Source organism: Vipera berus (assembly GCF_964194415.1).
Source record: "Vipera berus genome assembly, chromosome: 3".
NCBI classification, from domain to species: Eukaryota; Metazoa; Chordata; class Lepidosauria; order Squamata; family Viperidae; genus Vipera; species Vipera berus.
Window position 1 is genome coordinate 48,903,140 of NC_138204.1, and position 71,524 is coordinate 48,974,663.

General features: G+C 41.5%; 4 protein-coding genes across 6 annotated transcripts in view; 1 reads left to right on the forward strand and 3 right to left on the reverse strand.

Moving 5' to 3' along the window:
* Nucleotides 1-6,130: 6,130 nt before the first annotated feature.
* On the forward strand, nucleotides 6,131-11,913 carry LOC308667029 (uncharacterized protein). Its single transcript, XM_081326077.1, has 3 exons — nucleotides 6,131-6,162; nucleotides 7,065-7,469; nucleotides 11,479-11,913. The coding sequence occupies exons 2-3, from the start codon at nucleotides 7,109-7,111 to the stop codon at nucleotides 11,610-11,612; spliced, it is 495 nt and encodes a 164-aa protein (XP_081182203.1). The 5' UTR covers nucleotides 6,131-6,162; nucleotides 7,065-7,108; the 3' UTR covers nucleotides 11,613-11,913.
* Nucleotides 11,914-13,709: 1,796 nt separating this feature from the next.
* Nucleotides 13,710-40,402, reverse strand: FANCE (FA complementation group E). 3 transcript variants are annotated; one of them, XM_081326076.1, is made up of 12 exons: nucleotides 39,872-40,402; nucleotides 36,280-36,513; nucleotides 34,384-35,044; nucleotides 33,482-33,526; nucleotides 33,331-33,390; nucleotides 32,999-33,142; nucleotides 31,099-31,222; nucleotides 29,004-29,079; nucleotides 26,983-27,049; nucleotides 26,266-26,391; nucleotides 25,809-25,909; nucleotides 13,710-13,968 (listed from the first exon to the last, which is right to left on the reverse strand). In XM_081326076.1, exons 2-12 carry the CDS (start codon nucleotides 36,501-36,503, stop codon nucleotides 13,953-13,955), a joined length of 1,644 nt encoding a protein of 547 aa, XP_081182202.1. In that variant the 5' UTR covers nucleotides 36,504-36,513; nucleotides 39,872-40,402; the 3' UTR covers nucleotides 13,710-13,952. The 3 variants fall into 3 exon arrangements, with proteins under 3 accessions (XP_081182202.1, XP_081182200.1, XP_081182201.1); XM_081326074.1 differs by lacking the exon at nucleotides 39,872-40,402 and adding an exon at nucleotides 39,101-39,227; XM_081326075.1 differs by lacking the exon at nucleotides 39,872-40,402 and adding an exon at nucleotides 37,510-37,666.
* Nucleotides 40,403-43,227: 2,825 nt separating this feature from the next.
* On the reverse strand, nucleotides 43,228-58,324 carry LOC308664692 (uncharacterized protein). The gene is made up of 8 exons (XM_081322144.1): nucleotides 58,202-58,324; nucleotides 55,524-55,643; nucleotides 52,890-53,200; nucleotides 52,048-52,151; nucleotides 50,763-50,968; nucleotides 49,806-49,916; nucleotides 47,809-47,953; nucleotides 43,228-44,145 (listed from the first exon to the last, which is right to left on the reverse strand). The coding sequence occupies exons 1-8, from the start codon at nucleotides 58,276-58,278 to the stop codon at nucleotides 43,984-43,986; spliced, it is 1,236 nt and encodes a 411-aa protein (XP_081178270.1). The 5' UTR covers nucleotides 58,279-58,324; the 3' UTR covers nucleotides 43,228-43,983.
* An 8,842-nt stretch (nucleotides 58,325-67,166) lies between these two features.
* PPARD (peroxisome proliferator activated receptor delta) overlaps nucleotides 67,167-71,524 on the reverse strand; it is a 52,215-nt gene continuing 47,857 nt past the window's right edge. Inside the window, exon 11 of the mRNA XM_081325209.1 lies at nucleotides 67,167-71,524. This exon is cut by the window's right edge and continues 655 nt beyond it. The gene's annotated coding sequence lies outside the window, so the exon portion shown is untranslated.

Sequence of the window (71,524 nt, forward strand, 5' to 3'; positions counted from 1 at the left end):
CCATCATCAGCAAGTTCGTCTTCAACACCCTCCTCCTCCCCCTCGTCTGAGTCATCCGAGACATCCGAGCCGGCTGCCGGACCCACAGGCTGGCCCTGAATCACAACAGAGTCCTTCGGGAATAGGGCGGTATAAAAATTTAATTAAATAAATAAAATAAATAAATAAATAAACTGCCTCCGAGGCAAGGCAAGGCCTAATATGTCCGTTATCAGTGGCATGCAGGACAGCAGCGTCTCAGCATGTCTGCATCTCAGCGGCACCCACCGACACTCCCTGGCCCAGCTGTCGAGGTGTAGACTCGGGCTCCAGCTCTGGCTGGCATGCTGCCTTTACCAGCGTCCCCTGGAACAGCTGATCGATGGCAGGCTCACCCGAAGACATCGACTGCCCCGCCACCTCCACCGGCATCTCCCAGATCAGCTGGTCAGTGGTGGACCCGGCAGGCAGGCCCGACTGCGCAGCTGCACCCGCTAGTGGTTCCAGAGCCAGCCAGGAGGCGAAGGAAGGAGCAAGATGCCCAGGACAGCCGGCGGCATCTGCACGAGGACCCGACAGCAGCCGAGGGTGAGTAGGGAATGCAGGGGGCTCGGCGATGGCAACAGTCACAGTAAGGGAGGCAGCAGTGCTTTCAGCTCCAACGTGGAACTCTGCCTTCCCCCCCACTGAATGTCAGCCCCACGGGGCTCGATACACAAGGGAAGAAGAGACACATTTTCCTTTTATTCCAACCAGTCTAGCATAGGGCAGAAATTCTGAGATCTCACTAAAAGATTATGTATGTATCTCAAATATCAGTAACTGTAGTTGGAAAGATGATTCCATGACAGCTTCAGCTTCATGTATTAGCTCATGTGAGAAGTTTTATATCCAAATATATTTTATTCTTTATATTGTTTCCATCTTCCCTTAAAACATTAACAGGATCCACAATGGTTTGAGAAACAGTGTCTCCACTAGTTAATTGACGGTCAAGCTGAAACTAAATTGATCAAGTAAAGAAAGCAAATGGGGCAAAATCTTTTACCCAAACTTCCTCAAACTCCCAAATAAGTTATCCAGACCTAATCCACATATCAAAGAATAAGACCTGCAAACACAAATAGAGTTAATTAAATTAAGTCTTCCGGCATGTTCACAAGAATACATACACACACAAACACAGACACAGACCCTGACACACACGACACACACAGACACACACCTCACCATAGAATCAGCACATAGCCACTTCCACACCCCGGACAAGCTGCCCCTATAAACATCTGCTGTTGTACCCCATTTCTCTGCAGCTGCCCCTAAAAGCAGACTATTTGCTTTTAAGAATAAATATTTCTTCTTTTCTCACAGCTGTCTGGATCTCATTTTTATTTATTCTTGTGCAATCCCAACTCGAGTTGGAATCCTACATTATTCTTCTGACACTCTGTATCTTCATCCCCATTTACCTTGCAGTCCTAATTCTTATTCAAAATAGGTGCTATTATGTTCAGTGATGCTTATTCCTAGGAAAATATGGGTGACGTTCACTGTTATCTTTGAAAGTTTACATCCTAAAGCTACGTTATTGGACTGCAACTTCCATCATGCTGACCCCCAATAATCAGCAGCCAGCAATGGCTCTGCCAGGGAACCTGTGAAGGGTGATGATCTATGGAGAAGACTCATTCTATCAGTCCATATCTTAATAACAAGTCCTCCAAATGCCAATTCTGGGTGGAGATTTGTTAGGGGTCAATAGCAATAGCAATAACACTTAGACTTATATACCGATTCTTATGCAGAATTGACTTGGGAGGCCGGTGTGTGGTGTAGTTGGTTCACATGGTGTGGTAGGATGGAGGTTTTGTTGTCACTGTGTGTTGGGGGGTGAGAGCACGGGGGGAGGCTCAGCTAATCTCAATGTACACATGTACTTTGACAATAAAGGTTTATTATTATTATTATTATTATTATTATTATTATTATTATTATTATTGTTGTTGTTGTTGTTGTTGTTGTTGTTATTATTATTATTATTATTATTATTATTATTATTATTATTATTATTATTATTATTATTATTATTATTATTGCTTTACAGTCTTCTCTAAACTGTTTACAGATTCAGCATATTGCCCCCAACAATCTGGGTTCCCATTTTGCCAAACCTTGGAAAGATGGCAGACTGAGTCAACCTTGAGCCAGTCAGGATCGAGCTGCTGGCAGTCAGCAGAATTAGCCTGCAATACTGCATTCTAACCACTGCACTGCCATGGCTCAATAACTTACCCTACCTAGAACAAAATGTCCCTTGTAGCTACGAAAGTTTTTTGTGACTGTGTGCCATGAACCCTTTCCACTGAACTGGCTGCTAAGAAATTGCTGCAGGGTGGCAGGGAATATAATTAACTGAAACTTCTTCCTGAGCACATGGAAGTCCAATCTCATTTCCAGTGTCCTAGGCCTGTTTCCTAGTTGCACAATAGGCTTGTTATAAAAATAGGACAACCCTCTTTCTTCTCTTTTGTGGTTGTGGTTTATGCTTCCCCTGCTGTCTGAAATATCGTTTTGCTTAGTTTATTCATTGGCAGCACAGGAACAAAACAAACTTCATTTTCTCTGATAAGGTTAAGAATCGAGTGCTGAGGACCTTTTCTCCTGATACAGCAAAATAACAGAAGGAAAAACCATCTGGATGATGTGTGTTACAGACTGTTATGAATGCTAAGGCTGGATTCTGATCTGGCCTTATAATAGCCAAAAATGTATGTTTGTTGCCCGTCTAAGCAAATCCTACAAAAAACACACAGTCAAATATCACAGACCCCACTATGGTGCCCTCCCTGTAATATTTTTGAGTGCACCATTATGGGTAACATGGAATGATTAATGGGACAATTACATCATTAATCAAAGGCAAAAAGCAAAAGCATTTTCCTCTAATATAAAAAGGTAAAGATTACCCCGCATATGCATGCTAGTCGTTTCTGACTCTAGGGGCCGGTGCTCATCTCTGTTTCAAAGCTGAAGAGCCAGCGCTTGTCCGAGGACATCTCCGTGGTCATGTGGCCGGCATGACTAGATGCCAAAGGCGCACGGAACGCTGTTACTTTCCCACCGTAGTGGTCCCTATTTTTCTACTTGCATTTTTACGTGCTTTCAGACTGCTAGGTTGGCAGAAGCTGGGACGAGTAACAGGCGCTCACTCTGTTACGCGGCACTCGGGATTCGACCCGCCAAACTGCCGACTTTCTGATCGGCAAGTTCAGCGTCCTAATCCACTGAGCCACCGCGTCCCTTTTCCTCTACTATAGAGATGTAGAATTGGAAGTCCCAGAAGAGCATTCAGTAGCCTCTAAAGCCCCTGGATGAACATCCAGAGACATCTGAAACTGGTCACCAAACTGTAATTTTGAATATGAAAGAGGTAAGAAATTATTTAATACACAACTGTAGAAGAATTATATTACCTTTATATTTAATTAAATATAAAAATGAACTCTTTAACTGTAATATTTTCTGGAGCACAGCCACCAACATGAGATGGGGTCGGGTTACCTGCAGAACCATCTGTCCCCAATTGTATCTACCTGTCCTGTGAGGTCCGTTAGGGTGGGGGCATGCCCCAGGTCCTGTCCATTGGGAAGTGCACCTGTAGGAAATTTGAGGAAATTTTTTTCTGTTGTGGCATCTGCCCTCTGGGACTTAATTTCACCAGAGATTAGACTTGCTCTGATCTTACTGGCTTTCTGTGAGACCTTAAAAATTTGGCTTTGTTGCCAAGCCTGGGGCCCAGGTTGTATAGTTGAACATCTATCTTGGTTATGTCAACCATGTTGGTTGGTTTCATCTTGGCTCCTCTATTTTTATGATATTTTTATTCTTTTTAGCAGCTCAGACATATACTGAATCAGATGGGCAGTCATACAAAATGAATGAATGAATGAATGAATGAATGAATATCTACTCTAAAAGTATAGGCATTCACCATTATTTGCATACAGCTTCATTTGTTAAAAAAGTATCTCAAAATGATGAATACTTCCATCACTACTCCACTGTTCAAAAATCACATATACATGCATATGTATGCACACATACACAACCCTGCATAGAACATGCTTTGCTTCTAGTAGAACTCACATCATCAGTAATTATTCATGCTGGTGTCTGGTCTGTTAAGATGTATCTGGGTGCAATCCAAGTCAGACGACTTACCAAAATTAAAATTATTGACATTTTAGAGCATCTGCACACAGTGACAAACAATGACAAAGAGAATTTGTTTCCTTCCTGCAAGGGCACATTTACTCAAAGCTGCCTCTGCTCTATTCAGCTACAAGATGGAAGGTTTCCCGGGTCTCCAGATACTGTTAATGTTCACAGGTATGATACTGAACGCTGCTTTTTCTTGGTCAATATAGAGGTTCAATAATATTGTGAGGCTCTGCTTATCCATTTTCTCTTAATTGATGCAAATGAGTATTACGTTTTGTACCTATGTTGTTTCAGAAAGAATGGAAAAATACACAATTCTACATATTCCTACTCAGGCTTCATTAATATTTAATACATGTGTGGTGTGTGGATTTTCCTCTTACACTTCACTAATAAGACTAGGGATTTTTACTGAGATAAGATAGGTGAGCAACTTCTTTTGGCTTTAGGGGCTACTCCTGAATCCATACAGCATATGAAGAGCAGGGAATGATTTGCAAGAGGATTTCAGAAGTTTTAAGTGACAAGATTGTTGCTTTTAGCATTTATAGGCTTAAGATACCAACTTCTCCTTTTAAACTCAGTCAAAAACACAAAGCGGGGGCATTTTTTTTGCCCCATCAAATCCAGGGATCTTGAGGTAACAAAAAGGTTGTCATATTTTTTGTGCCATTTTTCTAAGAGGTCAAAATCTGTTTAGCTGAACTTTCAGACTAGATAAAAGATTTAGTGCTATCAATAAATACCTTTTTTTAAAGATAGAGATTCCTTTGTCAAAAAGATCATAAGTGCTATTAATAGATGGCCAACAATGACTAGGCCAGGGGTAGGCAATCTTGGCTCTTTTATGACTCGGGGACTTCAACTGCTAGAATTCCTGAGCCAGCATGGCTGGCTCAGGAATTCTGGAGTTGAAGTCCCTGAGTCATAAAAGAGCCAAGGTTGCCTTCCCCTGAACTAGGCAATAGTCAGAAATCAGGTAGTCAAAGTCTGGTAGATCTTTCCAAACTGACACATTTTATTAAAAGGCCACTGTTCACCAGTTACATAAAGTTTAGTGACTACACTGATGTGGAGTTTAAATTGGATGAAGTGCAGGGAGGGAAAGACAGGTTGGTTTTGCGTACATATAGGTTACATGTGAGATAGATTACAAATAGATTCTGAATTAAAATTCGTAATGCATTAAAAACCCATTGGGGCTGTTAAGGCTTTTTGAAGTAGCCTTTTGAAAACACCTTTTGGTGTTCAGCAATCTGACACTCAGTTGCTTACTTTAACACCACAACTGAGCAAGCCATTGCTGAACTCACATATAGCAAAAAGTTTCAGGCCATCTGAACTGGCCTGTGACAGGCAAGAGATATAGATTGGATGTATATTCTTTCTCCTTTAGGGCATCATTCTGCGAGGCCCGTTTCTCCCAGAGAATTCCAAATATATATTTGGTTCAATCCTGTTGAGGCTGGGAAAGTTTTGTGCCTCTCAAGAACTTGTGTTGCCAAGGGTTGAGTTAGATGATTTAATCTGTCAATTTTATCAATATGGTTTTTGTTCCAGGTCTTTTTGCATCCTGTACATCTTACTTATTACCAAGTCCTTCTACTGCAAGTTTACAAAACACAGGAAAGAGTCAAAAAGTGCTGGTACTAACTCAAGGAACTTCCCTCAGAATAAGAGTGTTCTGTGCCTATCAATATTTTCAAGGGAACACCATTTGGTGCAAAGCAAAACAGTACAAAGAATGCCAGTTCCCAAATTCAAGAAACTTCACAGAACTAGGATGGCGATATCTGACTACTGAAACAAACCAAAAGGTCATGCTTGAAGGTGTAGTAAATGGTTGCATTTCTTTACTCATGAAGAATCTCCAAGTTGAAGATTCAGGGACATATTGGTTTGGACTTCTAACTGGTGTGAAGATGGTTTCTGTAAACTCAGTCAAAGTAGTAGTTCATCATGGTAAGCATTGGTGGATAAGTGGGGGAAACCATTTCTCAGATAAAAGGACTTTCAGAATATAGGGATCTGACATTGATGCTAGTACCATATTTTCTCTAGTGTTGCAGAGACTGAGAAGCCATATGAGTGGAATCTGTCATGTATTACCTTGGTTCATCCTGAGCCTCAGTTAAATTGGCATATTTTAAAATATATTCATAGCTCAGGAAGATTGTCTCTGTCCCTCCCTCTCCCTCCACCACATTTGTTTTGCTCCAGAAGGCACATGTGTGGTCGTAGCTGTGTTGTTGTATCCTATTTTCTACTTTTGTTTGAATCAGAATGCTATTTTTTGTTACAATACCCAAACAGAACCTGCATTATCCCATATCATTTTCATCTATAAGAGAAAGGGGATTGGGGAAAAAATCAAGATGATGGTCATGACTGTACAATTGAAGCCTCATCCTTTTTACAGATGTGCTATATGTGCAACACACATTTAAAAAGGGGCACAGCTTATTGCATGGTCATCATCTTGACCTATTTTACAATTTGAATGCCTCTGATGTCAAACCTAGCCAAATGCCCTTTATCATAGTATTTTTCTGAAGACCCTGAATGACTTACTATGCCAGCTAACATCAATTAATGAGATGCTGTTGAATGGAGTACCCTAAGTAATCTTGTTTTGTTCAAAACAGCTATACCTGCACATACATGTGGAAACAGTGTCTAAAGAGCCATGTGAACCTCACAAAAGTCACAATTTCTTTAATGATTCAGAGGCTTCATTCTCCTTACTTTATTGCAAAGCCCCTACTTTGAATGCTTTGCACACATATTGCTGTAAGAAGCAAAACATAGGACTCCTACATTTGAAATACCAAGCTTCTCCCTTTTTTAAACTATTCTTTTCCTAGGTCATTTCTTGCCTAGTAAAACTCCCTCACCTCCAACATCTAGGATGCTATTTACTTCTACCATATCAGGAATGAAGACACAAGAGGTGATCAAGATACAAGGAGAATCTCTCAGCATCAAGGCTTTTTGTTCCCAGCAACATGCGCAAGCAGAGAAAGTCTGGTGCAAAGAGGAGCTGCCGAAAGAATGCAGTCTTGAGAAGCCCATAAACTTTTCCAGATCAGGGTGGAAAGGTCTCACTACACAACCAAATCAACGCGTCATTCTAAATGATTTGGGAAATGGATGTATTTACGTCTTCATGTCAGCTCTTCAGTCAGAAGATACAGGGATATATTGGTTTGGGGTTCTTGATGGCCCCAATATAATCCCTTTAAGAAACATCAGGGTGATTGTTCAAAAAGGTGAGCACTAGCAGAAAATTGGGGGGGGGGCAGTGACTTCACATACCAGGAAACTTCTGAAATCAAGATACAGCAACCTGCACATCATCTACCGTATATACTTGAGTATAAGCCGAATTTTTCAGCCCACTTTTTGGGCTGAAAAATTCCACTTCGGCTTATACTCCAGTCAACAAAAAAACTTACCGAGGACTTGTGCGCGGCCGAGGCTTTGGTGCTTCCGGGATCGCGCGCACCTCTCCCAAGCCACCGCCATCCGGAGACCTGCCGAAGTTTGGGGAGGTTTGGGGAGGTGCGCGCGCACCTCCCCAAACCTCCCCAAACGTCGGCAGGTCTCCGGACCTCCGCGCCTTGCCTGCCTGCTTCTTTCCGCAGCGGAAAGAAGCAGGCAGGCAGGGCGCGGAGGAACGGAGACCTGCCGACGTTTGGGGAGGTTTGGGCGCCTCCCCAAACCTCGGCAGGTCTCCGTTCCTCCGCGCAGACCTGCCGACCTTTGGGGAGGTTTGGGCGCCTCCCCAAACCTCCCCAAACCTCGGCAGGTCTCCGTTCCTCCTGCCGACCTTTGGGGAGGTTTGGGCGCCTCCCCAAACCTCCCCAAACCTCGGCAGGTCTCCGTTCCTCCTGCCGACCTTTGGGGAGGTTTGGGCGCCTCCCCAAACCTCCCCAAACCTCGGCAGGTCTCTGTTCCTCCGCGCAGACCTGCCGACCTTTGGGGAGGTTTGGGCGCCTCCCCAAACCTCCCCAAACCTCGGCAGGTCTCCGTTCCTCCGCGCAGACCTGCCGACCTTTGGGGAGGTTTGGGCGCCTCCCCAAACCTCCCCAAACCTCGGCAGGTCTCCGTTCCTCCTGCCGACCTTTGGGGAGGTTTGGGCGCCTCCCCAAACCTCCCCAAACCTCGGCAGGTCTCCGTTCCTCCGCGCAGACCTGCCGACCTTTGGGGAGGTTTGGGCGCCTCCCCAAACCTCCCCAAACCTCGGCAGGTCTCCGTTCCTCCTGCCGACCTTTGGGGAGGTTTGGGCGCCTCCCCAAACCTCCCCAAACCTCGGCAGGTCTCCGTTCCTCCTGCCGACCTTTGGGGAGGTTTGGGCGCCTCCCCAAACCTCCCCAAACCTCGGCAGGTCTCCGTTCCTCCTGCCGACCTTTGGGGATGTTTGGGCGCCTCCCCAAACCTCGGCAGGTCTCCGTTCCTCCGCGCAGACCTGCCGACCTTTGGGGAGGTTTGGGCGCCTCCCCAAACCTCCCCAAACCTCGGCAGGTCTCCGTTCCTCCGCGCAGACCTGCCGAGGTTTGGGGAGGTTTGGGCGCCTCCCCAAACCTCCCCAAACCTCGGCAGGTCTCCGTTCCTCCTGCCGACCTTTGGGGAGGTTTGGGCGCCTCCCCAAACCTCCCCAAACGTCGGCAGGTCTGCGCGGAGGAACGGAGACCTGCCGAGGTTTGGGGAGGCGCCCAACCCTCCCCAAAGGTCGGCAGGAGGAACGGAGACCTGCCGAGGTTTGGGGAGGTTTGGGGAGGCGCCCCAACCTCCCCAAAGGTCGGCAGGAGGAACGGAGACCTGCCGAGGTTTGGGGAGGTTTGGGGAGGCGCCCCAACCTCCCCAAAGGTCGGCAGGAGGAACGGAGACCTGCCGAGGTTTGGGGAGGTTTGGGGAGGCGCCCAAACCTCCCCAAAGGTCGGCAGGTCTGCGCGGAGGAACGGAGACCTGCCGAGGTTTGGGGAGGTTTGGGGAGGCGCCCAAACCTCCCCAAAGGTCGGCAGGAGGAACGGAGACCTGCCGAGGTTTGGGGAGGTTTGGGGAGGCGCCCAAACCTCCCCAAAGGTCGGCAGAAGGAACGGAGATCTGCCGAGGTTTGGGGAGGTTTGGGGAGGTGCCCAAACCTCCCCAAAGGTCGGCAGGAGGAACGGAGACCTGCCAAGGTTTGGGGAGGTTTGGGGAGGCGCCCAAACCTCCCCAAAGGTCGGCAGGAGGAACGGAGACCTGCCGAGGTTTGGGGAGGTTTGGGGAGGCGCCCAAACCTCCCCAAAGGTCGGCAGGTCTGTGCGGAGGAATGGAGACCTGCCGAGGTTTGGGGAGGCGCCCAAACCTCCCCAAAGGTCGGCAGGAGGAACGGAGACCTGCCGAGGTTTGGGGAGGTTTGGGGAGGTGCCCAAACCTCCCCAAAGGTCGGCAGGTCTGCGCGGAGGAACGGAGACCTGCCGAGGTTTGGGGAGGTTTGGGGAGGCGCCCAAACCTCCCCAAAGGTCGGCAGGTCTGCGCGGAGGAACGGAGACCTGCCGAGGTTTGGGGAGGTTTGGGGAGGCACCCTAACCTCCCCAAAGGTCGGCAGGAGGAACGGAGACCTGCCGAGGTTTGGGGAGGTTTGGGGAGGCGCCCAAACCTCCCCAAAGGTTGGCAGGAGGAACGGAGACCTGCCGAGGTTTGGGGAGGCGCCCAAACCTCCCCAAAGGTCGGCAGGAGGAACGGAGACCTGCCGAGGTTTGGGGAGGCGCCCAAACCTCCCCAAAGGTCGGCAGGAGGAACGGAGACCTGCCGAGGTTTGGGGAGGTTTGGGGAGGCGCCCAAACCTCCCCAAAGGTCGGCAGGAGGAACGGAGACCTGCCGAGGTTTGGGGAGGTTTGGGGAGGCGCCCAAACCTCCCCAAAGGTCGGCAGGAGGAACGGAGACCTGCCGAGGTTTGGGGAGGCGCCCAAACCTCCCCAAAGGTCGGCAGGAGGAACGGAGACCTGCCGAGGTTTGGGGAGGCGCCCAAACCTCCCCAAAGGTCGGCAGGTCTGCGCGGAGGAACTGAGACCTGCCGAGGTTTGGGGAGGTTTGGGGAGGCGCCCAAACCTCCCCAAAGGTCGGCAGGTCTGCGCGGAGGAACGGAGACCTGCCGAGGTTTGGGGAGGTTTGGGGAGGCGCCCAAACCTCCCCAAAGGTCGGCAGGTCTGCGCGGAGGAAAGGAGACCTGCCGAGGTTTGGGGAGGTTTGGGGAGGCACCCTAACCTCCCCAAAGGTCGGCAGGAGGAACGGAGACCTGCCGAGGTTTGGGGAGGTTTGGGGAGGCGCCCAAACCTCCCCAAAGGTCGGCAGGAGGAACGGAGACCTGCCGAGGTTTGGGGAGGCGCCCAAACCTCCCCAAAGGTCGGCAGGAGGAACGGAGACCTGCCGAGGTTTGGGGAGGTTTGGGGAGGCGCCCAAACCTCCCCAAAGGTCGGCAGGAGGAACGGAGACCTGCCGAGGTTTGGGGAGGTTTGGGGAGGCGCCCAAACCTCCCCAAAGGTCGGCAGGAGGAACGGAGACCTGCCGAGGTTTCGGGAGGTTTGGGGAGGCGCCCAAACCTCCCCAAAGGTCGGCAGGTCTGCGCGGAGGAACGGAGACCTGCCGAGGTTTGGGGAGGCGCCCAAACCTCCCCAAACGTCGGCAGGAGGAACGGTGGAGGTGCGCGCGATCCTGGAAGCACCGAAGCCTCGGCCGCGCGCAAGTCCTCGGTAAGCTCCGGGCGGTCACTTGCTTCGCGTCTCCTGAGGGAAGGGGGGGCGACTGGAGCGGGCGTGTTTCCTCGCCTGCTGGGCGCCGCGATTTGCCCGGGGAACGCGCGGGCCCCAAATGGCAGCGTGGAGCGAGGAAGCGGACAGCCAGGGCTTCCCCGAGAGCCGCGGCCACACAGGGTATTCCTGTGTATTCAGGCTTGCAAAATGGCGGATCGAGCCTCTGCTGGCGGCAGAGGCTTGCAGAACGGCGGATCGGCTTATACTCGAGTCAATAACTTTTTCCAGTTTTTGGGGGTGAAATTGGGGGTCTCGGCTTATACTCGAGTCGGCTTATACTCAAGTATATACGGTACTTTAAATTATGAATAGTTGTGTTCATGTTAAGACCTTGCTGGGCAAAAAAAGAGTTTTAGAAAAAGAAATAGATATTGTGCGGTGTAAAAACTTTTTAAGGAAAACCTAAAACTTATCTATGAAGAGCAGCCATAATAAGGCCAAATACCTCAGTTTCTTTTTTTTGTTATAATTTTATTCCCAGAACAGCAAAAGAAAGATATTGTGACTGCAACCAGTGAAGATGAACAAAGGTATCGACCATTTAAATTGCTATTTGAAAAGATTAATCAAGAAATTGTGCTTGCTGTGGGATCTATTTACTCATTCACTTTTTGAGACACTGCGGTTAGTTTCAATCAATTATCAAAGCAAAGATACATTTGTAGATCTTGCCTCTTCCACTGAGAGATTATTATATTTTAGATCATTCCCAGGCTTCTTTTTTATGGCTTGGAAGAATTTTGATTCATGGTATTTAGCATAGTTGTCTGTGGGGGATCTTTGTCTTTCTTTCACTCTAGTAGTGTGCTACCAAGTTCAAGCCATTTTCATTTTTCTGTTTCCCTCTGAAAGCCTCATAAAATGTGACTTTGTACTTCAGGTACAAAGGTAATCTGCCAAACTGATGGTTAACTTGTTTTAATTGATGCAACTTAGTTTATTATTAGACTTATATTATACATAAGACTTATATTATATTATAAGACTTATATTATTATATTAGACTTATAAACTCTAATTATTGCAGAGTTTACCAAGTTGTCTGGATTCTGGTTTCCATTGCTGTTGGTGTAACCATTTTTGCTGCCTTCACATTAGTTGTCATGGTGCTCATCAGGAGAAAGAGGAGAGGTATGTTTCAAGCTTCTTTTGTCTTCCTACAGCTCAGATTCTCATGCATGTTTTATAGCATATCAGCAGAATACTAATGAATATGAATGTAGCTTATGCATATGCAAATATAGCATATGATATTAGGAAAGTATGAGAACTGCATCCCAACATGAAATTATCTGGACAGACTTTGAGGTTTCATATTCATTTTACATTGTTTAAACTGTATTGCCACTTGTGAATATAGAAAAAGCCTTTGAGGCTGAAATAGCAAGAACTGGGGCTTTTTGTCCAAGAGATGCTGTTGTGTATCAACTGAGTTCTACATTATTCCATTTATTAAAAAAAAAAGTAAGCACGCAGTGTAGCTTGGCAGGTAGAATTCAAGGCCTTCAAAACCTCTCTATATCCTGCTGATCTATCAGTTACAATTATTCTATTTTATAGACATGGAAGAATAGACCTAGAAGACTTTCACATAAATAAATCCCAGACTATTTTGAAAATAAAGACAATACTAGAGTCTGGTATTTTTTCTTTGCACTACAGTATGCTAGTTTCTAATGTAGCGTATACTTTAGGTAAAAGAATCATTACAGAATAGTCAAATGCAATAAGTACCAAGAGGGTATAGGTGGTCCTCGAAGGATGACTTACCAATGAGCCCAAAATTTATGTTGCTAAGTGAAACATTTGTTCAGTTCTACCCCATTTTACCATCTATCTTGCCACAGTTGTTAAGTAAATCACTGCAGTTGTTAAGTTAGTAACATGGTTGTTACATGAATCGAGCTTCCCCGTTCACTTTGCTTGTCAGAAGGTTGCAAAAGCTGATCACATGACCCCGGGACATTGTAATTGTTGTAAATATGAATCTGCTGCCAAGCATCTGAATTGTGATCATGGGGATGCTGCAATGGTTAGTCACTTTTTCCAGTGCCGTTGTAACTTTGAATGGTCACTAAATGAACTGCTGTAAGTCAAGGACTACCTGTATCCATCAATACATTAGCACCCATAGACATTATATTATCTTATACACTATTAGGAGAACAGAGAGCTACAGAATTTGCTGCCAAGTTCCTATGACCTGCAGGGTATGTACAAGGTATCTCTCTCACAACATAAAAAGGGGAGAAGAGAGTATCTAAAGTCATGTTCTTTTATATTGTTTTGGATTCACTTAATATAAATATGAATTGCTCCAACAATGAAAACATGAACAGGATTTGACATTGGAAAAATGCCATGTATCTCTGAGCACCTCCTATATGAATTTTTCCAGCAGAAATCTTGCCATAGCATGGATGCTTCCTGGCTTCAGGTGAGCTGGAGTGCAGGAAAACTGTTAGCAGCTGTTCAGCTTGGGCCAGATACGTAGCTGTCAACAAAGAAGATGAAATTGTAGCCTCTTGCAGATGTTGCTGAACTACACCATCCACATCCCCCATCATTAACTAGGCTAGAAATTGATCTGCTGAGTATTGTAGGTCAGCAACATTTGAAAGAGGCTACAAGTTTCACATCTCTAATGGAAAGAGAAAGAGAAAATTTGTTTTTCTTGTCCCTCTTTGTTAACTTTTTCACGCAATCTACACTTAGTGATGTATCTGTGAACCAATACCCATCTTTAATCCAGTTTCTGAAATATGCAACAATACCATAGAACATACTACAATACATATCTAGGAAAAGCCCCATACGTCTTCCATAGGCTGTTTTTCTTCCTAGATTAGGATCTCCATGTATAGACTGCATAAATAGATATGCATCCAGAAATTCATATGGATGTAAAACATATGGCACCATCACCATCAGTACGACTTGTTGCAGAAGTGGATGCTAATTTTCAGTTATCCTGCAAAACATAAATATGGTCTGTTAACATCTTTATTAATGCTGAATATCAATCTACTGCAAGCATCTACTGCAAGATCAGGAGGTTAGCATTTTTTTTTATTCTTCACAGTTCCCGAGATGACTTTCAAACTTGAAATCCACAATGCAGAAAAAAGGTGATATGCCGAGTTTGAATCAAACATTTGAGTGCGTCACCTTCAGCAAACTGCAAACACAAGCAGGACCAAGTTTGCTAATAAATGTATATTCAGTGAGGAATTACATACCATCATGGATATCTGACCAATGTATCCATAAAATAGATATGTTTCCCGTTTTAATTTTAGTTGTATATATGGTGTTTAGAAGCTAAAACGTTAGGATGTAAATTGGCCCAAAGGCAGGAACACTTATAGGATATATACTAAAATGAGACTCTCTTCTTAATAGTGGCAGATGACCTGAATTTTGGTGATAACCCAAACTGTAGAGTAATAACCTTACAGGTAAGATATCCCCTTCAACAAGTTAGGAGAAATTTTGATCATGAACAGTTTCTTCCTTGCAGAAAATTCATTGTTCAAATACTACAGTTTTTTATAATTATTTCCTTTGCTATCATCCTACTCAACTCATATTTTTGTAAATGATTGTACAAAGATTCTGGGGCTTGGATTTGGATCAAAGCAGTAATTCTTTCAAGAAAACAAAAACAAATCCATTAAGTATGTCTGTGTCATAATTACTGAAGCCTGAACAATTTTCATTGCACAGAAGTAAGCTTCAAATAGGTACTAAACTTTACTAACAGTTGTGTTCAAAATTCCTGAATTCATTACTCCGCATTTAATGCAAACTACAGGAAATATAGTTAAGTCACTGCTGTTGGAACACTGGCATTGTCTTTTATGTGAATTCCTTAATAACAGACACATTCTCACTCAACCTGTTTTCACAGAGAGCAATGAAAATAGCATCGTTTTTGTTTACTTAAGTTTGCAGCAACACAATGAAGTTCCTCAGGTTTAGAACAGAAAAAATAATGCAGGATCAAAGCTGAGTCAGTCACCGGGACTTCCCTGACTGGTTTTGTGCCTGATCGTGCAACTACCTTAGTAGCTGCAAAAACTGCAATAGCTTTGCAACTACTAAGATTGTTGGACATGGGGGGTACAAAAACAGTCAGGAAAGTGATTGAAGCCTGGCAAACAGGCCCCTTGTCAGTCACCTGGAGTGCTGATTTACCACCAGCCTATCAAGTACTTAGAAGGCGAGGGCTGGGCAGCACAAGCAAAAGACAGCTAAGGATATCAACACACTCCAATCAGCATGTAAAAAGCCAGGTACAACAGACACTATAAATACCACACCCAGAACAGCTCACACTCTGCTGGAAAGAAGTTCCCTGAAGATGAGCTACAGCACGAGTCCAAAAGCTCAGAAGACAAAACCTGCAACATTATCTTGAGACACGTATATTTGCCTTCATTGTGAGAAAAAACAATTGCTCTCATTCTTAATTAAGAAATGTAATTTTATAGAATAATGGGAAGAGGAAGGCAAAAAGGTGCTCCCACTTTGATTTCTGTCCTGGCCCAGCAAGACTCAGGACTTGACAGCATTTCAAGTAACTTATTTTTAAAAACATGTTAGTCTGGCTAAAAAACATATGCGCTCATTAAATTACAAGTCCATAACAAATAAAAATGCATATGCATATTTCCTTGTACAGTCTTTAAAATGGAATGTGGTCAATGAAGAGATTGATTTTAAAAGGGTGTTTTTCTTTTCTTGTGACTGTTCAGATTTATGAAAACAACACTGTCAACAGTTTGCCCAAAGAAATGAATACAATATATTCCATAGTGAAGATGCCCAGTTCAAGCATAGACGTCAACAGAACATTTCCATTAAGATCAAATATCTGCAAACATTCCAATGAGTCAATTGGTGCACTTTCTCCTTCAGGATCTGTGGAATATGCAAGCATCTTCTTTTAATCACAATTCACTTTTTGGGGTTTAAAAATAAAATAAACTTTGTCGGTTCTCACTCTGCACATCTAGATTCCAATAGTGAGAATTTCATTTATTTTAGAATTAGAATCTCTTCTAGATACTTCTTTTTCAGTGCTGGACTAATTATAATTTTAAGAGCTGATATTCTAAGTCCTGTAGTGCCATTATCTGAAATATCTGTACCAGTTCACAATTAGGTGGTGCTCTGTGAAGATACGTAACCTTACCACCACTTAGATATGGACAACTGAGTCCCAATTCTTCATATGAGTTTTTTTTGTGTGTGTGCTTATACTATTGAACAGAATTAATGGTTTGTTTTATCAATATTTTGAGGTAAGAGAGACAAAACCTAGCTTAGGTCTTAAAATAGTATAAAAATCAAAAGAAACACCAACCAACCAAAAACAGACATTTGGAATGAACTAGAGTGCATACAGATAAACTACATTATGAATAAATCACATAGGCTGAGGTTCTTTTGGTCCTTTTTTAAAAGCTTCACATTTCATCTATTCTATGGATGTTTTAGTATCTTTGTAAATGTAAATTTTAACACACACACAATGTATATTTAAATTGCTGTTAAAATTATTCATGTTTATGCAAGTGTTCTTCCTTGTATGAGCAAAATTTGTGTTTGGGAAGGAACATGGGCTATTTTATGTAACACCTGACTGCATAATTAAACCTGTATATGTTTCAAGAAAAGTATTTTTTTCTGAAATGGTGTCCCTTTAATTACGGCATCTATTGAGATAGAACAGACATGTCAAACACAAGGCCCAGGGGCCAGTGAAGTGGTTTCATGTGGCCCGCGAAACCATCCTGGAAACAGTGAGGGAACGGCCCTCACTGCCTTGGCCCTGGCCCAGAGACCCTCCTTCTGCCAGAGACCCTCAGATCTGTCCCACTCCTGCCCAGGCCCACATAGGCACCCTTGATGCGAATGATGTAGAGCTGGCCACGCCCACCCAGTAGGCCATACGCACTCTAGCCACGCCCACCCAGTAGGCCACACCCACCCTGGCCATACCCACCCGGCCCCCTAAGGGCAACCGCAATGCTGATGCGGCCCTCAGTGAAATTGAGTTTGACACCCCTGAGATAGAATGTGAGCTAGGGCCAAATAGGAGGGATTAAATGAGGGGTATAATCTTTTTTAACTTATGCAGTAGTTGTTCTGTCCCAGCCTATGTACGTCCTTGTTAAATGCACAAGGACAAAACCCCTTTTGACAAGTAGGCTGGAGACTCAGAAGAAAACAAACCCCTTTTCATATTGGTAACAAACCTCCCAAATGGTCCATAAACAAAGGCAACAAAAATGCAATCCAAATGGAGAAAATTGTCCACACGAAACACAATGCAAAACAGAGAATTATTCACCGGCAATACCAATGGAACATGATCCCATGAAGTACTTCAACCTGCCTTCCCTGGGAGGGTCGTCTGAGTTAGCTCAGGAGTTCATGGCTTCCATGACGGCCATGGACCTGACCCAAGTAATTCAGGGCCCGACTCATGTGGGGGGTCACACTCTCGACCTGGTGTTCCTGTCTGGACAGTGGCTGGATGATTTCGGAGGGGGTTTGCCAACTATTGTTCCCCTGTCATGGTCTGATCACCTCCTGCGGCTGGTCTTTCGTTATGCCCCCCCCCCGCCGCTGGGCTGCGGAACCAACCAGGTGGTTCCGACCCAGGCGCCTAATGGACCCAGAACGGTTCCAGATGGCGCTTGGGTCTATACCCATTGCCCTCACTCACAGCCCAGTCGATGCCTTGGTGGATGCCTGGGAAAGGGCAGCCGCCGAGGCACTCGACTGTGTTGTACCCTTGCGACCCCTGACCCGGCGCAGATCCCGTTGGGCTCCATGGTTTTCTGTGGAGCTCCGGGAGATGAAGCGTCGGAGACGGGGTCTAGAGAGCGGTTGGAGGTCCAGCTTTTCCGAATCTGACCGATTGCAGTTAAGAACCTTTGTAAGGTCTTATCTTGCGGTGATGAGGACAGCGAGGGCTAACTACTTCGCTGCCCTCATCGCATCCGCAGATAATCGCCCAGCCGCTCCCTTCTTAATCAGGAGGTGAGGGAGGAGCCCTTGCAGGGTCGGGCTGAGGAGTTTAGTCATCATCTGATGGACAAAATCGCTCAGATCCGGGCCGGTTTGGACTCTGACTGGGCAAAGTCTGATGTGGAGGAATCGGACGGTCTTGAGCATGTTATCTGGACTGAGTTCGATCCTGTTTCCCCTGATGATGTGGACAGGATTATGGGGAGGCTGAGCTCCACCACCTGTTTATTGGACCTGTGTCCCTCCTGGCTGATTTATGCAGCTCGGGAGAAGACACGAAGCTGGTTCCAGGCAGTAATATCTGCCTCTTTGAGGGAGGGTGTCTTCTCCGCCGCTTTGAAGGAGGCGGTGGTGAGGCCCCTTCTCAAGAAGCCTGCCCTGGACCAAGTGATTTTAAATAATTATTGTCCGGTCTCCAACCTTCACTTTTTGGCGAAGGTTGTTGAGAGTGTGGTGGCGCATCAGCTTCCTCTGTTCCTGGAGGAAACTGATTATCTGGACCCGTACCAATCGGGTTTCAGGCCCGGGCACAGCACAGAGATGGCATTGGTCGCACTGGTGAATGATCTCTGGCAGGCTCGGGACAGGGGTTGTTCCTCTGTCCTAGTCCTATTAGATCTCTCAGCTTTTGATACCATCGACCATGGTATCCTACTGCGGCGTCTCAGGGGGTTGGGAGTGGGAGGCACTGTTTTACGGTGGTTCTCCTATCTCCTGGGCCACTCGCAGTCGGTGTTGACGGGAGAGCAGAGATCCGCCCCGAGGCCTCTCGTTTGTGGAGTTCCTCAGGGGTCGGTTCTCTCTCCACTCCTGTTCAACATCTATATGAAGCCGCTGGGCGAGATCATTCGTGGTTTCGGGGTGAGGTATCATCAGTATGCTGATGATACCCAACTTTTTCTCTCCACCCCGAACCAACCCAGCGATGCCCTCGCCGTGATGTCCCGTTGCCTGGAGGCGGTCTGGGTCTGGATGGGGAGAAACAGGCTTCGTCTCAATCCTGCCAAGACTGAGTGGCTGTGCGTACCGGCATCTCGGGTTAACCAGTCCATTCTACCTTTAATGATGTGGGGTGAGGTGTTACCCCCCCCCCGTTGATAGGGCTCGCAACTTTGGTGTCCTCCTGGATTCGTGGCTCAGTTTTGAAGATCATATAGGAGCCGTGACCAGGGGGGCCTTTGGCCAGGTTCGCCTGGTGCTCCAGTTGCGGCCCTATCTGGACCGAGATGCCCTACACACAGTCACTCATACGCTCGTGACCTCCTGGTTGGACTACTGCAACACTCTCTACATGGGGCTGCCCTTGAGGACCACTCGGAGGCTTCAGCTGGTGCAGAATGCAGCCGCGCGAGTTGTGATGGGGGTTTCCTGATACTCCCATGTAACACCTCTGCTCCGCGAGCTGCATTGGCTTCCGGTTGCCCTCCGAGTGAGATTCAAGGTGCTGGTGATGACCTATAAAGCCCTAAATGGCTTGGGTCCGGGATATTTGAGGGAACACCTGCTTCCGGCATCAAGCTCCCTTCGTCCTGTGCGCTCCCACAGGGAGGGCCTTCTCAGGGTGCCGCTGGCAAAAGATTGCTGGTGGGTAACACCCAGGGGGAAGGCCTTCTCTGTGGGTGCACCTGCCCTTTGGAACCAGCCGCCCGTAGAGCTCAGGACTGCCCCTGACCTTCATTCATTCCGCTGGGACCTGAAGACCTGGCTCTTTGAGCTTTCCAGCCAGGACTGAAAATTTTCATTGTAATTTTAATTTAATTGGGTTTTAATTGGAGCTTAACAGGGGTTTTATTTTATTCAAGGACTAAATTTAATTATTTTAATTGTTCTTAACTTTTGTAATTTGTATTGTTATTTTAAATACCTTGTGAACCGCCCTGAGTCCTACGGGAGAAGGGCGGTATATAAGTCCAATAAACATAAACAAACTTTGCAACAGTTGCCTTCAGAAACCAGCAACACCCACATTCCGTTTTTGTAATTCAGTCCTCAAGGTGTGGCTTAAATGCCTTCTCCTCCTCCCCCGGAGTTGCCCCATTGCCTCCCTCTGGCCTACTGTCCTGGCCTGTCGTTTGCAGGCGTCTCTCATGTCCTCCAGCTGTGCGTCCTCTGAGTCCGACCCAGCCTCCCCACCCAGCTGCGTCTCATCCTAAGCACAAGCAGAAGGGCCAGGCTCCTCACTGGAATGTAAGTCTTGGAGCTCATTAGAGCCTTCCTCCGATGGCTCCCCAGGCCCCTCCTCCTCCTCTTCCTCAGATTCCCTGGACCCAGCTGCTGGGATCACAGGCTGGCACGGAATCACAACAGTAGTCTCCCCAGCTGAGTTCTGATACAAAAAATGTATTTCGGTATGCAAAAAATATTTGAACAAGGACACAGGGATAAGGCAGCTGGCAGAGAAAGGGAAGGCTCTTTATCCTTCAAACCAGGCAAGCCAGCATGGGTACTGTGGTGGGGTGCACAGACTGATGCTACACAAGGCAGGCAGGTGGGTAGGTGTTGCCATAGGCAGGAACTACAGAGCATGGGCAAATGGGCAAAGCTGCCATTGGCAGGCACTAAAAATGTACAGGCAGGTAGTGGGTACTGCAAGGGATTATCATAGACACTACAGAGCACAGGTAGAAGGGGTAGGCAGGTACAGCAGAGCATAGGCAGGAGAAAAAGTAGCAGGATCAGAAGCAACATCTGACTTCCTGCTGAATTTCCTATTGACTTTCCTTGTTGGAAGCCAATGCAGAATATGGGAAATAATAATCACATGACCATGGTTCACTGCAACATCGGAATTGGAAGCCAGATGCCAAGCAATACCCAAAACTCTGAGGCCTGGTTCTAAGGTGATGGTGCTGGTGATGACCTATACAGCCCTACATGGCTTGGGTCCGGGATATCTGAGGGAACACCTGCTGCCGGCATCAAGCTCCCTTCGTCCAGTGCGCTCCCACAGGGAGGGTCTTCTCAGGGTGCCACCGGTGAGAGATTGCCGGCGGGTGACACCCAGGGATAGGGCCTTCTCAGTGGGTGCGCCTGCCCTTTGGAACCAGCTGCCAGTGGAGCTTAGGACTGCCCCCGACCTCCGTTCATTCCGCCGGGACCTGAAGACCTGGCTCTTTGAGCTCTCTGGCCCAGGCTGAGAATTTTAATTTTAATTTTAATTTTAATTGGGGTTTTACTTATTCAGGGATGGATATAATTTTTTTAATTTGTTTTTAACTTTTGTATTTTTGTTTTTAATCACCCTGTAAACCGCCCTGAGTCCTTCGGGAATAGAAATGTAATAAAAATAAATAAAATAAAATAAAATAAATAAGTACCCTTCATTCAGCACCATTGTAAATGTTAATGGTTGCTGAGTGAGTGGTTGTAACCCAAGCACTACCTGTACTTGTCTAAGGATGTACTCCTCTGAACAAAGAGGGAAGATTGTAAGACTTCTCAGCATACATATCAGCAAAAGATGTGAATGTTTTTATTTTATTTTCTTCATTTCAAAAATGATATAAAGTTAGCTTTGGCCACCCTTCTCTAACCATGAAGGACAATCCCCAGCTTTGTTGCCTCCAAAAGCTGTGAGTGCTCCAACACTGGAGGTTTTTAAGAAGAGGTTGAATAACCATTTGTCTGAAATACTACAGGGCTTCCTGCTTGAGCAGGGGTTTGGACTAGAAGACCTCCAAGATCCCTTCCAAGTCTGTTATTCTGTCAATTCTGGCAGCGCAGGTTTTCATACTTACTGATGTTCCTAGAAAGCTTTGTTCGTAAGTAACAGATGGAAAGGCACACCAGATTTTATTATATCCATTATGAAACAGATGTTTTCAATTGTAGATATAGTCTGAACTAGTAATACATCTGAGTACACATGTAAAGAATTAATTTGTTACAGGGCATGTTTTCTTCAAATTAAGTCTTATTCTATTCAATAGGACTTGCTTTTAGCAAGGTTATTTTACTGCAACAATTACTAACATATTCAAATATTCTCTAAACATGCAATGTACACAAATCCAAATGTTTTCACCTAGGATTTTCCCCCCAACTTTTTTGGTGCTTTTGAGTCAGTTTATCGCCTCGTGACTTCATGGGCAACTTCCTGCAGTTCTGTTAGCAATCTTTTCAGAAGTGGTTTGCCATTGCTAGTTTTGTGCTTAAGGTGGGACTAGAACTCACAGACTCCTGGTTTCTAGCCTGTTGCCTTATTTTTTTTTTCCTCTAAGTGTCTTCAAAGCCTTACATGGGGCTGCCCTTGAGGACTACTCAGAGGCTTCAGCTGGTGCAGAATGCGGCCGCGCGAGTGGTGGTAGGGGTTTCCCGATACTCCCATGTAACACCTCTACTCCGCGAGCTGCATTGGCTTCCGGTTGCCCTCCGGGTGAGATTCAAGGTGCTGGTAATGACCTATAAAGCCCTAAATGGCATGGGTCCGGATTACTTACGGGAGCACCTGCTGCCGGCATCAACTTCCCTTCGTCCAGTGCGCTCCCACAGAGAGGGCCTCCTCAGGGTGCCGTCGGTCAAAGAGTGTCGACTGACGACCCACAGGGGGAGGGCGTTCTCTGTGGGCGTGCCAGACCTTTGGAACCGTTTACCAGTTGAGCTCCGGATGGCTCCCGACCTTCACTCCTTCCGACGTGACCAAAAAACATACTTATTTGAACAAACTGGCCTGGTCTGATGGGTTGGGGTATTTTAATATTAATTGTATTAATTTTTATTGGAATTGGGCTGTATTATTTAATTCTTTCTTAATTTTTGTACATTGTATTTTTATTGTATTTATTGCCCTGTACACCACCCTGAGTCCTTCCGGAGAAGGGCGGTATAGAAATTAAATTATTATTATTATTATTATATATCAAGTGTCATGTTCTCATCACAGTGCTGTTGATCCACTAATACAGAAATTTGAGGATTTAGATTGTAGAGCTGATTTGGATCAGAGATAGAGAATGAGAACAGAATAGACATACTAAGCAGCTACAGCAATACAAATATATTTATTATACAGCACATTTAATAACCAGGTCTAATCTGGCCTCTTAAAATATTCACTGAAATCTGCATTGCACTTCCCATGTGTTTCATAACCCTGGGTAAGGAAATGACTCACTACATTCATTTTTAATGGGAACGTCTGAACAAACAATTTAGAATACTGAAAATCTGATGACAATTTAGGTATTAACAAATAAATTGGATAGTTTTATCAGAATGATGGCAAACCTGACTATGTCAAAAAAATGTGTCTCTTTGTGGTTGTAATTTTTCAAATGGATTTGTAATTCCAGTCTCTAGTACCTTAAAGTGAATCCTGAAGCATACTGACAACCCATGCAGCTGGCGGAGTAGAGTTGTCACATATACCGACAGGACCCTCTAATTATTCATGCCCTGCATTCTACACGTTGAAGTTCCAAATACTCTTCAAGTGCATCCCCATATAGAGCACGTTGCTGTTGTAAAACTGGGAGGTGACCAGACCCCCCCCTCTCCTTTCCAGGAACAGGCACAATTGGTGCACAAACCCTAGCTGTGCAAAGGCCCTTCTGGTTATGGCTCCCACCTGCTCTTCAAGTAGGAGCCCCAAGATCAGGAAGACTCTCGAGTAGACCCCACCCAAAGCTAGCAATGGAAAGTCATCAGAACTTCTAGAAGCACTAAAACTCAGAGGCACTCAATCCTGCTAGGGTAGAGTCGAACCCCGTTTTTCCTAGCTACCATAGACCTCCACAGCCTCCAGACACTGAGACGGGATCACCCAGGATGGAGATGCAAAGCTATGCATCATCACCTGCATACTGATAATAGATTACCCCAAACTGTCAGAAATAGCCACATAGCATCTTCCTATAGATGTGAAACAGGAGATGAGAAAGTACAGCATTTTCCCACCACCAAAATGGCAGCACCTACCTACTGTATCTGTCTACTTGCAAACAGTGCTTTCAAACTGCCAGGTGGGCAGGAGCTAGAGACAAGAGACAGGAGCACACTCCATCCTGTGAAGCTATCGGCACACTGGCAATTGCTTGGCACAGCCGCTGCGCCACTGTATCCCCCAGCTGTAGTATGATATAGCTAGAGGAGCAGGTTAAGAAAAAAATACAATAAAATTCAAGAGCTGGTATGAGTGAAAAAAATAAGACATGCTTCCTATCTTTTTTACTCAGCCAACAATGGCTCAATTCTCCAGTCACTTTACAGAAGGATTCCATTTTCCAAAACCGCAAGGGCAATGCCACACTTGGCCCCTATTAGAAGCTGACCTACTTCCTATAAAATCTGCCCTGTTCCTCTGCTGTAGCTTGGAAAAGAGGCCTAGCTGAGCATGAAACACGAATGCTGCCACATTGCTGGGGAGGTGGCAAGGGGAAGGGGGAAATTACTTCATCTTGGCTTTTTTTAGTCAGCAGGAAAGGGAAGAGGAATTCAATTCTCACAAGAAATGAGGCACCTAATCTCGCAAGAGGAACAGACTAGAGCAGACATGTCAAACACAAGGCCCGGGGGCCGGATCCGGCCCGCAAAGTGGTTTCATGTGGCCCGCAAAGCCATCCTGGAAACAGTGAGGGAACGGCCCCCCACTGCCTTGGCCCTGGCCCAGAGACCCTCCTTCTGCCAGAGACCCTCAGATCTGTCCCACTCCTGCCCAGGCCCCCATAGGCACCCTTGATGCGAACAATGTAGAGCTGGCCACACCCACCCAGTAGGCCATACGCACTCTAGCCACACCCACCCAGTAGGCCACGCCCACCCTGGCCATACCCACCCAGCCCCCTGAGGGCAACTGCAATGCTGATGCGGCCCTCAATGAAATTGAGTTTGACACCCCTGGACTAGAGCCAACTGGATGCTGGACCAGGAGAGGAAAAGCTGGGGAAGAAACCAAATGAGAATTTAGTGTGGTATAACACTGTCATGGTTTCGGGATCGTTAACAAGTAAGATGAGTATGGTTTGAGAAACATCACAAGCCACATTTTAAATACCATAAGAGTCACTATGTGTAGTTAACACACTTTTCCAAAATATATTTCATTTGAATTTTCAGACCCGTTGCCTTTGTCATAATCCTAGTCCATTGCCACATTCAAACTTGTGAGAAAAGCTGAATATGGGAAAATAAGTTTATTGTATGTCTATTGAGTTAGAGAAAGCATGTTAATAAGCTTGAGTAATACAGGTTTTATGTGAATATGGAATTTAAGATTGACTGTTAAGTGTAAGAGTGATATATACTGTAATGAAAGTGAAACATTCGTGGGAATAAAGGAATGTTGAGTGAACAAAAAGAACTTAGTTGCAGACAGTTTGAAACTCTTGTGTTCCTCAGCTTTTTCTTTTATGCACCATACAATATCTACCTCTTTCTTACTCTTTCAACACTATTAGCTTCTCCTGGAGGCAAATCAAGGTGTTTCCTTAGAGTCACCCACAAGGCAGACAGATCACTTGCCACAGCAATGGAATGATAACCTGAGGTATTCACTGTGTATATGTTCATTAAAAATGAAAAAATGTGCATAGGAAATTTTACTTATTTATTTACAAAATGTATAGGCTGCATATCTTACCTTACATCTAACTTATACCAATCCAAGGCAATGCACATATCTATTTTGAATCTTGTGCATACTTAAAATTTTAATTTAGTGAGTTGCATTGAGCAAATTGATCAAAAGAAAGAAGCAGAATTGTCCCAAAGTCTTAAGGCATATTTGATTTCATAGCCACTTCAGGAGAAAGAAAACCTTGTTACATTTTTCACCTGGAAGCCACTCTCTTTAATGCAGCCTGAAGAGATTTCTTTAAGATGGTTTTGTTAAGGTCCAGTGCACCTGATAAATAGCGCTGGTGGCCCAATGTGATCTAGAGAGGGGAAACAAAATACAAGCTAATTCACAACATTGTAGATCATAAATCCTTCATTACATTTGTTGAGATTAACTACCATTTTCCTGCATTCCAGTTCCTGAACAGTAGGAGTAGACAGGAGATTTTTTTTTCTGCTAAAAATCACATTCCATGAGGAATTGCAATTCTGCACTACTGATGATAACTAGGGCCTCTTTTTCAAGAGAGATGAAAACTAACGTTAAATAGTAAATGAAACAAGTGCACTACTCTATATGCTTATATATAAGTTACTAAAAGAAATCCATTACACCAATTATACCAGAATATGCAACAGTTGGAGTGATCCATGTTTTGGGGTAATTACTCACATCGTTTTGATATTTGGTCAACAGAGTCAGGATCAGCTTTGCGTAATGTACTGAACTTTCAAATGTTTGAGCCATCTGACAAAGATTAAGGACCAACACATTGAAGAGCTCACTAGACAATTCTACCTGAAGAGAAAAGATGACAGAAATTGAGGGGTAAAGCAAGTATTAAGTACCCTAACGTAAGTTTCAATTGCTTGGGGAATATCAGACCAATCTATATGGCTGAATTCTCACCAGGCCAGTACATGTTTGATCCAGGGAAGGTTTCTTGGATGTTAAACTAATCCAGACCTTGGTTTGTTTATTAAATTTATATAAGAGCCCTGGTGGTGCAATGGTTAAAGTGTAATATTGCAGGCAAGCTCTGCCACAGCCTGGAGTTTGATCCTTATGGGGCTCAAGATTAACTCAGCCTTCCATCCTTCCAAGGTCAGTAAAATGAGGACCCAGATTGTTGGGGGAAATATGCAAATAATGCTTCTACACTGTAAAGAGTTCTATAAAGTGCTACAGGGTGGTATATAAGCCTAAATGCTATATGCTCTCCATCTCACTATACTATATACTGTATATATTTACATGTTGGACTTGTTGTATGTGGTATTTGTTAGAGAACTACAGCATACTAGATTTGAAAGGATAATCTTTAGCTACTCCATGGATACAATTTATTCAATTACTTAAATTTAAGAAGATTTAAATGCATACAATCACCTGTTTTTCTAGCAAAGAATGCACAACTGTGAGAAGGTCTTCTGTCCATGGCACTTTTATAATATGACTGCAAAGAGATGGGGGGATCAAGCAATGAAAGACATAATTAAAGATGGATGTGCCAGTCACCAAGATTTAATTATTAAAAAATGGTTATTAACAATATTAGCTAGCTTGGTAGAAAATGGTATAATACCCTTCAGTATTGTGTAGGTGCTCCTCAATTTACACAAATCAGGAAACTAATTTGGAAGTCACATTTAACCATGGTTTCTTGTTAACCAACACCGATTCAACTTCTCATATGAAATTGGCTACAGAAGATGCACTAGAATTATAAGTCTTATACTATTAAAAACTTTTAAATCAATTCAAAATACAAATTTTGCTTTAAGTACAAAAGGGAAGATTCATCCACGGGATATTTGCTCAGGAAGGGGTGCAACTGGCACATTATACCAAGTTGAACAAAGGACCCCCAAGCACAGCTGCCATGGAGCAGATGTCCAGGAGGACCCACAGATTATATACATTGATTCCATAGTTCAACCCCATCTAACACCAAAGATGGTGAATCACCAGACACAGAGAAGCTCCTCCCCACAACCACTCTGTCTTATCAGGGTTCAGTTGAAGCCTGTTGTTTCCCATCCAGACCCCTATAGCCTCCAGGCATCAGGAAAGAACATCCACAGCATCATTTAGTTCGCCCAGGAGGGAGATGTCTGCTGATGATATCTCACCCCATGGCGAAGGATGATCTCTACCAAAGGGCTTCATGTAGATGTTAAAGGGAGTGAGATCACCAAGTCCTGCGGCATTCCGCAACACAGGGGCTGCAGCCAGGAGCTCTCATTCCTTATCAACACTAATTGGGACTGGCCTCTGAGAAAGGAGGAGAACCAGCACAAAACCGTGTTTCCAACCCACAACTCCTGGAGCCAATCCAAAAAGAGAGGAAGGTCAATGGTACCGAAAGCTGACAAGAGGTCAAGAAGAAGTGAGGATGGTTTATAGATATGTCTGCAGTTTGTATTCATATAAAAATGTAACCAACTTTTCAATGCAATTGCATATGTCATATAGTAGCAACTGAATATTCTGGAGCATCAGACAATAACCAGAGTGTCTTTGACTACAGTCTCAATACAGGTAGTCCTCAACTTACGGCCGGTCATTTAATGACCATTCAGAGTTATGACTGCCTCAGAATACTTCCAGCCATCGGAAAATGTTGCCTTGGCAACTGGCTCACATTTTCGACTGGCTGCAGCACTCCACAGTCACGTGACCATGACTTATGTACTTTTTGCTAATTTCTGGCAAAACCTGCACATTCAGGATAACAGGTTCCTAATTACAACTGAGAGATTCAGACTACAATTGCATGATTTACTTAATAATTGCCATTAAAAAAAATCACAAAATCAGGTCTGGTCACAACATGTTACACCTTTGCTCCGCGAGCTGCATTGGCTGCCGGTTGTCCTCCGGGTGAGATTCAAGGTGTTAGTTATGACTTACAAAGCCCTACATGGCATGGGTCCGGATTACCTACGGCAACACCTGCGGCCGGCATCAACTTCCCTCCGTCCAGTGCGCTCCCACAGAGAGGGCCTCCGATCAAAGAATGTCGATTGGTGGCCCCCAGGGGGAGAGCGTTCTCTGTGGGTGCGCCAGACCTATGGAACCGCTTGCCGGTTGAGCTCCGGACGGCCCCCGACCTTCGCTCCTTCCGGCGCGATCTAAAAACGTATCTATTTGAGCAGTCTGACCTGGTCTGATGGGTTAGGGTTGGGGTTTTAATATATCTTAACTACTGTTTTAACTTTGGGCATTTATTTAATTTGCTTTTAACTTTTGTATCCTGTTTTTGTATTTATTGCCCTGTACACCGCCCTGAGTCCTTCGGGAGAAGGGCGGTATAAAAATGTAATAAATAAATAAATAAACTGCAATTCTAGTCCCAATTCTAGTCGTAAGCTGAGGACTATCTGTACTACATTTGTGTTTCTACTTACCTGAACACCAGCGTCATACATTCTGGTTCCAAACACTCCTCAATTAGCTTGCATACCAATCTCAATTGCTCAAGGCCTGCAAAAACCAAGATTTCAGAAATCCACTTTATATCATTCAAGAATCACAAAAATGCAAAGATGCGTTTGAGTCAAGCTTGAGTCCTAAAGACTGCTAACATTCAGGAAATGGATTACAACTGCATTCATCTGGGATTTATTTCAGCTTCCCAGATTTACCAATAACCCCAAAATCCTGAGTTGATTTCCCATCTAGGTACTAGCCAGGATCAATCTTACTTAGTTTCCAAGATCAGGCAGGTCTGGCTAGGACCTACTACCGGTAGTTGCCACTTGTATTTGCCAATTATTAATCCAGCTATTATTGATGTAACAACATTCTTTATTGGCACAATAATGGGTGGATGACTTTACAAGATGATATAAGTATCTGATTTGGAAACTTCCTAAAAGTATTCTAAAAGATCTGACAGGGAGTACAGTACAATAAATATTTTGCCATTTTAATTTGCCCAGTGCTTTAAACAATTGCAGAAGTTTCCAATGCTGAAAACTGATTTAGTTAAAAACTTACGGACAAAGAATTTTTAAAAAAGATTTAATTTATTCAAAAATAAATTGCAGTGCATCTCTATCCAAGCTGGTCTGTTTGTGCTCAAAAAGCCCTCACATTAAGCACACAATCAGTGAGTCACAATAGAGAAGCCACAATAGAAGACAAAATCATAAGTTCTGTGCAAATAAATAGTATTTGTTTTTGCTGCTAGGGCATTATCAGTGAGAAAACCTAGTCCTTGGAAGAGACAAAATAAGAACTGTAGGTGAAGAATTCATAATAATTTTGTTTTCAGAAAAGTAGTGATACAGTTACTCTATTACAAGCTTTGGAACTAGATGTAAAAATATGAATAGTAAGAGCCTAAAACATTTAAATTGCTTTGTAATAATTTCATTTGTTAATTAAAAAGGTAAAGGTTCCCCCGCACATGCGTGCTAGTCGTTTCCGACTCTAGGGGCCGGTGCTCATCTCCGTTTCATAGCCGAAGAGCCAGCGTTTGTCCGAGGACGTCTCCGTGGTCATGTGGCCGGCATGACTAGACGCCAAAGGCGCACGGAACGCTGTTACCTTCCCACCACAGTGGTCCCTATTTTTCTACTTGCATTTTTACGTGCTTTCGAACTGCTAGGTGGGCAGAAGCTGGGACGAGTAACAGGCGCTCACTCTGTTACGCGGCACTCGGGATTCGACCCGCCAAACTGCCGACCTTCTGATCGACAAACTCAGCGTCCTAACCCACTGAGCCACCGCGTCCCTTATTTGTTAATTAGCCCATTTTATTTGTTTGTACTTCATCATTCCTGTTTTGAAGTTTGCACTCTTGATTTTATTTTTCACACAATATTGCTCGTCATGAATTTACCTTTGTTTCTATTCATCCTATTAGCTTTCTTATGAAGTTTCTATAATAGGCATTTCTGTGGTTGTAATTTTTTTTTCTCTTTCCTGCACATATTGTAGCAAAAGTGTAAAATCAGATTACAGATTCTAAAAATATCCTACCATAGATGTACCTGGCTTGGACATTTTGGCAGCCTCAAGACCTTCAGGAAAATTTCAATTTAGATAGTCTCAAGAAAAACATTTCTATTTCTCTGCTTACTACATACTTGCTTTCCATTGTTTTTTTTAACAGCTTACACGAGGAGTGTCCAATGTTGACAATTTTAAGACTTCTGGACTTCAAATTCCAGAACACTCCACCAGCCAGCCATTCTGGAAGTTGAAATCCATAAATCTTAAAACTTGCCAACATTGGATAACCCTGGCTTATACTCAGTGCAGTACAGAAGGCCAAGATCCATCCACACTGGGCCAGTATCCCCCTCTTTATAAAATCTCACATTTTATATTTCTCAATGTTGCAAAACTCATCCAAGTGAAACTTTATTCTGATTCCAATCCTTCAGCACGCAAACACTGAGTTTATTATTGGAAAGAATACTTCACTTCTCAGAATAAATTAAGTCTCAGGCAAAACTGAGTAGACCTTATTTAAAGAAGAGTTGTTAAGTTCACCTTGCCCTGGAACTTGCACAATAGAAGAAATTAAGGCGCAACAGACTGGGCGAGGATATTTGGAGCAGAACATCATCAGGGCAGTTGTGAAAGGCCAGGAAGCTGTTTCAGTCAGCGAAAGAATCTACAGATCAAAAAGATAGAAAGGGAATAAATGCTGCCTAGATAATAAACACTGGCTAGGATTACATACTGCATTAAGTTACTATTTAGTTAGTGTTGATGAATCCACCTATTTTGTTTCTGGTTTACTGCTATATGCTTATGATTATGCTCACTAAGCCACCACGGCTTATTCACAAACCATGCCTTAGGTCAAAGTATCATCCAAGAAATAAGAGATGCTGAAAGGAAGAAAAACCCCTTCAGACTGTTTTGCTTGGTGGCAGAAGTCAATATGGTAATAACTTACTAGACCTAAAGAGGCATTCCCCTGATTTGGGAAAATGAGAAGGGGAAATTGGCATTCACATAAATGTTGCCATACACATGCCAATTAGACTGTTGCTTGTTCAGCACAATGAAGGCATTTTGTAAATGTTTTTAGAACTGGCAGTAATTAATTTATGTATATGTTTTTCAAATGATAGTGTAGTGTTTGTCACTTATGGACAAACTGGAAAACTTGTTTATTTACTTATTAAGCAATAGTCTTCCAACATATAATATGCAGAGGGGAGGGAAAGCACCCTATAGCAACATATAGGGAGAATATCTTCATCTACCAGACTAATTGTCTTTGTTTAATTTCTCTTTTAACTGAATTTTGTCATCTCAATTGATTTCCACAAGTTTCTGTAGTTTGGTCTAAATTCTGTGCCTGTTCCAGTATTATTTTCCTGTTATAGCTCTCGCTTTTTCCCATTTCCTACTTACTAATCTATCCAAGGATATGTTAATTTATGTCTCCAAAACCAAGAATATTTAAAATTGAAATGTATACAAAACCTAGGTGCACAGAGAGCATGTGACTTCTAAAGGATGTATGACTAGGCTAGACAAAATCAGCAGATGGACATAATACTTGCTTTGTTGCTTAATTGAGAAACAGCTAAATAGATGGAGTCAGCTAAAAAGGGAGGAAATACTGGAAGGAGTATTCCATATTTTATTTCTTAAAAATTCCTCCACTCCTAATTAAGGAGAAACTTCCTGACAGTTAGAACAACTAACCAGTGAACAACCTGCCTCCAGAAGTGGTGAATGCTCCAACACTGGAAGTTTTTAAGAAGAGACTGGACAGCCATTTGTCTGAAATGGTATAGGGTTTCCTGCCTGAGCAGGGGGTTGGACTAGATGACCTCCAAGGTCCCTTCCAACTTTATATATATATATATAAATATACATATGTATACATATACATACATACATACATACATACATATATATAATATTTTCCCATGTATAAAAAGAAGCAGGTGGAGATAAGACAGAAACTATTTGGATTAAAAATACCATATCTTTGCTTCTCCTTCACTCTATACTCTCCCTATTCCTCCACCAACAGGTTTTTTTAATCAATAAAGGACTCTATTTGTAGCTCAGGATTGAAATAAGGGTCCCTCCGTGCTCTCTGAGCTTGGTTGTTTTCACGCAGACCACGATCCAAACTATTTGTTTTGGCTTTTATTCAAACTTTTTTCAAATATTTTTTACCAGTATCATTTAGGATGAGATCCAAATATATGAACAATAACATAACACAATATATTAATCACTGTTTATGCAGAAAGTCAAAATAAGTGAGCATTCAAGGAGTTACTTTTCTTAAAGCTTTCTCAATACAGTTCTGGATATTTTAACCATGAAAATGCCAGAGATAAATGTAAAATCCATAAATGACTGATTTTTTTAACCAAACACTTTTCTTCTTTACCTGTTTCAGATTCTCAATACATACCCGAGATAAGAAAAGCTTTTCAGCAAGTATTGCTGCCTTCTTGTAGCCAAGTTCAGGTGAAAGTGCTACTATCCAGCAACAGAACTGCAGAAGCTCATTCTCTGGGCATTCTGAAAGTTTGAGCAGTGAACATAAATCTTCTAGCTAAAGGAAAGAAGACAGTATTGCTCAAGTAATTCATTGGCCCAAATCACTTGTATTTGGATCAGTTACAAATGGGATTCAAGATCAGCTGTTTGGTTTCAATAAAGACCTGAAGTCTAACCAAATACTCTTATTTGGAAGCCCATTTATGAATCTTCAAATAAAGTATAATTTTTCACCCAACTAACCTGACCTGGAGTACACTCATTCAGAATCTGTAGCTCGGGAGGGGCAGCTCCATTGGAACACTGAAAGGAAAACAAAACAAAACAAAACTATAGAGATTGTGAAGAATACAGGCTATCTAGCCCAATAGCAAATTCAGTGAAAAATACTTACATCAAACTGCATTTCTAGCAATTCTTTAAGTTTTGATATATGGTTCTAAAAAACAGGGGGGGGGGAAATGTCAGATGAATCACTCTTAGTAACAGGGTTAAAGCCTCAGAGTATTCTAACTTAAGCTATTTATAAATGCAAGTTTAAAAGTTTTAAAAACATACACTACTGAAATTCTAGGATAAGAAGCAGCAGTTGAAAAAAAAGAGACAGAAGCTCCTGGTTCAGACTGTACATCTGCATAAAAATATGTGTCAGTCCTGATGTCTATTTTCAAAACTAAAACAATTTTTGCCTTCTTTCACTTCCTTAAAAATATATGGCTTGTTGTCAGGACCCACCCCAAACCACGTCTTAGGAAGACAAAATTCTTGGAGTCAAATCTATTCCAAAAAGAATCTTTACTATGACATGCTTGGTTGTAGGAAACGAGACAGGACTTAATATTATTCCACGAAGTAAACCCTTATAAAGAGTTCCCGGTTTAACCCCTTAACCCCATTTGGTCAGTCCCCCATCCTTTATCTCGTATCATCCCTCTCGTGGGAAAAAGGAACTTAGGACCCTTCATGTTTATTGCTCTCTTCCGTGACACAAGCCAGATGCTAGCCCCCCCTTTTGTTTCCCCAGTTCAAAAGGCTTCTCCTTTCCTTTGAATGCCTAATACCGGTTCAATACACATCCATCAATACACATCCATTCTCTTCTCTTCGGGAAATGGCAGAATCCATGGAATAATGTTTGAAACATTCCATCTATGAATATGATATAAATGGATTCTGACACTTGTTCTAGTTGTCACTGACAGAAAAGATGGATGCAAAGCCTCACTGGGAATGTGTTTGTACCCTTAATTCATCAGCAAAGCAAAATAGTATAAGAATTTAGAAGAGTTTACGTACTTTCATACGATCAGGAACCTCTGTTACAGTGTCATGCTTGGAACTCTGGCTGACAATTCTCTTTTCTACTTCATGGTCTTTGAAAGAGAACTGATTGACGCTGCTTAGGCAGTGAACATCTCCATTTCCAAAAGCGTCCAGTTCTTTCTCTGTGCTTTCTGTTCCAACATCCTGCAGTTCAGGTTGTGGTTGAGAAATTTCTGTAGCCAACCTAATGTCCAGTTGGGACCTCTTCCTCTGATTCTCTTCTTCAAGATTCGGAGATTCTTCAGATCCTTTTCTTTTTTTCCTAATCTGCGATCCGGATTGAAAATTATTTCCAGCTGGCACCAAGCAAGGCTTTTCCAGTTTAACAAACCAGTTTAATTTTCTTTCTAAATTAGCATTGCTGCTACTATGGGTCATAATCTTCTGGCATAAACACTTCAGTTGTTCTTGGCATGTACTGGACAGCAAGATAGGGGTCAAAAAGCTCCTCTCTTCCATCCCCGCTTGTAGTAAATCCCTTAATCTCTGTACCCATAAATCTGGATTGGGATCTTTTCTAGAGGCCTGAAGCAGACAGCTGAGGCAGTCCTTTGGCACTGTAGATTGTACTATAAGCAACAAGGAAAAGAGATTTCTTTGGCACAACACTGGAAGCAGCATCAATACTGGTTTCCTGAAATAATTATGTAGAAGATAGAAAGGAAAAAAAAACACATTTCTTCAATTAGTATAAGACTAAAATGTTCATTATGTAACACACACAGTGCAATTCATTGTACAGCACACTACAGGCAATATTTTTATTTTATTATTACCCCAACAGGCCTTATTTCCTTTAGAAGTGCAAGGCAATGGACATCAAGGTATCCTCTCATTTCATTCTTATAACATCTATTGAGGATCACAGATGATTGAGTTAGTAAGATGCATAATAAGTTTCAAAATGGAGGGAAGATTTGAATCTGGGTGCACCAGGTTCCAACCCAAGATTTAACCACCACACCAGCTACAATGGAATTCTCTCTGAATCTAGGAATGGTGATGGAGACTTGCAAAAAATTGCAGGTCATAAATATTATCACCAGGCAAAATGGAATAACATCTACCCAGTTAGAAAAAAAGAATCAGAGGCTCTGCCTTAACATAACTGATTAGTGGCCACATGACCACGGAAGACGTCCTCGGACAAACGCTGGCTCTTCGGCTTTGAAACGGAGATGAGCACCGGCCCCTAGAGTCGGAAACGACTAGCACGCATGTGCGGGGGAACCTTTACCTTTACCTTTAAAGCAAATATATCCAGTCCCCAAGATTTGACTCCTTTTTCTTTCAATATATCTGTCTAATGAGGCTCTGTTGAGAATCTTGGCTTCAGGGAATTGTTTGGGTTTGTCACCAACCTTACAAACAGTGGATTATTACCATGTGTTGAACAGCCATTTTCCACCATCTTATGCTATTGACAGGTATAGACACACTACCGCATTCCAGATCCTCTCTTGTTATTAAACTACATCCTTCATCACTGACTGCATTGTCTGGAGCTGCTGGAAATTATAATTAACAGTATTTGGAGTGCCACAAGTTATCTATTGCTGAACTAGTTAAATGTCTTGCAGATGCATGAAGAACTCAGAATCTTACAAACCAAGCCCACATGTGATTTTAACATATCACAGACCCATAACTGAAATGCATCTAGGACCGGTAAAGTAGGATCCTGATTTTATAAGGATTCCACATTATAAAAAAACTTCTTTTCCTTAGAAAGCAAGGAAGACAAGGAAGAGAAGGGGTATAGAACTGCCATATTAATCTTCATCTTCACTGGTTCTTGAGAGGAATATTACCTTTCAGAATCCCTAAATAGGCCCCTCACCTTTCTAATGAGAAGCAAGCCTAACTCACGTGGTAAGAGTCTTGTTGGGCTCTTCAAGCACTGGTTCTTGAGAGCACAGTTTCTCAGTGAAGATCTGCCAATTGAAATGTTGCCTTCCTTTTTCTACAGGGAGTGACTGTTGAAGAGTTCGAAAGGCAGCCATGGCCCCCCATTGTCCAGACATCAATGTGCAGAGAAGAAGTCGAGAAGAATTATCAAATCGCTGCAGCAAAGAAGCCATAGGGATAGCCATATTGATAGACCTGTTGATCAAATTCAAATACTGTATGTATATACATACATGCACAGATTATATGTACGCACAAAGACACACACACATATACAAAGCATATAAGTATATATAATTATAAAAATACACACAGACACACATATAAACTTTGGGGGGAAAACTTTTGACAACAGTGATAGTGAAGCAATATGATTTTACAGATCTGTTTTAAAATATACAGCTCAGAACTTGGATATCTGCTGGACCACCCTTTTATTTATTTAATAAAAAAGAAAAAAAGAACAAAAATAGATATGAAAAAAATGCAAGAGAAAAATACAATAACTGTAAACTGTGTATATAAGGACATCTTATCCGTATACAGCAATAGCACTTAGATTTATATGCCATCCTACAGTGCTTTACAGCACTCTCTGAGTGGTTTACAAATGTCAGCATATTGCCCCCAACAATCTGGGTCCTCATTTTACCGATTTTGGAAAGATGGAAGGCTGAGTAAATTTTGAGCCAGTCAGGATCAAGGTCCTGGCTATGGGCAGAGTTAGCCTGTAATCCTGCCTTCTAACCACTGTGCCACAACATAGTTTCAATAAAACATAATCATATTTTATTGTAATCATCCATAACTGTTTATAGACAACTAATTCATAACACTTAAGTAATTGAGGCCATAAAATTACCTAAATGACTCCAAAGCAAAAATACATTGGTCCAAATTGAAATGTCAGTAAATGTTGTAACTGCAAATGTGGCATTTAACAAATGGCATTTAGCATTTTTTAAGAAAGAAAATGATAAAAACTCATTGTTATCATCCACTTGATTTAATTTAAAAATCCCAGCATGCATTTAGTTCTTCCATAACCTTAGCTGGAGATTTGGATTCTGTAAATCAAATGTATTTTTCCAGAAAAAAATATATAAGTAGTCCTCAGCTTATGACCACAACTGAGCCCAAAATTTCTGTTGCTAAGTGAGATAGTTGTTAGGCAAATTTTCTTTTTCTTACCATAATTGTAAGTGAATCACTGCAGTTAAGTTAGTAAAAAGATTGGTAAGTGAATCTGGCTTCCCCATTGACTCTGCTTGTCAGACGGTCCCAAAAGGTGATTACATGACTGTCTCATAAATATGGTAAATATGAATAGAGTTGCCTAGCATCTGAATTTTGATCATTTGACCCATGGGGATGCTGCAAGAGCCATATGAAAAGTAGTCACAAGTCATTTTTTCAGTGCCATTGTAACTTCAAATAACCACTAAATGACTTGTTAAGTCAAGACTACCGGTACCAGAGTTTTCAAATTGATGATAGTAACATGAGATACAGCACATTTATCATATTTTGAACCAAAACAGGGTTACATGTGAACACTCCACATGGTCCCAGAAAGAACAATTTACACTTAAGACCCCTAGAATTTAATACTAGTCAAATGCATAACGGTACAATTCAGAATTTGGAAAACCAAAGCCACCATCGCTAACAATAGCATTTTCAAAGATATCTTTAGAGCCCAACAGATATGTATGAAAATATGTAGCGAGCGAGTTTTACAAAAATATTTTCTAAATATTAGTATAGGAATTCCATGCCAGATATAACGAATCCAGGGAATTACATTCATCTGAAGCATACAGTATTTATTCTGCCCCAAAGGTTAAATCTGCAGGTTATCTTCCCCCTGTGTTTCTGCCCATATTATGGAATCTGGAAGAGAAGGCTCCCACTGCTGCCAACCCTTACAGAACAGAACATCATCAGCAAGAAAACCAGGGCTGGACATTCTTGGCCACTCTCAGTTCTCTGGAGCAAGAGTCCCATATCAGACTGGCCTCGATTCTGCTTATCCTTTGTAAAACCATAAGATCTGGCTGTTTCAGCAGACCTCTGGAAGTTGCCTTAGTCTTTTCTGGATGGGATTATTCTATGCTCTGTGGGCCTTTGGCGTCTAGTCATGCCGGCCACATGACCACGGAGACATCCTTGGACAAGCACTGGCTCTTCGGCTTTGAAACGGAGATGAGCACCGGCCCCTGGAGTCGGAAACGACTAGCACGCATGTGCGGGGGAACCTTTACCTATTCTATGGTTATTTATTATTTCTGTGTCTTTATATTGTTACATTTGCCTTCTAGTCTTATTACTGTTCTGAAGTCCGTAAGCCATTCCAACTTCGACATGATTGGCATGAAATAAGCCTAGAAAAATAAGCAATGTGTTCAAATCAAATGTATCAAAACAGTTTACACCAGTGTTCCTCAACCTTAGCAACACTGGCAACTACCAGAATTCCTCAGCGAGCAATAATGATAATAAGCCTTAAGAACAAATGCATACAAAACCAGAATTGAGAAGACAGCAACAGGTAGCAAGTGCGGCCTCTGCAAAGTAGCTGAAGAAACAGTGGATCACTTGGTTAGCTGCTGCAAGATACCAACTGACTACAAACAACCACATGGCAAATGAAGAAGTTAAAGTGTTCTGGGACTTTAGAATTCAAACAGACATAACATCCAGACAACTGTTGATAAGATAGATTAAAAAAAAGGTCTGGATAGTGGACAAAGAATTGGAGAAGATAACAAAATACAAATACCTGCAAATAGAAATAGAATGACTGTGGCAAAAGAAAGCAACAGTAGTATCAATAGTAATAGGTGGCTTGGAGGCAATCCCAAAATAACTGGAGCACCACTTGAACACCATTGGCATGACAAAATCACGAGTCAATTGCGAAAGGCAGCTTTGTTTGGAACAGCTTACATCCTGCAGTGATACCTTTAACAACATCAAACAACATTTGTCTATCCCAGATCTTTGGAAAGGACTACATAGATGGATAAAAATGCCAGATTCGGTCACACTACAGTTACAATCGTAATAATAATAACAAACAGAAAGCACCAGCAACATAACATCCCAAACATAACAATTATCGATAAGAAAGACACAGTGCCTGGAGACAGCAAAAGAGGAAAAACCTGGAGAAAATCACAAAATAGAAAGACCTACAAATACAAGTAGGTCGACTGTGGCAAAAGAAAGCAAAAATAGTACCAATAGCGATAGGGGCCTTGAGATCAATCCCCAAAACATCTGCTTGAACACCATCGCCACGGACAAAATCACCCTCTGCCAACTGCAAATGGCAGTTTTTACTTACAGCAGCTTACATACGGCATTGATACCTTCAGTATTTATAAAACATCTGCCTAACCCAGGTCCTTGGAAAGGACTCAGCAGGTAAATAAAAATGCTAAATCCAGTCTAAACATCTGGCCGACTCCATAGTAATAATTAGCAGCAGCAGCAGCAGCAGCGTTTATTTGGCGATCCACCCCGCCCCCACCCCGAGCCCCACCGTTACCTGCTCCCAGCCCCACAACCTTTTCAGCTCTGATCTTTTTCCTTCCCGCGCTCTAGTTCCGCAAGGGAGACACTCCAATGCGATTGGCGGCAGGCGGGGCAGCGATGTCCTCAGAGATATAAAAAGTGAAGAGTACACCCCTCTCCACCCAAACCAGAGATGAGACTTCCCAGATCCACATGTATCGCCCCTCGAAGAGAAAACCAAATAAAGACGGATCCCTTCCTCATTTTATTACCGTTTTCTTCCGTGGAATTATATCTCGTTAACATAGTTTATTTCATTTCTTTTTTTCTTTTTTCTTTTTTTTGGGGGAAGAGTTGAGGTGAATTTCGCTTTCCCCTAGCATACACACAGATCGGTCAATATGTGAGGAAGGGAACTGTTCCGAAGGCACGTAGTGCGGGCGTGTAGTTTTTATGTTCATAAATCATTTTGCTAAATTTTATACTGTATAGTCTACGCCAGGGGTAGGCAACCTCGGCTCTTTTATGACTCATGGACTTCAACTCCCAGAATAGCTGACTCAGGAATTCTGGGAGTTGAAGTCCATGAGTCATAAAAGAGCCGAGGTTGCCTGCCCCTGGTCTACGCTATATGTTTACATGCTAATAAGCTATATCTTAATACGCTGTGAACTGCGCTATGTTATGTAGTTAAAGGTATCCGTGATACTTTTGTTTTTAGCTCTAGATGTGCTTGGTTCCGATTCCAACCAATTTTCTTCGACTTGGAAGTGAAAAGTTGCTGATATCACTCAGTGACAGAAATCCACTTCTCAGAGAAAAATACAAAAGAGGTCGCTCTTATTTTTTGCAACTCGTACTTGAATATTACATTTAAAAGCACGGCGTGGCTATCGACCAGGAAAGACACCCGGGCTTCCTCTTTAATATGCATCTGAAAGGTCTCTTAAGAGGCAGTCAGGGACGCACCAAGCTTTGGCGTGAAACTAAGCCCTGAAGTGGGAGGTCGACCTCCTTTAGGACAGAGATGGGGAACTATGGCCCTTTTACGACTTGTGGACTTCAACTCCCAGAATTCCTGAGCCAGTATGGCTCGCTCAGGAATTCTGGGAGAATAGAATAGAGCTGGAAGGGACCTTAGAGGTCTTCTAGTCCACCCCCGTTCAAGCAGGAGGACCTATACCATCTCAGACAAGTGACTGTCTAGCCTCTTCTTAACTCTCCAGTAATGGAGCACCCACGATTTCTAGAAGGAAACTCTTCCACTGGTTAATTGTCCTCACTGTCAGGAAGTTTCTCCTTAATTCCAGGTTGCTTCTTCTCTTTGATCAGTTTTCCAACCATTGTTTCTTGTCCTGCCCCCTGGTGCTTTGGTGAATAACGTTGACCCCCTCTTCTTGGTGCCAGCCCCTCAAATACTGGAATATTATCACGTCTCCCCTATTTCTTTTCTTTAGACTAGCCAGACCCAAATCCTGCAGCCATTCTTCATGTTTTAGTCTCCAGGCCTTTAATTTATTTAGCTGCTCTTCTGATTTTTTTCCAATCAACATCTTTTTTGTGATATGGTGACCAAAATGTTTTGAAGTCCAAAATGGTTCCCCACCTCTGCTTTAGGGGCAAGCCACTTCCAGGTCCCACGTAGGAACGCACTACGCACTCTCTCCTATTTGTTCCTGGAGAGAAAATTATTGCATATCAGGAGACCAGATTTTTAAAAAGGAATTTTGGACAGGGATTTCTGGGAGTTGAAGTCAAGTAACTAGGGTGAGAAACACTGCTTTAGAATAAAAAGAGAAACACCTTTTAATGTTGAGAAGAAACCTTTAAAATGGAAATCGAATAATGTGACATAAAATTCTTCGTATTCAAGTGGAAAACCAATCATGGACAAGTGTCTGCGCACATACCCATCAACCCCCCCCAAAAAAATTTGTTCTTATAAAAGCATTTTTTCAAATGTGGCAACTTTAACATGCGTGGATTTGCTGACTAGGGAATTCTGGGAGCACAACACATTTAAAATTGCCACTTTGGAAAACTTGTATTAAAAAAATATAAGCACATTTTTATTTTTTTATTTTGTATTTGTAATAGCTTTTGGCTAGAAATGAAATTATATCATTGTAAAGGATTTCTCAAGTAGGTTATTAAAAAATTACACTAGTTCCACTGGAATTGTTTTGCACTCCAGTCCGTTTGTAGATACTAAGTATTCATGCCCTTGTTTACAGCAATGAAAGTATTGTTCCATCAACATCCCTTGATGGCAATCTATCAAGCACTATAGGTCAATAGTGATCAAATTTAAACTACTGGGAATTGTGGATACTGAAAATCTAGACCAGGGGTGTCAAACTGCCAGCTGTTGGCCCGTTGCATCATGCGGAGGCTGTGCCCACCCCAGTTCTAGCAATGCAAAAAAAGTATGTAGACTGAAGACTGGAAATTCCATTTTAGAAGAATTTAAAGCCATACTGTATTGGTTCAAGGAAAGATAATAAGCAGTAGTATCTATTTATATGCAATGGAAGAAACAAACTAAATCCAATTTCGGGGACCCCCCCCCCGAAAGCCCTAATAAGCAGGCATATACATAGAATGAAGGCTATTGCTAAGCACATTGATTTGTGCTTTAAATTGTAAGCCGCCCTGAGTCTTCGGAGAAGGGTGGGATATAAATGGGATTAAAATAATAAAAAAATTAAGAAATTAAATTACAGAACATTCTTTGAAGCTATCCAAAAATCTAAGGGGAAAGATGAGTTATAACAATTATTTCATTAGTGAACATTTTTCTACATAGCTTCTAAGAATGACCCTAAGAATGATTCCTTAATCAGAAGACTTCATACTTAGGAATATTACTTCAATATTGCATCTTTATATTCAACTGTTTGTTTTTGGCAGGCATATCCAATTGTGCTAGCTTTCTTTGCTTCAAAATGATTTGGAAGAACTATTTCAGACCTAAAGAAGCATAGGAACCTCTCTGCTCTTATTACGAATCTGAGAAAAATGTGCTGTTTTAAGAGTCATTTTACTTATCTTTAGTAAATCATCTCCCTAAAGCGACTACATTTTTCAGGTTCTTATGGAAGCCAGACCAAAAATTAGGCTACTTTAATAAACAAAGTGGTGTTTTTCCTCTAAATAATTTTCAGAGCTTGCCTAAGCTCTACTCTTTAGAACTATGAAATGTTACTTTTTGTCATCTCTTCAACAGTGTATTGCAGTATTAAAATAGAAAAAAAGAAAATACAGTAAACACTGGGTGAAAACATTAAAAGACAAGAATGTTTTGTTTGTATTTCTTGAAAACAGAAGTTTGATGTGATATCATTTGATGAGATATAAAAAAATCACTATAACAAATAATGTTTGCATATTTCTTTTTATTTCATGATCTCGAGATATTTCTGGAATTAAAAAATACGTAGGGGCTTACTAATCCCTTATCATAAGGGTTTAAACTACAATTCTAAGCCTCCACTGCTAATTGATGACTGCACCAATACTAAAAATTCAAGATTTATACTTTCTCCCATGCCCACCCCACCCCCACAATTAGGCCTACTATATACCTAGCAGCACTGCTATATTAGTGAGTTGCAGATACTGCCTACTGTAAATAGCATTGCTTAGCAAACCAGTTTTCCTGAGGAAACAAATAAGCAGCAGCATGACCACAGGTGATCACATGACTTCTCCAGAATACATGCAAAATCAGAAGATCCCAGCATCCTTCCATAGGAGACTTGTAAGGCTATAATACATGATACATTGGGAAATCCAATACGTGGATCAGCTATAAGGGTGGGAGGGAATGCAGAAAATGCAACAATTAAGGCAAGGAAAAGTTAGGGCCACAGCAGTGCAATTGGTGAAATGTACATCATGTGCTGACAGTGGTGATAGCAATTCTATATTGGCCTTTCCCAATATAGAATGAATCCTTGCATTGTGTTCTCTCCCAGCTTATGGGTTCCAGTCAAAATACATCTGACAGGAAACTAAAAGCCATTAAGCTTATTACTAATAAAGACATCTTTCATCCCGCACCCATCCTCTAAGGCACCACTTTACATTTCATCAACGTTGTTCCTGGAGCCTGTTACACATGGCCTCTGAAGAGGACACCATCATCTAATCAGAAGAATCACTGGAATCCCAGAGAAAGTCTGAAAAGTCAAAGTTTGTATCTTTGTGCAACAGCGCAAAGGTAAGAGCCCACTGAATAAGGCACACATCCACATCCTCATCCTCATCCTCCTCTTCAGAGCTGTCAGATGGAGACGGATTGTAGGCCTGCGATACAGAAGACATGACAGAAAAAAAATAAATAACACACTGACAAAAGACAGTCTCCACCAGTCTGTCAGAAAATGGTTTAGGATTGAAAATACAAATTAAGGCAATGATGTTTTTCAAGTAAGTAGTGCCAACTTCATCTGCAACTTTTAGGGAAACAAAACACATGTGGAATAATGAAAGATTGGCCCAAGCCTGATTGCAACATTATGGAATTCGAAATACTGTATTTCCATGATGCATCCTTGTCCACCCCTTCATGGATTACTGCCTTGTCATGGCGAAGGGGCTTGCGTAATTCAATGAAGCTATGAGCTATGCCGTGCAGGGCCACCCAAGACGGACAGGTCATAGCAGAGAGTTCTGACAAAACGTGATTCACTGGAGAAGGAAATGGCAACCCACTCCAGTATCTTTGCCATGAAAACCCTATGGACAGTACCAAAAGGCAAAACGATATGACGCTGGAAGATGAGCCCCTCAGGTCGGAAGGCGTCCAATATGCTACTGGGGAAGAGCAGAGGGCTAGTACTAGTAGCGCCAGAAAGAATGAAGCGACTGGGCCAAAGCCGAAAGGACGCTCAGCTGTGGATATGTCTGGTGGTGAAAGGAAAGTCCGATGCTGTAAAGATTTTTTCTCCATAGGAACCTGGAATGTAAGATCCATGAATCAAGGCAAGCTGGACGTGGTCAAACAAGAGATGACAAGACTGAACATCGACATCTTAGGTATCAGCGAACTAAAATGGACAGGAATGGGTGAATTTAATTCAGGTGACCATCAGGTATACTACTGCGGGCAAGAATCCCTCAGAAGAAATGGAGTAGCCTTCATAGTCAATAAAAGAGTAGGAAAAGCAATACTGGGATACAATCCTCAAAATGACAGAATGATCTCAGTTCGAATCCAAGGCAAACCATTCAATATCACAGTAGTCCAAGTCTATGCTCCAACCACCGGTGCTGAAGAGGATGAAATTGACCGGTTCTATGAAGCCCTACAGCACCTTATAGAACTAACACCAAAAAATGATGTCCTTATCATCATGGGGGATTGGAATGCTAAAGTAGGAAGCCAAAAGATAACCAGAATAACAGGCAAGTTTGGCCTTGGAGTACAAAATGAAGCAGGGCACAAGCTGATAGAATTTTGTCAAGAGAATACGATGGTCATAGCAAACACTCTTTTCCAACAACCCAAGAGACGGCTCTACACATGGACATCACCAGACGGTCAACACAGAAATCAGATTGACTATATGCTCTGCAGCCAAAGATGGAGAAGCTCTATACAGTCAGTAAAAACAAGACCAGGAGCTGACTGTGGCTCAGACCATGAGCTTCTCGTTGCAAAGTTTAGGCTTAAACTGAAGAAAGTAGGGAAAAGCACCAGGCCAATCAGGTATGAATTAAATCATATCCCCATTGAATATACAGTAGAGGTGACAAATAGATTTAAGGAATTAGATCTGATAGACAGGATGCCTGAAGAACTATGGACAGAGGTTCGCAACATTGTACAAGAGGTAGCAACCAAAACCATCCCAAAGAAAAAGAAATGCAAGAAAGCAAAATGGCTGTCTGAGGAAGCTTTGCAAATAGCTGAGGAAAGGAGGGAAGCAAAAGGCAAGAGAGAAAAAGAAAGATACGCCCAATTGAATGCAGAATTCCAGAGAATAGCTAGAAGAGATAAGAATGCCTTCTTAAATGAACAGTGCAAAGAAATAGAAGAAAACAATAGAATAGGGAGGACCAGAGATCTTTTCAAGAAAATTGGACAGATGAAGGGAACGTTCAATGCAAAAATGGGCATGATAAAGGACCAAAATGGCAGGGACCTAACAGAGGCAGAAGAGATTAAGAAGAGATGGCAAAATTACACAGAAGAACTATACAAGAATGAGCTTAATGTCCCTGATAATCACAATGAGGTGGTCACTGACCTCGAGCCAGACATCCTAGAATGTGAAGTGAAGTGGGCCTTAGAAAAGCTGAGCAACAACAAAGCTAGTGGAGGTGACAGTATTCCAGCTGAGCTATTCAAAATCTTAAAAGACGATGCAGTAAGAGTGCTACACTCAATTTGCCAGCAAATTTGGAAAACTCAACAGTGGCCACAGGATTGGAAAAGATCAGTTTACATTCCAATTCCAAAGAAAGGCAGTGCCAAAGAATGTTCAAACTATCGCACCATTGCACTCATTTCTCATGCTAGTAAAGTTATGCTTAAAATCCTACAAGCTAGACTCCAGCAGTATGTGGATAGAGAACTACCAGAAGTACAGGCAGGATTTCGAAGAGGCAGAGGAACTAGAGATCAAATAGCCAACATACGCTGGATCATGGAGAAAGCTAGAGAGTTCCAGAAAAACATCTACTTCTGCTTCATTGACTATGCTAAAGCCTTTGATTGTGTGGATCATAACAAACTGTGGCAAGTTCTTAAAGAGATGGGAGTACCAGAACATCTTATTTGTCTCTTGAGAAACCTATATGCGGGCCAAGAAGCAACAGTGAGAACTGGACACGGAACCACTGATTGGTTCAAAATTGGGAAAGGAGTCCGGCAAGGCTGTATACTGTCGCCTTGCCTATTTAACTTATATGCAGAGCACATCATGAGAAAGGCAGGGCTAGATGAATCAAAAGTTGGAATTAAGATTGCTGGAAGAAATATCAACAACCTAAGATATGCAGATGATACCACTCTAATGGCAGAAAGTGAAGAGGAACTGAAGAGTCTCTTGTTGCGAGTGAAGAAGGAGAGTGCAAAAGTTGGGTTGAAACTAAACATTAAGAAAACCAAGATCATGGCATCCGGCCCTCTCAATTCCTGGCAAATAGATGGGGAAGAAATGGAGGTAGTGACAGATTTTATTTTCCTGGGCTCCAAGATCACTGCAGATGGGGACTGTAGTCAAGAAATTAAAAGACGCTTGCTCCTCGGGAGGAAAGCCATGGCAAATCTAGACAGCACACTAAAAAGCAGAGACATCACCCTGTCAACAAAAGTGCGCATAGTCAAGGCGATGGTCTTCCCAGTTGCAATGTATGGCAGTGAAAGTTGGACCATAAGAAAGGCTGAGCGCAAAAGAATTGAGGCCTTTGAACTCTGGTGCTGGAGAAGACTCCTGCGAGTCCCTTGGACTGCAAGGCGATCAAACCGGTCAGTCCTAGAGGAGATCAACCCTGACTGCTCTTTAGAAGGCCAGATCCTGAAGCTAAAACTCAAATACTTTGGCCACCTAATGAGGAGGAAGGACTCACTGGAGAAGAGCCTAATGCTGGGAAAGATTGAGGGCAATAGAAGAAGGGGACGACAGAGAATGAGGTGGCTGGATGGAGTCACTGAAGCAGTAGGTGTGAGCTTAAATGGACTCCAGAAGATGGTAGAGGACAGGAAAGCCTGGAGGAACATTGTCCATAGGGTCGCGATGGGTCGGACACGACTTCGCAACTAACAACAACAACAAAATCCTTGTCCAATTTGATGTCTTAGAAATTTCCAGAACTCCCAGCAGGGAATCAGATTGAGAATTATGAAAATACCAAACTGAGTTTGGGTACATAGTAGAGTCAGCTCTGAAATGGATGTTATTGCTCAGCAAATCGCTGAAATGCTTCATCTTAGCTCAACCATATGAAAGTAGTTTCACTTACAAAGGGTGACCGATTCTGCTGTTGAGGTCTCTGTCGCAACCTTGCAGCAGGCAGCTGGCCATTAGGAAGTTCATGCAGATAGATGCATTCTGATTTAAAGGGACAGTGACCATTGCTTCGGACAAAGAATTTGCATCGTATTTTGCTAAGAGAAACGAAGTAATTATTAGAATAGCAGCAGATATATATATATGTGTGTATGTGTATACACACACACACACACACACACACACATATATACACACACATATATATACACGTATATATACATATATACACACACATACATACATATATATACACATACATACATACACACATACATACATACATACATACATATATTAAAAAAATTTACACAAATATAAGCTGTCACTGTTGTGACTACGGCCTGCAGATGGCCTTGGGTTAGGCTGAAACAGGAAATAAGATTTGCCCCATGTTTGGGGCCTAGCAAGGTATTCAAAATACTTAACAAACACTTAACATACACACACACACACACACACACACACACACACACATTTGCAGATAAGGTACAAAAATGATATATCACAACATTATCAGCTAAATCACCAAGTTAAACTCTTAATTGCAAAATAATGCTATCAACAATTTCTTCCCAATAATTAAAGGTCATAGCCAGAGAGATCATGAATTGATTTAAATTTGTAATTGAACTTCCCTCAACCTGTAGCCTACAAACCTGTGATAGCTGGGAATACAGGTAGTTCTCGACTTACAGTTCATTTAGTGACCATTCGAAGATACAACGGCACTGAAAAAAGGGGACATGACCATTTTTCAGACTTATCCCCATGGTTACGCAGTGAGTTTGAATTCAGTTGCTTGCAACTGGTTCATATTTATGACATTTGCAGTGTCCCGGTGTCATGTTGCAACCTTCTGACAAGCAAAGTCAATGGAGAAGCCAGATTCACTTAACCAGCATGTTATTAATTTAGCAACTGCAGTGATTCACTTAACAAATGTGGCAAAAAAAGTTGTAAAATGGGGCAAAACTTACTTAACAAATTTCTCAATTTAGCAACATAAATTCTAGGCTCAATTGTGGTCGCAAATCGAGGACTACTTGTACTATCTAGCTATTCATATCTTGCTTCTCCTTCAGAAACAGAGAATGCTCTACATAGTACTTCCTCCCACAACTTTATACAAATGCCAATCCTGTGGGGTGGGGTTAAATGATAGTGATTGACCCAAAGCTATCTAATAAGATTCCCGAGCTGACTATGAATTTGGCCGAGTCTTTATAATTCTAATCCAGCAATTTAACAATTGAATCACAGATTTTTGAAGCTGATTGTTGTCCTAGGGTTTTAAATAAATCAAATAATTTTTGTATAAGAAAAGTTGTGAGTGGGGGGGTGGTTTTCCCTGCCTTTAAGCCAGACCCAATTCCTGGAAAATACACTGACAAGTCTCTGCAATTTTCTAAGCATTTAGCCATTATTTTCTTCCTAGGGCTGAGAGGGAGTCATTGGCTCAAGATTATGCAACTGGCTTTTGTGCCCTAGGGCAAGAATAAAACTCAGTTTTCCCTGCTTCTAATCCAGCATCTTAAATCACTGCAACAGACCAAACTGGTTGTCAGGAAAGAAAACAGGCAGAATTGGGGTCACTGCCATAAGGCATCCTTTTAACAGTGACAGGAACATTACATGCCTGCATATACAGTATATAAAGCCTCCTCTATAGTAACCATTTTAGGGAAATTCAGGAGGAACTCCATCCCCTTTCAATTATCTAAAGTAAGCGACAATTCCTTGGGCTTTTAGATGGCCAGTCATAGGTTTGCCATCACTGCTCTAGACAGCTAACAACAAAATTAACGTGACTATCAAAACAGCATAAAAGATTGAAAGGAGAGCTGAAATAAAAAGCCAAACAATAATTCAAAATCACAAGTCCCCCAATTAACTATATGAACCTCAGGCATCAACATTATGTAACTCATCAGAGAGGGAGTTACTTACCGAGTCCGAGCCTTGAATTTCTCAATCAGTTTTTCCTTCTCTTCTGCATCAGAAACCCAGTATTTATTGGGAATAAAGTAAGTTGATGTGACTCTGCACTCTGGGCAACCTCTGGAAGTTGAACACAATGACAAAAGATGCAGTAGACAATTCATCTATCAAGATGATCCGACCGTATTAAAAACCGTGGAGATTTAGCAGCTGTCTTCAGAATTTCAATTTGTATTAATGTCGACAGTGAAGCAGAAGCAAACTTATTTATCGTAAGATAGGTATCACCGGTACACTGATGATACCTAGTTATACAATATATCCCAATCCCTGGTAAAGCGAGTGATGCAATGGATGTGCTTTCACTGTGCCAGCAGGCTGTGGGAGCCTGGAAGAGGAGCAACAGACTTGGGCTGAACAGACAGAAGGGCTGTGGCTGGGCCCTGCCTATCGAGGAGTTTATCATCTTTGATGAGCTTGCCCTACCCGAGACAGATCCAATGCATAACCTGAGGCTCCCCCTGGACTCATGTCTCCTGCTCCTGAAAAACAGGTGCAGCAGTGGCTAGGAGGGCTTTTGCTCAGCTTCATGTTGTGCACCAGTTATGCCTTTTCCTGGACAGGGAGGCTCTCTGCTCAATCACTTGCACTCTGGTCATCACAGGTTTGGACTACTGCAAACCTGTCCCTTTTCCTTCTAGCACTTGTTTCTGGGCTGCTGTGGTTTTATTTTGCCAGTGTACAGGACAGAGGCTTTTCAAAATGTCCCGAGTCACTCAGTGCAGTAGGAAAAGGAATGTACAGCACGGTGATTTAAAAGCTTCTCATCCAAGCATGATAGACAATGGAAATGCAAGCTTAAAGGGTACATGGTGTACTGGCCAGGAACAAGAATAAATATTAACCTCCGTAAAGATTCCATTTATATAAGCAGGAGGAGGCCTGCAATCACTATGCAAAACTTACTTTATCACTGTACTGTGAAAGTCTCTGCTTTTCCGCCACTTCCGGATACAGCTCACACAATAAGCATGGGTACAGTTGGGAAGAATGCCAAACAGACGTTCCTCAGGCAAGGTTTTCTGAGAAACTTTGTCCATGCAGATACCACATACCACATCCTTGCTCCTTTCCATTGCAGCTTCTATTGCTGCTTCTGAACTACCAGCTGCCTAAAAAAAACATCATCAGAATGTTTAAGAGTAAAATAAGACAAAACAGATCTTGGCTGTTCACTCTATCGATCCATTTTTTTTTGTATTGCTTTTTCACAATTTTAAATTTAGAACGTTTGTCCTATATCGGAGCTTTAGATAAAAGGAAAGCTAGGAGTGGTAGGAGGAGGATTGGGGCAAGACTCATGCTGTCATACCCATCTTTGTCTTAACTGGCAGCTCTTCCTGGCCCACAGAAAGCAAGCCTGCTACCTCAAAAACATTTGGCAGAGTTAGATGTTAACATTTAAATGCCCAAGAATTTAGTAGCAACAACAAGAGCACGGTACCCTTCAATAGGATGAATTTATTTCTGCAAACTGTTCCCCCCCCCATTGTATTCAGTTGCAATTTTCATAAATTTCAACCAAAGGTTATAAAGGTAGGAAAGTCCACAATAATTAGGCTTTGTTTTGATAAATGTATTTTGACACAAAGAAATGTGGAATAATTTTTTTTAAAAAAAAACCCCAAAACAAGATCTTTTGCGCTGCATTATCACCATCATTTGCCTCTCAGGAATTTTTCATTCGCTTATTTCCTGTTTCCTACTTCATCACTCCTTTGTCCTTTTCCTTTCCCTCACTTTGATCTATTCTTTACCCATTCCATTTTTCTCCCTTTCTTAAGATTGCCTAATCCAACTTGTTCATAGCCTGTAGAACCTGATTTTAAGGCAAATGCAGAGGGAAGGAGAGAAACAGGATGTGTAAGGCAAGGCTGGTTCCTGCAAATTTTGTTCTAGTAATTCCAACCCTCAGCCACCATGCTTGCTAAGAACCTCAGTTTAGTGGTTTCTAGAGACATTATTTCCATCAACAGAGTGCACTCTAGAATGAATTTTCAAAGAAATATGTTTTAAGATCTCAATACGGGGGAGCAATAGCTCTTCATTTAGCCCCCCAACATAATAGTCTGTATATTCCGTATGAAACAGATATATAATGACATTGTTGTCCTAGGATACTCAAACAACACAGCATGCTTTTAGATGGTATTATCTATTGTTCTCTCTGATCTTCAGCTCTCCCACCTACCTTTGATTGTCCTGAGGGGAGAGAAGCAGAAGCAGTCTCCTTGGTGGATTCACTTTCTGACTTCAGGGACGTGGTACCAATTTTCAGTTCCTGGGAGCTGGAAACTAAGCAGAAAGAATATAGCGAGCCCATTAATCCATTCCAGGTAATATTATAAATGAGTTTAAATCACAAATATCACACCCCCCAGAAGTCTTTATTAACTTCAAGAAATACGGTAGCAAGATGTATCTCTGGAAGGACAAACCAGAAAGAAGAGCAGAAGTTTTTGCAGTTGCCACAGTGATGGTGGTGGAAAGACTAAATGGCCATTCATATGGGTGGCTTAGATAGGATCTTAGCCTCTACCTCTTTTATTTTAATGCAAAATATAGAGATTTTCATTTAAGCAAGATATGCATATTAAATAAATCTTTATTAAAGTTACTCAATTACGTGGTCACTTTTAAATGGACTCTTACAACACAAGAGCCACTCAGAAAAGTAGTTACAATATAACTTGGTTTTCTTGGAAGATCTTCAAAGAAAAGATGGCTATGAAGTGCTTTCATGGTTCAAATGGAACATAAACAATGGAATCTTGAGTTAGAGATGATGATGATATTGAGAAGATACTTTGACAGAGAAAAGTGTATATTAGCAGTCAAATAATAAAGATCTGCAAAATGCAATTACAAGACGACCTGAAATGATGAGCCCAAAATATGCAACATCTCATTGAGTACTATGCTTCTACACATACTAAGCTGCAAATGGTATTGGAATTTGATGTGTCCTGTGAATACTCCAATTAAATACATAATACATACAACTTTATTCCATTAGTTCTGTTGGAAGCCTACCTGCATTGGTCTCCCTAGGGAAAAATTCTTTGCTGAGAGCCCAGTTAGGGATAAAGGCTTTTTCCTTGTCTTCGTCCTCCTCATCAAATGATATGCTCATGCTTTCAAAGTTTCTTTGCAGCTGCCCCGTGCCCAAGACTGCTGGCTCAGACTCCCGCCGGGATCTTCCTCGGCTCCTGACTGAAGCCTCTGGAAAAATGGCTGGCTCTGACCCTCGGCGGTTCCCCGACAATCCAGTTCCTTCCAGTCCATGGTAGGCAGACTCTGTACCACACCTGCTGAAGGCTGGGGCTTCTGAGATATGTTGGTAGCTAATGAAATATTGAATAGCAAGTGAGGTGGAGCAATAGTAATATTTCACTGAGAGGATATGAAACAATTCTCTCCTTGCACTTTAGTTTTCAAATTCTCCTTGCTGCAATTATGGTGCTGATACGCAAACTATTAAACATAGTGTGCAAGATTGCCCACAACGTGCATTCTCTGGCTCCCTAGAACAGGGGTCCACAACCCAGTCTGTGAATCAGTACTGGGCTGCGGCATGCCAGCAACCAGTCTGCACAAACAAGCAAAGTCCCATCCGTGGAATGCAGGCAGCAGATAAAACCACGCACCCTCATGTCCGCGGAAAAACTTCTCTCCAGAGAACTTTTCCCTGGTGCCCAAAAGGTTGTGGACCACTGCCCTTGAAGATCTGCACAAAGCAATGCCAGAGACAATCACCTGGATAGTTGAACTGAACATCCAGTTATGAGGCTATTGCCATGCCCCCATATAGGTTTTGTATATAATTACGTGAATTGTGTGTATATGTTTACTTCTCTGCCATGGTCTCATCATATGCTAAATAAAATTTCAAAATTATCATACTCTCAGGGAAATGAGAGTATAACAAAAAGACAGGAATCATTATAGCTCTACAAAATCATTGCCAAATGGTACTTCGAATACTCCTGCTAGAGAAGGGGTCAGAAAACATGCTTTCCTATTGCCCCTTTCCCAAACAACTTCAGTACTTTCTCAAAGTTGCTCCGAGTACTAGGAGAGCTAAAGCAGCAAGACAGATGACAGAAGGGGAAGAAACACAAATTTGAAAGAGGCTTTCTTGACTCTTTCTACCCCCATTTGGATCCTAGTGCTTTTCTGTGAATTCATGCTGTTTCCATGCGTGGATTGGACAATTGGGATCTAACCTTGCGCCTTCTGATAATCAAAATATTCAGCACAAGGGATAAATGATATGCTAAACCTATGTGTAAGAGACTACAACTCCCTTTAAAAAGGCTGTTTGTTTGCCTCATTCACAAAGTAAATCAGAACAGGAATGCTGAGTACCACTTCATTTTAATATTTTTGCATATACCTTTAACATGCATTTTGAAAAAGGACTACAAAAGCCACATTCACACTTTAAAATAAGCTTAGTATGATTTGTGCTCAACAGGATGTGTCACCAAGCCATGGCTTATGGCTTAGTATTATCTGAAAAGTAGGTCATTCTAGCTTGCTCAATAAACTGAGGCTTAGCATATGTGAATCTTTATCTCCTAATATAAGTAGCCAGAAGAAAATCTGATTGCTAACCCATCATATATAGACTAAGTGGGAAAGTTTGAAGTTTTTATTTTGACCTTCAAGCCATTATAATCTTAACTGGCTATCTGCAATATGGAATAATATGAAACCTTTCTCTATCCCACCCCACCCTCAAATTTTCTAAAGTAAAGTATATTAAAATCTTTCTTAAACAGCACTTTCCCGCTGCTATGCAACATCTAAAAATGCTCAATATGTCAAGCATTAACCAACAGAGAAAAATTCGAGCCAGTAACATATTGTAAAATCCTGGAAAATTAACCTAAATTGAAATCGTTCACTAAAAGCAAAGCCCAAAAAAGGAATGCTACATCAGAACTTGCATCATGGATCTAACAAATATTGGACATATTGCCAATATTTTCATGGAGACTTACTACTTTTTCTGCCCTTCATGTGTCAGGTATTAAGCATTTAGCACTGTGGCTTTACAACTCTTTTATTTCCTATCTAGAATTGACACATCTGGAGATTTAGTGATGGCTAAATTGGGGGATATTTCTGTAGTTCCATTGTCAGGTGCGAGCAATAATCTAAGCACCTAAAAAGCACCAGGTGTTGGAAAGCTGCTTCAGAGGTTTGTGGCTGAGGTGGAATGTAGGCTAAGCCTTTTTTTAGTTTTCTTGTTGTTTAAAAGAAATGGAGAAAGTATTCTGAAACATGTATGAAAGTAAGACGCAGGGAAATACAAGGAGAAAAGGCGAGAGGTAAAAAGATATGGCACCTACAGTTGCTGAGGGGGGAAAAGCTAAGGATATGAATGCAGAGAGCTACTATGAGGAAAAAAGAAGGCAGTAACATATATCAGCCTTCCTCTACTTGTCTTCCTGGGTTTGTTTTGATCAAAACAAGGAAAACCAAAAGAATCAGATTTCAGCCCTGTTAGGACTGACCTAAGAGGATCTGGCAGAATTTCCAGAACCTGGTAGTTTGTTCTATATTTAAAGCAAATTTCTTTTTTTTTTTCATCCTCCACACCACTAATACTCCATATCTTAATTGATATGAGGCACATTATAAATTTTCAAAAATGTTTACCTGCAACAGTCTCCATAGCCACAGAATCCATTCTGGAAATACCTGCAGATCTGGGTAGATTTCCTATCATGGGAAAATCGGCAATTCTGACCCCATTTACATGTTCCACGGGCAAAGTTCCTAGAAGCAGAATAATAAGAAAATGTGTAGAAGGAATCAGAATTCTGTTTCTTAAGAGGGCCATCTGGATGCCAGTATCTTAGTAAAAATATTCCAACCAGTGTTAAATTTACATGCATTTCCATCCTAGTTTAACTCTGAATTTATCAGATCCCACATGGATATGGATATGGATATATATATACCAATCACACACCTTATTTCCCCTCTATTTTCCCTTAACTAGAAGTCTAGGAAGGGCAGAGGAAGGAGAGAAGCTCTTTATTCCATTTTGGGTTATCTGTAATCTTACTACAAACACCATTTCTCTAAGTTTGTTAAAATGAAAACAGAAAAAAATGGAGTGATAAACAATAAATGAATATTCTCAGATAAATGGAGAATAAATAAAATTCCTGATTAAACCAGATTCCAAAGATAGGCCTATGAAGGACCTTTCAATGTTACACTTATAATTTTAAAAACGATATGGGAACATGCCATTTTTAAGCTCATGTTCCAAGAAAGGGTATATATTGTAATAGGAATAGCCAGCAAGATCAAACTTTTGCAGGAAGACCTGCCTTGCGTACGGTCACTCATGCGCCTGTGACCTCTCGTTTAGACTACTGCAATGCTCTCTACATGGGGCTGCCCTTGAAGACTACTCGGAAGCTTCAGCTGGTGCAGAATGCGGCCGCGCGAGTGGTAGTGGGGGCTTCCTGATACTCCCATGTAACACCTCTACTCCGCGAGCTGCATTGGCTTCCGGTTGCCCTCCGGGTGAGATTCAAGGTGCTGGTAATGACCTATAAAGCCCTAAATGGCATGGGTCGGGACTACCTACGGGAGCACCTGCTGCCGGCATCAACTTCCCTTCGTCCAGTGCGCTCCCATAGAGAGGGCCTCCTCAGGGTGTCAAAGAGTGTCAACTGGCGGCCCCCAGGGGGAGGGCATTCTCTGTGGGTGCGCCAGACCATTGGAACCGTTTACCGGTTGAGCTCCGGATGGCTCCTGACCTTCGCTCCTTCCGCCATGACCTAAAAACTTACTTATTTGAACAAGCCGGCCTGGTCTGATGGGCGTGGGGTATTTTAATATTAATTTTATTAATTTTTATTGTAATTTGGGGCTACACTATTTAATTCTTTCTTAAATTTTGTACATTGTATTTTTTATTGTATTGCCCTGTACACCGCCCTGAGTCCTGTTCTAAGGAAATTAGCGAAAGCAAAGGGGAAACTGTTCCCACTTGATCTGTGAAGCTGAAAAGGCTCTCCCAAACCTGGCTACTGTATTGTCATAGGACAAAAAAAGAGCAGGAGGGGAGCAATGAAAGACAGTGAATTAGCAATAATTTTTTTTAAAAAACCAGTTGGGAGACAAAATCGTATCACTTACACAAAGATTCCAAAAGCACCACGATGATGGTGCTCCTTACACAAGGACGATGGACATGATGAACTTTACACAAAGATACCAACATATAATTGCAGGCATTACATGTGTAAATTAATCAACTGTGCTATTAACTATGCCTGATATGAAATAATAGTGGTTCCCCACTCCTTCCTCTAAGCTAGGAATTACTTTTTTGTTAGTAGTTAATGTTGATATGTATTGAAGATAGGTGGTTGCAACTGAAATTAGCACTTAAGGATAATGGTGGTTTTGTAAGAGCTTTCATAATCTAGCAAAGTTTCCCCTTTTAAGAACCTGCATAACCCTAAACTAAATTTACCAATCGGTAGGAATGTTGATCCGAGTAAGGAGGAGCAGTGGACATTGCTTGGCAGTTGAGTGAAATTCCAACTCTTTGTTCCTGCAGTTCCGTGGGGGGTAGGGTGAGTAAATACTGGCAAGCCTAGTTGGTATTTCCCAAACTCTCAAGGCTAAGAGGCCACTATCACTAACAAGTTACTAACACAGTAGCCACCAACATACGCATCCATAAAAAAGGACGATTCCCTCCTAACTTTAGTTAAACTCAAGTGTGGCTTTAGCTATACGGTTTCCATTTCAAGTACAAGAAACACAGGAAAGAGGCCCTCCATTTTTGTGTGGGCGCTTCCTAGAATCAAACGCGTGTCCTTACTGCTCGGGACCTTGTTTTTAAAAACAAGGGCGCGCCCTGAAAACGACTTCAAAGCAAGAGAGATCCTAAGAAAGTAGCAAGGAATTTCCCTTTCTCATCCCGTCTATGCAAGCAGAATCCGGAGGGCGTGGAAGCAACCCGTTCGAACTGCGGACTGCGCGCGCATAGCCCAAGAGCGATGCTCGGCGGGAAATGATGCAAGCAGAAACAAAAGCCAGAAAGTTTGCTTTCAACTGCGGGGCCCGATACAATACAGTAATACGGTTGCGGAGTCCTTTGCAGTACGGCCAGTTACTCAGTAGCCCCTAAACCTCCATCTCTCTGGCGTCTGCAAGGTTGCCCACCAAGCCAGGCTACAGCAACTAGAAAACTGCAAAGCAATACTTTCAAAAAGCGCATTGCACGAGCCCCTCCCCGCTTTCCAGACGATCTAGCGGAGAAGAAGGACGACGGCGCTCAAGATCTCTCTCCGAAAACGCCCTACCTGCATGGGATCCTACTGGATCCAGGCCTCTTGCTGGCCTGGCGAGCGCCTCCACCTACAGTCCGCCAAGACTCCATCACGTTTCCAGCCACACGCACGCAGAAACTACCAAATCTACTTGGCCTTTCCCTCTTCCCAGAGGCACTTTATGACAGAGGAGGAGTTTAGCAAGAAGAGCCCATTGGAGAAGGGAGGGTAGACACACCCCGCTCATTTTAAACGGTCGAATGGTGGCTCGCCTCTTTTTTGAAAAGGTTATTTTCGCGGCATCTCAGTGGGCAAGAGATATTCGAGCAGGGGAGATAAATCCTTCAGCAGGTACTCCAGACGTGTTTTTGCATAGGAGGCATATGGGGGGGAGGGGTGTGGTTGTGCGTTGTATTTACGAGTGAGGCTCATCCGTCCTGAACTTCTGTTGTTCTTGAGTCCTACTTAAATAAAGTTTAGTAGAGGAGTAGTTTGCTTTACCAAGCAAAATCCAAATTGCAATAAAACAGGTCGCAAACGGGTTTGTTTTCTAACAAAATTGTGTCGCTATTTTATGTAGGATTAGGTAAAACAAAATACAGTAGTAATGGATTTCTTTCAAAAAAGTTACTTTTATGGCAATACGAGTATAGTATAATCAGGATTATAAAAGGGATCAGTGAGAGGAAATAGAAGTTCATATAGACAAGACCGTCCCTAGCCAAGCAAGAAAATCAAGGCATAGTTGTTTATGCAAAGGTTACTCAAGTTGCTTGATCAGTCTCATCAGTGAGATGGCAGAGAATGGGAGAAAAATACAAGTGTGAACCTCTGTAAAAGTTCAATCTGCCAAATATTTTGCAGTTAACCACCACTTCAAAAACTTTAGAGCATCTCCTTCCTAATCCCACTACATTTTGTGAACTGTATGGATCACCAGTATACTTCCAAGTTCAATTAAGGTACTAGTTGTTGCCTTTAAAGCCCTACATAATCAAGTTATTTGTGGAACTATCTGCCTATGATTGTATAGTATCTACCTGTTATGTTAGTTCCAACAGGTCCAGCTTGCTCCAAATCCTGTCCATCAGTGAGTGTCATGTGGCAGAATTCTAGAGAGACTTTTTGGTTGTGTCATCTGCTCTCTGGCAATCACTTACCAGGACACTGCTGGCTTTTTTGAAGGTCTTTGTCATCAATCCCCCAGATGTGTGACTAAGCCCATATCGTGGTTGTGTTTGGTTTTTCTGAAGTGCTATATGCTATAGTTTTTGGCTGTGGTTTGTTCTCCAAGCTTGTTTCAATATAATTTTTGAACACTTTTGTTACCAAACTAGGTAACATCATCAACAGGATTTTTTTGTTATTCTCCTTAGCTTATAAATGACTTGTGTGCTCAGTTGGTCGTGCGATTGGTTGTTTGTTTGGAGCTATATTTGAATTTTGAACAGCTGATCGGTTCTCTTATTTATTGGCACTTTGAATGGTCTGGTTTCTTACATATTCCTATGTTGGATCTAGATCAATATGCTTGTTAATTGCTCCTTTGGTGGAATACCAGGCCTCAATAAAATCATGTGTGGGGCAGGTGTCGGCATGCACAATAATTTTTGTTCCTTCCTAAACAAATTGATGTTGTTTATCATCAATGTGGTTTGAGATCAGGGATTTTTGGTCAAGCTGTTTAACTGCTAGTTGATGTTCATGAACACTTGTTTTCAATTGTCTTCCTGTTTGCCTTACATAGAATTGGTTACAATTGATTTTGTATACTATGTTGCTGTTGTCTTCTTTCTGTATTTTGTCTTTTTTAGATAGCTCTCTTCTGTGTATAAATGTGGGCTTGTGAGCTATCATTATTAGGGGTTGCAGTATTCTGGCTGCCATTTTGGTTGTTCCTTTAATGTATGGCAGGACTTGTTTTCGTGTTCTGGTTGGCTGTGTATTTTGTCAGCGTTTGGATGATAAGTATCGTATTATGAAATTTTTGGGATAGCCATTGCGGAGGAAAACATCAAAAAATGTTTCTCTTCTGCTTTTCTTAATAATTTAGTCTTGCAGTGTGTTTTGGCTCTTTTGAAAGGGCTCTGGATGCATTTATAAGCATTTATAAGCTAAGGAGAATAGAACAAGAAAATCCTGCTATGTTACCTAGTTTGGTAATGAAACATTCAGAAATTATATTGAAACGAACTTGGAGAACAAACCACGGCCAAAATCTAAAACCTGAGCTAAGTATTTTCTATTACTTCCGTGTTATAGGTTTTTTTTAATGCATTTTTATTTTTTAAGTATTTTAAATATTAGTTGCCCAGAATCATGAATTTGAGATGGGCAGCCATTCAAAATGAACGAATGAGGTATGGTGATAATAATACACACTGTAGGACAGTTGTATTAATTTGTGGCGGCAAAAACCCATTAAGGTTTTGGTAGCATCTTTCATAATTTTATTAGAAGTCATAAGCTTTTGTGAACTGCAATTCATTGGTTTCGTGGAATGGCTAGACCAGGGGTAGGCAACCTCAGCTTTTATGACTCATGGACTTCAACTCCCAGAATTCCTGAGTCAGCTATGTAATGTGTTAAAGTATCATTGTGCTTGTTGAGACCTTTGAGATTGAATGAAACATTTTGAAGTATTTAAGTTCAGCAACCTCCCAATCAGTGATTGTATTAAAGTCTCATTTTTCCCCAAAATGATTACTTTAAGGTCTGAAACAGTGTCCTGGGAGAAATACTATATTACTCTTTGTTCTGAGACCTTTTGACAAATTTGTGTTAATCTTTTGCACAAAGTTTGCACTGCTTGTTTTACATAAAATATAGAGGCGCATTGTTAGCATGTATCAATTATAGGGAGACAATGAAAAAGCCCCTTTAATCTTGTGCAAACTAGATGGAAACAGCATATAAGGTGAATGGAGCAATTTGTCTATGTAATCAGTAGGAGTCAACCCAGTTTGAAGGACTCTAAGTAAATACAAGTTTTAAGTATTAGATTAAATCTATCACAAAGAAAATATAGCTAATCTTCAGTTTTGAAAATGTGAGTTGGTGGAAAGAAAAACAGGGCTGAGCAAGTCTGAAGGTTGGCAAAGCAAGAAGGTTGGCAAAGGAAGATAAATGAACCAAGAAAACCCAGTAGACTGTTTTAGGTATGTAAAAATAAAACTGAATATAAAGTATTCAGTATCTGAAATGTTTCCTTTGATACTCAAAAAGAATTACGGCAGAGGTGTCAAACTGCCAGCCCATGGACCGGATGCGTCATGCCAAAACCATGCCTACCCCATTGCCGGCAATGGAAAAAAAGTCACGATACGTCGCAACACGTCATGTGACATTGAGAGTTTGACACCCTGAATTATAGCATAAACCTTAATATACCTATTTTAATCAACCATGTAACTTGTATTTTTATAACTGAAATGTATCTTGGAAAAAAGTACAAATTATGATCTTTAATGTTGGCTCACATTGGTCGCAGTGGATAATAAAACTGAATAGGAATGAACATAAGTATAAGGCTAGAATAAATGAGTCTTTAAAATATTCCAAAATATCTCTTGTTTTATTAAAATATACAGGAGCTTTTAGGTAATGACTCTTAGCCCTATAAGTCAAGAGATATAATCCGGTTGCCCTCTGGGTGAGATTCAAGGTGCTGGTGATGACCTATAAAGCTCTAAATGGCTTGGGTCCGGATTATCTAAGGGAACACCTGCTGCCGGCATCAACTTCCCATCGTCCTGTGCGCTCCCACAGGGAGGGCCTTCTTAGGGTACCGCCGGTTAAGGAATGCCGGCGGGTTAATCCCAGGGGAAGGGCGTTCTCTGTGGGCGCGCCGGCCCTTTGGAACCAGCTTCCCACGGAGCTTAGGACCGCCCCCGACCTTCGCTCATTTCGTAGGGACTTGAAAACTTGTTTTTTTGAGCTGTCTGGCCCAGACTGAGGGGTTTTAATTATTTAATTAATGGGGTTTTAGTTAAGTTCAGGGATTAATTTAATCTTAGTTTTAATCGATTTTAATTGTATGTGATGTATTTTAACTTTTAATTTTCCCTGTAAACCGCCCTGAGTCCTACGGGAATAGGGCGGTATATAAATTTAAATAAATAAAATAAATAAATAATGCTACACTGCCACCTTTTCCTCCACAACTCTGGGGCAGGGATGAGAAAGAAGAAAATTGCTGAGTCTTTTGGAGTAAAAGGTGACACACAGCCCCAGACCTTCTTATAAGTGGGTGGGTCTTGAAAGGTTGGACACATTTTCATGCATTTTAAGTCGATTCCAAATAAGAAATTGACTTACTATAGATGTGAAACTTTATTCCCACTTATATAGTTCTGCAGTAACAGCATTTTGTACTTTCAATGTTTCCAAATCTTTCAATGTTTCACGTTATCTTGATTAGCATAAATAAGACTGTTTCTCTGGTTTTCTCTGATTTTTTCTGATTTGATTGGCAAAAAGTAAATGTTTTTGAGAGGCAGTTTTAATGAATACTTGAAACTAGATTAGATCATTCCCTGTAGGTATATCCTGCAATGATGCTTTTTAGGAATATCTATTATGCATCTGCTTGCACATTTATAAGTAATCAGTGCTCTCTTGCCAGAAACAAATGAACTTAGGATGTTAAAACTGGTAAATATATGGCAGGGGAAAGCAGAGCAATCATATATTTTAAATAGTCAAATTCAAAATATATGAGATCTCAGCTGTGTGATGTAAATTTATCAGCTCACGTGTGGTAAAGCCAAGAACATGAATTAGAAACCTCCAGTTCAAAACTTTCATATCATAACATTTAGCATTCTTAAGGCACTTTTTTGTATTCAAAATGCTTCATACATTCTCTTGCTACAAACATGTCTGGAAGGTAAGGATGTTAATTTTGGGGTATAGAAGCATGTAAGCATGTAAAATTTGGGGTACAGAAGCATGCATACATAACTGGGAGAATGATTAATTCATAGCATATTTGTCAGATTCAAATCTAACTAGTCACTAACTGCATCCTTCCAACTTCTTTCTGCTAAGCAGGGAATAATAATATTGATCTTATTCAGCTGTTAAGTTGCTGAAGCAAATCTATGAAATGCTTTCAATATCAGGATCTTTAAAAATATCAGGACACTGTCTAGCTAAGAACTTGTAGAAATGCCATTTTTAGCAACTAGTCAATAGTGTTTACTCATTTCTATAATTACTATTTACAGTTGCAAGAAAAAGTATGTGAACCCTTTGGGATTACGTGGAGTTTTGCATGAATTGGCCATAAAACGCGCTCTAAACGTCATGTAAGTCACAACAATAGAAAAACAGTCTGCTTAAAATACTACTACACAAAAAATTAGCTGTTGTCATGTTTTAATTGAACATAAGATGGAAACATTCACAGTGCAGGGTGGAAAAAGTATGTGAACCCCTAGTCTAATGACTTCTCCAAGAGCTAATTGGAGCCAGGAGTGAGCCAACCTTGACTCCAATCAGTGTGATATTGGATGTGTTGCTGACAGCTGTCCTGCCCTTTAAAAACACACATCTGTTTTGGGTTTACTAGTCTCAAGAAGCACTGACGTGAACCATGCCTCGCAGAAAAGAGCTCTCAGAAGACCTACGATCAAGAATTGTTGACTTGCATGAAGCTGGAAAGGGTTACAAAAGTATCTCCAAAAGCCTTGATGTTCATGTGTCCATGGTAAGACAGACTGTCTACAAATGGAGAAAGTTTAGCACTGTTGCTACTCTCCCTAGGCGTGGTTGTCCTGTAAAAATGACTGCAAGAGCACAGCGCATAATGCTTAATGAGGTAAAGAAGAATCCTAGAGTGTCAGCTAAAGACCTACAGAAATCTCTGGCACATGCTAACATTTTTGTTGACACATCTACAATAAGGAAAACATTAAACGAGAATGGAGTACATGGGAGGACACCACGGAGGAAGCCATTGCTGTCCAAAAAAAATATTGCAGCACGTTTGAAGTTTGCAAAAGAGCACCTGGATGTTCCACAGCACTACTGGCAAAATATACTGTGGACAGATGAAACCAAAATTGAGTTGTTTGGGAAAAACACACAACACTGTGTGGAGAAAAAAAGGCACAGCACACCAACATCAAAACCTCATCCCCACTGTAAAACATGGCGGAGGGAGCATCATGGTTTTGGGCTGCTTTGCTGCCTCAGGGCCTGGACGGATTGTTGTCATTGATGGGAAAATGAATTCCAGAGTTTAGCAGGACATTTTGCAGGAAAACGTACGACCATCTGTCCGCCAACTGAAGCTCCGCAGAGGATGGGTGATGCAACAGGACAATGACCCAAAGCATACAAGTAATTCAACAAAACAATGGCTTCAACAGAACAGAATACGCCTTCTGGAGTGGCCCAGTCAGAGTCCTGACCTCAACCCGATTGAAATGCTGTGGCATGACCTTAAGAGAGCGATTCACACCGGACATCCCAAGAATATTGCTACACTGAAACAGTTTTGTGAAGAGGAGTGGTCCAAAATTACTCCAGATCGTTGTGCAGGTCTGATCTGCAACTACAGGAAATGTTTGGTTGAGGTTATTGCTGCCAAAGGGGGGTCAATCAAGTTATTAAGTCCAAAGGTTCACATACTTTTTCCACCCTGCACTGTGAATGTTTCCATCTTATGTTCAATTAAAACATGACAACAGCTAATGTTTGTGTAGTATTATTTTAAGCAGACTGTGTTTTTCTATTGTTGTGACTTACATGACGTTTAGAGCGCATTTTATGGCCAATTCATGCAAAACTCCACGTAATCCCAAAGGGTTCACATACTTTTTCTTGCAACTGTATATCTTCAATGGCTCATAATTAAAATAATCATCCTTAAGAGGAGAACACATCCTGAATAATTAGCACACTTCTATATGGTACTGTGTCCCTTCCCAAATTATTTCAAAGCATTTGCAAACTAGTCATACAGATGCCCTTCACTTCTGACAATTCTGGTGAAAACAAGAAACAGCATCAACCAGTCAGTTCTTTCTCTAGCCAATCAACAAGAGTGCAAAAGTTGCTCATCAGATTTGAGTTGTTCCACTGAAAATCAGTCAACTTGTTCCTTAGACTGCGCAAATAGTAGACCACACGTACTATTTATTCTTCCCCAGCCTACTGAAAAATAATGAAAGCCATTCATACCAATAGGTGGATACATGTAAACAATGGAAACATTTGGTCGTATCATTTTTTTCTCTTGCTACCATTACTTTTCACGGACTTTATAGGCACTGTTTTGAATAATTCATTATGAGATGAGAGTGGGAATGTAGGAAATTAACCATGCAGTTTCTTTTTAATATATATCTTTATCCCCTATTAAATCAGAATGTGCTTGGGTTCTTTGCATAAAAGTCTATTTTAACTGGATACGGGTTACTCTATTCACCAAAAAAAGGCAGCCCAATGGCTCAGTGGTTAAGACGCTAGGCTTTTTGCCTGGCAGGCCGACAGCCTGGGCTCAGGACTTGAGTTGCATGACAGGTGTGAGCACCTGTCTTTGCCTGACTCCTGTCCAGTTTGAAAGCAAGCAAATTCAAGATGATAGAAAAGTACTGCTTTGGTAGAGAGGAAACAGCTTTCCCTGATATCATGCTGGCCATATGACCATAGACATGTCTTCGGACAGCATGGCCTTGAAATGGAGATGAGCACTACCCCCTATTGTTGGCAATGCCTAGCAGAGTAAAATCTGCACGGACTCTTCCTTTCCTTACTCACCAATAAGCTAAAGTATTACCTTTCTCCATTTGTTGGTGGTTTTTTTCTCCTCATGCTTCTTTAAATATTTTCCTCATGTTTCAGAACTTGCGAACAGCTCCCATTAGAGCCAAGGCATATTTTCAGTTCATAGTATGTACAAATAGATCACTGTACATTTCAACATCAGATTATACAATGTGGGAAAATGAGGTAGCAATATTATGTATGTCTTTGATATTATGTGAAACAGCTTGAATCCAAATTCAAAATTTAAAAAGGAGCATAGTTAAACAACAACACAGGAGTCCTGGACATTCTTAGCAGTTAATTTAACTTATGTAACAAGCATTTTCATGCATTGGGAGCAATGGATTTCATAAAGCAATCTCTAACAACTGCTTAAGCTAGAAGGGGATTGAATAGTTACCATAAGGCCATTTATCCAATTAGATAAAGATTCGCTGCCAAGTTAGTCTTACTAAAATGAAAACTTAAGTATTTTACATGTATGAAGCACTATTTTTAAAGGCTTCAACATGAACTAACCTGCACAACTATGTAGAAACATGTACTGAAATCCCATATATCTTTTCTCAGAAATATAACCTACTATGCTCAATGAGATATCCATGTATTTTTTGGAATTTTGTGTCAGCATCCTACCTATCAGCTCTTATGTCTAAGCTCAAATTGTAGTCGGTTTGGCCTAAGGCTATATATACTGAAATGAACAAAGTCCACACAAACAGTAATTGTTGTTTGGATTAACAGCATGTCACGCTGACAGTCTCTTGTGGGTTTATATATGCAAATTGATCTATGTGTATAAACATAAGACTCTGAAAGTAATGGCACTTCACAGTATCTGCATACAGGAAAACATTATGTGATCTATTTTACACCTGAAAGTCTAAATTAATGCTAGAGACAAAATTAATCATTTTATAGTTGTACTTCCAAAAGTATATCTTAAATTGGCTTTTGTGTTTCAGTATGCTTCTATTTCATTTTAAATACAGTAATTTTTTTTAAAAAAGATTCACATTCAGAGGAAAACAAACTGAAGAACCCAAGGACCAGAAATCTATTTTGCCCTAAAAAGATTTTACCATTATTTAAAAAAATGCATAATACATTGTGACTAAGATATATCATTCAGCATTTTTGTGAAATTTGTTAACAGAAAAAATAAATCTAGGTCCTCAGGGAAGCTAAGGATAGAATAGGTAAAAGAAGAGCTACATTGTAATCATTTCTTAAATATTTATTTCTATCTTTTATGTTGTCAGTCCCTATTTGTTTTAAAACATCTGAAATTTGAACTTCTAGCAAAAATATACATTTCAGTTTGAGGATTGCTACATTGTTTTGACATTACACTCTCAGCAAAAAAAGAAAAAAAAAGAAAAAAGAAAAGTGCATACTTTTCTAGTGCTGCAAATATTTGTCCAGCATCTCCTGAGGAACAGCAAGATGTGGGCAAACAGGCCTTCAGTAACAGGCTAAACTGAAGGTCTAAGGCAGATACTGAAATATAAAAAATCACAAGCCATTTTTTTAGTGATTTCCTCACCGGTGGCTCCTAAAGCATGAATTCTCATAATAAAATACATTTCACATCACTCTTGCATTGTAGAGGTAGAACTTGCCACTTATTTCATTCTGGAAATAGAGATACAGCAAAAGCACATGCTGTACATCTGTGCTGAGCTGGAAGAAGGGAGAAACACCTTGCTTCCTCTAAGTTAGCAAGAAAAACATCATTCTGGCTAGTTATCATGTCAAAATGATTAATTGAACTAGCCTATGCATGAAGGTCACAAAAGATTATTTAACTACTATGGGTTCAATTACTATAGAAAAACAGCACAGGATTTGCAACTATAGTATTGGCAGTCTGAAATTGGAACACATGGAAAAAATGGTTGAAGCAGAAAAGGTAACTGAGGAATATTATGACTGCAAAACAATCTCCAAATAATTTATTTCTGCATAGATGTGTATACGGTCCCTTAAATATTTTAAAGCATTATCACCAGTAAAAGATGTTTTACCTGTCTCCTACAAGTCTAGTTGTCTGGATTTGTAAGGTGGCTGTCAAAGAAAGGACCAATATTTTTTAAAAAATGGATTTCTAGCAAGAAAGATACTACCAACGAAGGAGAATACTTTCTGCAATCACAGACATAAAGAAGCAGAGAAAATCATTGATCCATTTTCCAATAGCTTCATCAACCTACTCATAAATCGTAACTGGATGCATCTATTAGGCAAGTTGTTAAACATAAGCCTAATGCCAAAAAATATGCTTTGGCTTGAAGAGTATCTACCACTTGCAAAATTCATTCTGGTTTTTGTTTAAAAATTGGTAGTAAATCACCTAGATTATAATAAAATTTAAGCAACATGGCTGCCCAATTCAAATTTCCATTCAATTATTTCAGTTTGGAGATCACTTTAAAAAAAAGCATTTATTTCTTTAAAAAAGATACCCAAGCTCTGGGTCTACTGAATTATATGAGTCACAATGGAATATTAATTGGCTGACAGCTAAATATAAAACTAATGAGGCAAAATAGAAAGTTGCCCTATCTCAGTACTGCTTACAGTGATTCCTGATAGTAGTATTCCAGGATTTCAGATGTCTTCCCCAAGTCCTACCTGTAAACAGAATTTGGGATTCCTTCACTAAAGTACATGCTTATTTGCAAATTAGTCCTCATCTCTAAATGGTAACCTTACGTTGTTCTAATCTAGCCTAAAAATGGTATTTTGCTAAAGCAAGAGTACAGGTTGCCTAAAGTGTATCTTTTCTTTCTGCTATTTGTATCTCAGAAAGACAGACCAATTGTTTAGTATTTTCCTTCTTGGATAGCTAAGAGCAAAAAGCATATAAAGCTAATTTGTACAAGGTCAAACTGCTTTTTGACTAATGCGCGCGCACGCACACACATAGGCATAGGAAACTTTCTTATCACTCACCTCATGGTTCTTTTAACTGGTTTTGTGAATTGGAGGCTTCCTCCATGTAAAGCTCTTGCTAAACACTGCTTCATTTCCCCCTCCCCCCCAAAAAATGGTGGTACTTTTAAAGAAGTCAGTTTGAAAATATTGTCAGTTATTAGTGTCATGAATTAAGACTTAAAGTTCTTTGTCAATTTCTATACCTAAATCTAGAAATGAAAAACTGAAGTATGATGTAGAACAAGCAGAAAATCTACATGATTTGAGCTGAAATGTCAGGATAACCGGCCAATTTAAGTAATTTTTGCATCATCTAAAATTCTGTTGCTGTATACATGTGTAGATATACTATTTTTGGTATTCCCGGTTCTTTTTTTAGTAATTTTTCTTCTCTGAAAGTTAAGAATCCACTTAACAATGTAGCAAGAAAAACATTACCACAATTACATGATAATGCTCTTAATGCCACATTCAACCACCATGCTGATCTATTTTGCAAGAAGTCTAACAAACTCCACATTAAATCAACATGGTGTAGGCATGATTACTCCTTATTACTGGCACATCAATATGACAATAAAGTCCTTACACTCAAGAATCTTCTGTAGTAAAGAAGACCTATGGTGATAATTTATATTAACAAAAAATGTCTGGCACACCTATGGAATAAAGCAGAAACAATCATGAAAGAAAAAGCCAAAATTGTAATCCAATTCAAATGCTTGGGAAATATTAAATTGTTGTGAATCTTTGATAAGACCATCGAATTGTTAAGAGTTTTCTGAACATGGAAAAGTTACCATAAAACAATTAAGTTATTCTTGACTTACAATAATTCCTTTAGTGACCATTTTAAGTTAAAATGGCACTGAAGAAATAACTTATGACCAGACCTTGCAGTTATGACGGTTACAGCATCCCCATGGTCACGTGATCAAAATTTGGGCCCTTGGTAACCAAAATTTGGGCACTTGGCCACCTTGTGCCAGGGTCATGTGGTAGCCATTTGCAACCTTCGCAGCCAGCTTCCAACAAACAAAATCAATGAGTGAAGCCAGATTCATTTAATGACTGCGTGATTCATTTACTGACTGCAATGATTCACAACTATGGCAAAAAGGTTGTAAAATCACTTAACGCAGACATGTCAAACTCGTGATGTCACGTGACGTCATGTGATGTATTGGAGCTTTTTCTCCATTGCCAGCAATGGGGTGGGCACAGTTTTGGGATGACGCATCTGGCCTGTGGGCCAGCAGTTTGACACCCCTGACTTAATGACTCACTTAACAACTGCCTTACTTAGCAATGGAAATTCTGATCCCAATTATGATCGTATGTCAAGGATAACCTGTATTCCTAATTACTGGTTAAGAAAGGTCGGATGGTGTTTGTGCTTGTGGGAAAGACACAACTGCAGTTATTAGGAATCCTCCTCCTGGAAAGGACATGATAAGAAGCTGCATCACAGATCACAAAATAAAATACTACTGACTTTATTTACCATCCGTAAATCACCCTGATTTCACAGGAATCTGTCTGCTGCCTTTTAAAATCTTTCTTACACTGTATTCTCCCTTCCCCAAAAGTGAAATATTCAGGTGATCAGGATGATTCTTTTTTCTCAAACTTTAGACAACATTAAAGCTACCTTAGCTGAAATGAAGGATGCAAACATGTTTTGGCAGCTATTATCCAAGAGAAAATGCCATTCCCACTCTTTTTCAGACCCAGCTCATTACTGGTCAAGTATCTGAACAGGAGGAGGGAAGCCCACTTTTCTAAGTAAATAAGCAAGCACTATACTAATTCATGAAGAGCTTCAACAACCTGCAGTATAGAATGAGCAGAGGCATGAAAAAACCCATGTGGAGGGACAAGCCTTTCAGCCAGAACACACGTCTATTTTTGTGCACTGAGTCTGAAAACCAAAAGCCTTTCCAGTTAAAAGAATTTCTGCAAGGAGTGTTCATGCTCATCATGCTACCCTTGGATATTTCTTTGGGAAATTAATATAGTTAGTCCTCGACCTATAACACAACTGAGCCCACAATTTCTGTTGTTAAGTGAGACATTTGTTAAGTGAGTTTTGCCCCATTTTATGACCTTTCTTGCCACAGTTGTTAAGTGAATCACTGCAGTTGATAAGTTAGTAACCTGGTTGTTAAGTGAATTGGGCTTCCAGATTGATTTTGCTTGTCAGAAGGTCATAATAGATGATCACATGACCCTGGGACACAGCAGTGCTCATCATTATGAACCAAAAGCACCTAAATTTTGATCACATGATCACGGGGATGGTGGATGGGTTGTAACTGTGAAAAAGAGCCATAAGTCACTTTTTTCAGTGCCATCGTCTTGAACGCTCACTAAATGAGCTATTGTAAGTTGAGGACTACCTGTATTCATATAATTTCCTTGTAATATCCTATAATTTACTCTTAGGGCCAGCCAAAATTGTTGAAATATAAAAATAATATGTAAGGATTGTGATGGAAGTGCTATTTTTGTACCTGTCAATTAAAGGTACTACTTGCTATAATAATCTGGGCACAATTCATGTTATCTAATATAACAATTCAAGTACATTTACAGGGTGTGAGTAAATACCTCAGCAGCTCTGGAATAGGGCTAAGAGCTGAA

What these genes read in the sequence shown, in the direction of transcription:
- LOC308667029 (XM_081326077.1), top strand. Translation starts at nt 7,109, where the DNA reads ATGCTATTTACTTCTACCATATCAGGAATGAAGACACAAGAGGTGATC. An exon ending in CAGGGTGATTGTTCAAAAAG is followed by an intron (nt 7,470 to 11,478) that starts GTGAGCACTAGC and finishes TTTTATTCCCAG; the next exon opens with AACAGCAAAAGAAAGATATT.
- FANCE (XM_081326074.1), bottom strand. Translation starts at nt 39,216, where the DNA reads ATGCCAATGGTGTTCAAGTGGTGCTCCAGTTATTTTGGGATTGCCTCC. An exon ending in CCCAACAAGACTCTTACCAC is followed by an intron (nt 35,045 to 36,279) that starts GTGAGTTAGGCT and finishes TAATTATTTCAG; the next exon opens with GAAACCAGTATTGATGCTGC. An exon ending in ATTCTTTGCTAGAAAAACAG is followed by an intron (nt 26,392 to 26,982) that starts GTGATTGTATGC and finishes TTTTCTCTTCAG; the next exon opens with GTAGAATTGTCTAGTGAGCT.
- LOC308664692 (XM_081322144.1), bottom strand. Translation starts at nt 58,278, where the DNA reads ATGGAGTCTTGGCGGACTGTAGGTGGAGGCGCTCGCCAGGCCAGCAAG. An exon ending in AAATTCAAGGCTCGGACTCG is followed by an intron (nt 47,954 to 49,805) that starts GTAAGTAACTCC and finishes CGTTTCTCTTAG; the next exon opens with CAAAATACGATGCAAATTCT. An exon ending in AGCAGAATCGGTCACCCTTT is followed by an intron (nt 44,146 to 47,808) that starts GTAAGTGAAACT and finishes TCTGTATCGCAG; the next exon opens with GCCTACAATCCGTCTCCATC.